At 38.7% G+C, this 61615-nt stretch overlaps 7 pseudogenes; all 7 read left to right on the top strand.

The window, feature by feature from the left end:
- The first annotated feature begins 14374 nt into the window (after positions 1-14374).
- Positions 14375-18263, top strand: LOC145163783 (G-type lectin S-receptor-like serine/threonine-protein kinase At2g19130 pseudogene; annotated as a pseudogene).
- Positions 18264-18967: 704 nt separating this feature from the next.
- LOC145163782 (G-type lectin S-receptor-like serine/threonine-protein kinase At2g19130 pseudogene) lies at positions 18968-22853 on the top strand (annotated as a pseudogene).
- Positions 22854-23557: 704 nt separating this feature from the next.
- LOC145163781 (G-type lectin S-receptor-like serine/threonine-protein kinase At2g19130 pseudogene) lies at positions 23558-24472 on the top strand (annotated as a pseudogene).
- Positions 24473-28147: 3675 nt separating this feature from the next.
- On the top strand, positions 28148-32034 carry LOC145163780 (G-type lectin S-receptor-like serine/threonine-protein kinase At2g19130 pseudogene; annotated as a pseudogene).
- Positions 32035-32738: 704 nt separating this feature from the next.
- Positions 32739-33696, top strand: LOC145163779 (G-type lectin S-receptor-like serine/threonine-protein kinase At2g19130 pseudogene; annotated as a pseudogene).
- Positions 33697-45294: 11598 nt separating this feature from the next.
- Positions 45295-49182, top strand: LOC145163778 (G-type lectin S-receptor-like serine/threonine-protein kinase At2g19130 pseudogene; annotated as a pseudogene).
- Positions 49183-49886: 704 nt separating this feature from the next.
- Positions 49887-50845, top strand: LOC145163777 (G-type lectin S-receptor-like serine/threonine-protein kinase At2g19130 pseudogene; annotated as a pseudogene).
- The last annotated feature ends 10770 nt before the right edge of the window (positions 50846-61615 follow it).

Raw genomic sequence — 61615 nt, 5'->3', positions numbered from 1 at the left:
TAAAAATAAAAATAAAAAGAATTTAAATTAATTAATGAGGTTTAATTAAAATAAATTAGTGGGAAATAATTAATTATTTTCTAATTAATTTATAGTAATTAAATTGAATTTATTTAATTTAAAAAAAATGAAAAAGAAAAGAAAAGGCCCAAGCCAAGCCGAAGCCGAGCTCAGCCGGAGCCAGCCAAGCCAATCTAAAAGCTTAATATTCCTAGATCCAAATAATTCCATCTTTTTAATTCTTTTGAATTCTTTTTCATAAGATTTAGATTGGATCTTAGATCCAATCTAAAAGCTTAATATTCCTAACTTTATTTCATTCTTTTTGGTATTTAATTTTCCAAAAATTCACTATAAATACCACCTCAAAATCACCATTTCAAACACACCTCTTACATTCTTACACACCTCTTACATTCTTACACACCCTCTTACATTCTTACACACCTCATATACCTCTTATACCAACCTACTTTCATACCACCACCTTATTTAGGAAATTTCTATATTTTTTTGGAAGCATTTTAGTCTTCCAAATTCCTATCTTTTTCAAAGAATTCAAGCCATCAAAGATTCAAGACTTTTCAAGATTCAAGATCAAGACATCAAGAATTCAAGAATACAAATATGAGTTTGTATAAGTCTACAATGCGCGGCTAAATCCTCTTGTGATCGCAACCGGGAGTAGGTTTTAATTCTTACTTATTGTATTGTTTTTGGGTGTGAACATTTGAATTTGTTGAATATTATTTGTGGATTTTGTTTATGTTTTTAACATTATAAAATCGTTACACTTATTTTATTCATTTATCAATTAATTATTCCAAGTTTAAAATAATTTTAAGTGATCTCCCCACCGTGCCAAATCATCCAATAGCGGTGTGTAGGACGGAGGGTGCGGTTACACTTATTTTCTATTTTGGACTTAGACTTTAATTAAATCGACTATGAAAAATTAATAACACTCATTTCTAATTCATATAATTATTAATTCTGAAACCGGAAGCGATCATTGTTTTTAATTGAATTAAAATCATATATTTTTTGTTTGTCATCATATTTATAAATCTCAAATTAATCATTATTTCTTTATCGTTAAATCAAAATAGTAACTAAACTATTAACCATAAGCTCCTCTGGATCCGACCCTTACTTACCACTCGCTAGATTAGTGGAAATAAGGTTTATTTTTGACGCGACAACGACCGCTCGTCAAATTTTGGCGCCGTTGCCGGGGAGTTATTGCGCTTAATATTTAGTTATTTATTTTGATTTTTATTTTAAAAAAAATTTTAAAAAAAAATTTTAAAAAAAAAATTGATAAAAATTTCACATTTTCTTTCTAGTTGTTTATTTGATATATATTTTTTTTATTTTTAGTATAATTTTCGAATATATATATACAAAAAAAAAAATTTCACAATTTTTTTTTTAAGTATAATTTCGAAAATATATATAAAAAAATATAAAAAAAAAAAATTTGTTTATTTGATTTTTTTTTTTTTAACATCGAAAATATATATAAAAAAAATATATATAAAAAATACATATAAATTTTTTTTTTTTTTTTATTTCTTATAGTCTTTATTTATAATGGTTAAATTCCTTTTACGCGTTGGTATTTTTTTTTTTTTGTTGTGCATGCATACTCGTTATTCGAGACGATCCTCTCCATTGCTTGTTAACTCAGAAATCGAAAGAACGGCAAAAAGAAATCGTGTTACTCACCGCGCCTTAATTTTTGAAGAAGCATGGGAGATTTTGCACGACCCTCACTTGACGGGACCAAATCATGCATTAAACGACCTGAAGTAGGAGCTACAACTTTTGAGATCAAGATGCATGTGATCCAAATGGTGCAAAATAGTGCGCAATTCGATGGTTCACCCGATAGTGACCCCAATACACACATCACTAGTTTCTTGGACATTTGTGACATGTTCAAGATGGATGGAGTAACTGAAGATGCAATCCGACTACGCCTCTTTCCTTTCTCTTTACGAGGCCGTGCCAAGAGGTGGTTCTCAACATTACCCGCTGAATCCATCACCACTTGGGAAGACTTGGCTGACAAATTCCTAACCAAGTACTTTCCACCATCAAAGACAAACATGATGATCAATGAAATCCTTTCATTTCAAGCTGAAGATGGCGAATCGCTATACGAAGCATGGGAAAGATACCGAGAGCTACTCCAAAGATGCCCACATCATGAGCTACCTATGTGGAGGCAGGTTCAAACATTCTTCAATAGTTTGGACATTCATACACAACAATCACTCCATGCAGCTGCCGGAGGTTCCATAAGGAACAAAACACCAGAAGAAACTTATGAACTCATAGATGAAATGGCAATGAATGGCAGTCCCGCTCATTCGGTCCAATATCGTGGCAACAAAAACAAACAACTTAAATTTGAGAGTGTACATCAAACCGATGAAGTGCTGACTGAAGTCCTTTCCCAAATGCGGAAACTGACAACTGAAATCAGTCAACTCAAACAAAACCCTCAATCTAATGTTCAAACTGTTTGCAGTTTATGTGAAGGACCACACAAGGCTAAAGACTGCAGAAAAGGGAACATGTTCGCTCAAAATAATGATAAAGTTGAAGAAGTCTTTTATTCTTCCGGCGATCAGGCTGATTTGAATGAAGAAAGGCGAAATTTCTATAGACCACAACAACAACACAATCAATTCAACAACCAAAGCAACAATGACCGATGGAGGAACAACAACAATTCAAGTTCAAATTGGCGGAACAACAACAACAACTTCAACCCAAACTGGCAAGGCAACAAGGTCAGCAACAACAATTCGGGCCAATCCAGTCAAAATCAACATCATCGGCCAGTTTCTTCTCAAGCAAATCATGGAAAGACAAGTGAACCATACCATGATAAGCAAATGGAACAATTGATGAACATGATGAAGGAAAGTCTCAAGCAAAATGAAATTAACTCCAAATCAATTTCAATACTTGAGAAGCAATTGGGACAAATAGCAGAGCAAATAAATCGGCGACCACCTGGCAACCTTCCGGGCACCACGCAAGTAAATCCTCAACACTCAAGAGCTTCAACTAGCAACACCACCACCACCAACACCAACAACAATGCACATGTAAATGAGGTAACTATTCTGCGTAGTGGTAAATCATATGATAATCAAGTGCATAAGCCTACACCAAACTCGTTAAAAAATCCTGATGAGGTTTTAGTGGAGGATTATGTATCTTCTGATAATGAAAGTGAAAAGACTCTTAAAACACCAACTGAACGAGAACATAAATTGAAAGGAAAATTGCATGAGTCGGAACAGTCTAAAGTTGGGGAAGGACATGTGGAGACAAATACCACCCCTTACCCAACAGCTTTGAAAAACCCAGAAAAACAAGTTTTTAAAAAAAATGATGATATTTGGGAAACTTTTCGACAAGTCAAAATTAACATCCCACTTATCGATGCCATTAAGCAAATTCCGGCTTATGCTAAATTCCTCAAAGATTTATGTACTCAAAAGAGACGTCACCGAATTCCAACAAAATCAAACGGTACAGCACATGTTAGTGCCGCTTTGACAGGAATACTTCCACCCAAATTAAAAGATCCTGGAGCACCTTTAATTACAATTGAAATTGGAAACATAAAAATCAAAAAGGCACTTCTTGATCTTGGAGCAAGTATCAATGTCCTTCCTGGTAGTTTATATGATAAATATGACCTTGGCCCATTGCAACCAACTAACATTACTGTGTCCATGGCCGATTTGTCACTTAAATTACCACGGGGGATGTTGCCTGATGTCATAGTCAAGGTGGAAGATTTTTATTACCCAGTTGACTTCATAGTTATGGACTCTGAAAAACACTTCAAGGACAAACAACAAAATGTCATTCTCGGTCGTCCCTTTTTAGCAACTATAAATGCTCAAATTAGTTGTCGAGATGGTGCAATTGACGTGACTTTTGGCAACCGCAAGTTGAGACTACAAGCCTTTGAACCAAACGCTAACTCTCCAGATCATAATGATTGCTTTATGATAGACACCATCGGGGATTGTGTTCACGAGCATACCGCAAATATGCTCATGGACATAACCAATGATTTGGAGGATGTTTTTTGTGACAGTGACAGATCTAAATCAATTAAAGATCAAAAAGAGTTTCTGAATGCTATCCATGGTCGCACGTCAACTTGGTCAAATAATTTTGATGATCTCCCAGATTCAATTGATTTAAAGATAAAGCCATCATTGGAAGAACCACCAGCATTGGAATTGAAGTTATTACCGAAGCATTTGAAATATGCCTTTTTAGGAGAAAATCAAACGCTTCCGGTGATCATTGCATCAGATTTGACAGAGGAACAAGAACAAGCATTACTGAAGGTGCTTAACACATACAAAGCCGCAGTTGGATGGACGATTGCCGATCTTAAGGGAATAAGCCCAGCAGTTTGCATGCATAGAATCATTACCGAACCGTCGACAAAACCATCAAGAGAGACGCAAAGAAGGTCGAACCCTAATATGAGGGAAGTCGTGAAGAAAGAAGTGTTAAAGTGGTTAGATGCCGGAATCATCTACCCAATCTCTGACAGTGTATGGGTTAGCCCAACGCAAACCGTTCCAAAGAAAGCCGGCATCACGATCGTAGAAACTTCAAGTGGTGAAAAGATAACCACTCGGCCGGTAACCGGGTGGCGGGTTTGTATTGATTATCGCAAATTAAATACTGCCACTTTAAAAGACCATTTTCCTTTACCTTTCATTGACCAAATAATAGAGAAATTATCAGGTCAAAAGTTTTATTGTTTTCTGGATGGGTATTCTGGATACAATCAAATACCTATACATCCTGAAGACCAAGCCAAGACTACTTTTACATGTCCCTATGGTACTTTCGCTTTCCGACGAATGCCATTCGGATTATGTAATGCCCCTGCCACTTTTCAAAGATTAATGACTAGTATTTTTTCAGACATGGTCGGGGAGTCCTTGGAAATTTTTATGGATGATTTCTCTATTTTTGGATCAACATTTGACACATGTCTCCAACAATTGGTAAAAGTTTTGAAACGTTGCACAGAGACAAACTTGGTTTTAAGTTGGGAGAAAAGTCATTTCATGGTTAAAGAAGGAGTTGTACTTGGGCATGTTGTTTCTGAAAGAGGATTTGAAGTTGACCATGCCAAAGTACAACTCATTTCCTTACTACCACCTCCCACAAATGTCAAAGGCGTGAGATCTTTTCTTGGACATGCAGGTTTTTATAGACGATTCATCAAAAATTTTAGTGCGATTTCAAAACCTTTATGCAATTTGCTCTCTAAAGACGCACCATTTTCTTTTGATGAATCGTGTATGAAATCCTTTCAAAATCTAAAGGGACAACTTTCCCAAGCACCAATATTGCGATCACCTGATTGGTCACAACCTTTTGAAATCATGTGTGACGCAAGTGATTATGCGGTTGGTGCTGTATTGGGGCAACGGGTGAATAAAAAGCCCGTTGTAATCTCTTATGCTAGCAAAAGTTTTTCCGATATACAATTGAATTACACAACAACGGAAAAAGAGTTGTTAGCAGTTGTCTTTGCTTTAGACAAATTTCGCTCATATGTTTGGGGGTCAAAAGTTGTTGTTTTTATGGACCATAGTGCTTTGCGTCATCTCATGCAAAAGAAAGATGCAAAACCGAGGCTTATTAGATGGATATTGCTACTACAAGAATTTAACTTAGAAATTCAGGATAAGAAAGGAAGTGATAATGTAGTAGCTGATCACTTGTCCAGACTCCCCATTGATGTATCAAGCACTTTCAAGGATGAAATTCGGGATACCTTTCCCGATGAACAATTATTGAACATCAATGGATTACCTTGGTTTGCTAATATTGTGAATTATTTGGCTACAGGAAAAATACCAGAGTATTGGACAAAGCAAAAGATGAAACATTTCATGGCACAAGCAAAACGGTTTATTTGGGACAATCCAGACTTATTCAAGATTGGACCAGATCAAATAATTCGGAGATGTGTCCCTGACCATGAAATTCAAGATTTATTGGCTCATTGTCACTCATATGCATGTGGAGGACATTTCAGTGCTCAAAAGACGGGTCACAGAGTTCTAGACACGGGTTTCTTCTGGCCAACAATTTTTCGTGATGCGCATGTGTTTGTTAAATCCTGTTTGAAATGCCAACAAGTTGGGGGGATCTCAAAAAGAGACCAAATGCCATTAAACCCCATCTTGGTTGTTGAAATATTTGATGTGTGGGGAATTGACTTTATGGGTCCTTTTCCAACTTCTTTCGGCAATATTTATATTTTGGTGGCTGTCGATTATGTCTCAAAGTGGATTGAAGCCGAGGCCACCAAAACAAATGATCACCATGTTGTTTGTAAGTTTGTCAAGAAAAATATTTTTGTGAGACATGGTATCCCTCGTGTGATCATCAGTGATGGGGGGTCACATTTTAAAAACTTTAAATTTGGCAAACTACTCAAACAATATGGTGTGAATCATAGAATTGCCACACCTTACCACCCTCAAACAATTGGTCAAGTGGAAGTGTCTAATCGACAGATCAAAGAAATTTTACAAAAAACTGTTAGACCTGACCGCAAAGACTGGTCACTAAGACTAGATGATGCGCTTTGGGCCTATCGGACTGCTTTCAAAACACCGATTGGCACAACCCCTTATAGACTTGTTTATGGAAAAGGATGTCACTTACCGGTTGAGTTAGCACATCGAGCATTGTGGGCCATCAAAGAAGTAAATTTGGAGTATGATCAAGCAGGAAAAGAACGAAAACTACAATTGAGTGAACTGGAAGAACTCCGGGATGAGGCATACAATAATGCTGTCACATATAAGTCCAAGATGAAAGCATTCCACGATGCAAAATTAAAGATCAAAACTTTTGAAAAAGGACAAAAAGTGTGGCTATTTAATTCACGGTTAAAGCTTTTTCCCGGGAAATTGAAAAGCAAATGGTCAGGACCATATGAAGTAGTTGATGTCACACCTCACGGAGAGATTGAGATCAAAGATGAAAAAGGCGGTGAGTCATTCAAAGTAAACGGGCATCGTCTCAAGCCCTATATTTCATCCGCCACACGACATGAGGTACAAGTAGAACGGGTTGACTTTTTACAAGAACAACCCACTTACGTCATCTAGTTTTTACTTCGAGGTAACACGTCTGGCTGAAGACGTTAAACTTAGCGCTACTTCGGGAGGCAACCCGAGAACTTTGTGGGTATGTTCACTGCAAACCCTCACGAGACTTCACTCGTCCATTAGGGTAACCTAGGGGTTTAAAAGGCTTGTTGCACATGCCAAGTGCAATCGCGATCCTCAGCGAAAATGATGGATTTATTTTATTTGGTGTGTTTGTGGTTTATTTCATTTTATTGTTTTATGGTTTTCTTTTGTGTTTCACATCGAGGACGATGCAAAGTTTAAAGTTGGGGAGGTATACTTAAATGAGAAAAAGGCGACAAACCAAATATGCTGCAATTTTTGGTTTTGATGGAGCCCAACAAGAAAAAAAAAATTCAACATTTTTCTCCTATTTTTGAAGATATAAAAGCCTCCTCTACCAAGAACTATCAGGTGATCTCGATTTTTTTGTTTGTTTTGTGTGATTTTTTTTAATATAAATAAGAAATTATCCCAAAAAGGAAAGAATGTAATTGTGTTAGTATGTTAGTATGCTTTTACCAAATTATAGCAGGAAACATAAAAAAAAAAAAAAAAAAAAAAAAAAAAAAACAAAACAAAACAAAACATTTTGAAGCACCAATTAGTATTACTTGTATGGATATAGAAACAAACAATAGGATGCATAACAGTGAGAAAGTGGACCGTAACAGACTGATACATTTCATGCAGTAGATCAGCTTTCTAGAACTTGTTTTAACTCTATTTTAAGAATACTGAATATCAAAATGATAAAGGCAATTCATTTATTTTTATTTTTAGCCAATTAACCCTTAAGCCTACCCATTTGTATTTAAAATCCCTGTTGTTAACCACTTTGAGCCTTAGCCTGTTCGTTTCTTAAGCAGATTTAAGCCATATCCCAAACACTTTCCTACCATGTCTTTCGACTTTATAAGCAAAGTTTTATCATTTCCATGTATGTATTTGTTATATATATTGTTCATATTTTAGCGAGTCAAATAAATTGTGAAATTTCAGAAAATTTCTCTTGCTTGGTTCTAAAAAATTGGTTTAATATATATATATATATATAAAAATAAAAAATAAAAAAAAAAAAAGACAGCTACCCCTTTATTTGAATGTTCTCTTTTTGTTTGTGCAAGTATTTATAGTTTTATAAACTTAAGGTTAGATATCAAGAAATTAACGTTGTCCGAAACATTTTACACAAATTTTCGACATTTTTAGAAAATCTAAGCCTAAGTTTAAAGTTGTATGATGTGAGATTTTTTTGTGTTATTTGTTATTTTTAGAAAATCAAAGTTTAGAAACAAATCTAAAGTTTGAGCTTCCATATTTTGATATATATCTGTTGTGTTCAAAAAAAAAATGTTAAAAATAAAAGTATAGCGTTAGTGAAGGTTAGTTAGAAATATTTTATATGTTTGTAAACGTTTGCAATTTTTGTTTCATGTTGAGTCCATATATATACACTTTGGGGTTTTGTTGTGCAAAAAAAAAAAAAAAATAAAATAAAATAAAAAAAAATTTAAAAAAAAAAAACCAGAACCAAGCATTTTAGTTTGAATAACTTTTGTGTTTTTGTTAATAATAAAAGTTTAATTTGAATTGACATATTCAAATAATGTCATGATTTTTAAATTGAACATAATCCAAAAAGATTTTTGTCTTATCCAAACGTTTTGAGTCATTTTAGATAAGTTGTAGATGTTATTAATGTTTGTATATAGTTGTATTGTATTTATCGAGTTATAATAATTATCTTTGTTGTGCTCTTAAAGTCTAAAAGACCCAAGTCACCAATCCAAAAACATCCCTACCCTACCCTTAGCCGAACATTACAACATGAAAGCCCTTTTGATTGCTATTTAAGTAGTCACTAAGTAGAGGTAGATCAAGCCTATGGTAAAGCGATATCTTTAAATCGACCTTGAAACGCGTCTCCACTTCAAAGAAAGAAATGTGACCTCATTTGTTGCTATATCTTGATCAGGTGGTATTGATTGGTGCTATTTAATTCTGTTATGGTTCCATGTGAAAACTAGTTTATAATTCATATCTTTAGTTTTCAAAAACATCAAAGAAGTTTTCTAGCACGCTAATCAATTACATTTGGATCTTTCTCGGGACGAGAAAGAGATAAGTTGGGGAGGTTTGATCGGTATATTTTACATCACGCTTAATATACTATAATTTATGTAAAATAACCGATTTTATCTAAGAATGGTGCTACTTTGACATGTATTTGAATTATGTTTGTAGGTGGTAAATATGATGAAAATGGTACAAAAAGATGCAAAAAGAAGTTCAAGGAATTACACGAAGAGAAATCAAGATTGAAAACAAAAGAATTGAAGATGTTCGGGTTTGGAAAGACGAGAAAACAAAATAAAAAAATAAAAAATTGTATTTTTAAATTAATTATAATTTAATTAAAATGATTCATTTAGGAAATAATAATTTTATTATTTTCTAAATAATTTAATTTAATTAAATGTATTTTTAGTAAAATCAAAATAAAAATAATATATAAAAATCATGTTTTTAAAAATAAAAATAAAAAGAATTTAAATTAATTAATGAGGTTTAATTAAAATAAATTAGTGGGAAATAATTAATTATTTTCTAATTAATTCATAGTAATTAAATTGAATTTATTTAATTTAAAAAAAATGAAAAAGAAAAGAAAAGGCCCCAGCCAAGCCAAGCCAAGCCGAAGCCGAGCTCAGCCAGAGCCAGCCAAGCCAATCTAAAAGCTTAATATTCCTAGATCCAAATAATTCCATCTTTTTAATTCTTTTGAATTCTTTTTCATAAGATTTAGATTGGATCTTAGATCCAATCTAAAAGCTTAATATTCCTAGCTTTATTTCATTCTTTTTGGTATTTAATTTTCCAAAAATTCACTATAAATACCACCTCAAAATCACCATTTCAAACACACCTCTTACATTCTTACACACCTCTTACATTCTTACACACTCATACACTCTTACACACCTTATATACCTCTTATACCAACCTACTTTCATACCACCACCTTATTTAGGAAATTTCTATATTTTTTTGGAAGCATTTTAGTCTTCCAAATTCCTATCTTTTTCAAAGAATTCAAGCCATCAAAGATTCAAGACTTTTCAAGATTCAAGATCAAGACATCAAGAATTCAAGAATACAAATATGAGTTTGTATAAGTCTACAATGTGCGGCTAAATCCTCTCGTGATCGCAACCGGGAGTAGGTTTTAATTCTTACTTATTGTATTATTTTTGGGTGTGAACATTTGAATTTGTTGAATATTATTTGTGGATTTTGTTTATGTTTTTAACATTATAAAATCGTTACACTTATTTTATTCATTTATCAATTAATTATTCCAAGTTTAAAATAATTTTAAGTGATCTCCCCACCGTGCCAAATCATCCAATAGCGGTGTGTAGGACGGAGGGTGCGGTTACACTTATTTTCTATTTTGGACTTAGACTTTAATTAAATCGACTATGAAAAATTAATAACACTCATTTCTAATTCATATAATTATTAATTCTGAAACCGGAAGCGATCATTGTTTTTAATTGAATTAAAATCATATATTTTTTGTTTGTCATCATATTTATAAATCTCAAATTAATCATTATTTCTTTATCGTTAAATCAAAATAGTAACTAAACTATTAACCATAAGCTCCTCTGGATCCGACCCTTACTTACCACTCGCTAGATTAGTGGAAATAAGGTTTATTTTTGACGCGACAACGACCGCTCGTCAGTAGTGTGAGTTAGTTTCCTTATTTTTCTACATTTGATTAGTTTAAAAGGTGATGGTGTACGTTGGTAGTGTGTGACTTCTTTTGTTTACTGTGAAAGTGAATCAAACAGTGAAGCCTTTGCCCATTTTTGCCCCTGTCCTATGTTTTTTTTTATCTCATAAAAGCCTTCATACCACTTTAAGCTTTCCCTGCAATACCAACATTTGGCACTAAGTCCATAGCTGCCAATGCTCGTTCGTAAAACACTAATTCCATAGCTGCTAAAGTTCATTCATCGGGTATTAAATCCATAGCTACCAATGTTTATCTAATAGGTACTAACTCCATAGCTACCAACGTTTATCTAACAGCTACTAAGTCCATAGCTACCAACGTTTATTCAATAGGCACTAAGTCCATAGATGTCGATGTTATTTGTTAGGCACTAAGTCTATAGCTGCCAATGTTCACTCATATCATCTTTAATCTCTCATCATTCATCTACTCATGTTTTACCCAACATATTCGTAGATATAAAATACATATACAGTTTAAATTATTTAAAACATGTATAAAATCGTTCATCCAGCATAGAAAGCAAGTATTCAAATAATATGCACACATAGCATGTAATTTATATAAAATACTTCATATCTATGTGTAAGATGAAAGTAACTATGCACTCACTTGTTAAAGTGATGATTTCAAACTCGGGCAGCGCTTCACTTTTAACGATTCTATTTTCCTTCGACGATACCTAGCATTATTATCGCTAAATTTTAGTCTAATATTTACTGTGACTAATTATTAATCTTAGCATTATTATTATTATATAAGCGTTTAAACAATATTTTCCAACCACTATGTACAGAAATGGGCCAAACATAAAACACCGGAGGGCAGGACCATTTTGTCATATAGCACGTCTGAAATCCAACAACCATATGTGGCCCTTTAAACTAGATTCCCCGTACCGCGAGTAGTTAAAAAGATATTATAACGACACTTATATAACCCATAATAATAGCTCAAATAATTATTATAAGGTCCTAATAACGTTACTATATTTAAATAAAAGCTATATTAAAAATTACGTAGGCGTATCTTACCTACGATGGGGTTTGGATAGAAGCCGGGCTCTGCAGGGGCAGGACTTCCGAGCTGAAAGCTCTTCTTCTCAGAACCGTCGAGCGCTTCGAGGCTTTCTTCTAGTGCTAGGGGAGTTTTTTTTGGGAGGTTTAGAGAGAGTGTAGAGAGAAGAAAGAATGGGAAAGGTGTGAAGAAAATGAGGGTGGAAGAGGTTCTATTTATAGGGTGAAATATGGTTGAACTTGGTGCCACATGTCACCATCTGGTGGCAAGACTTGGGGAGAAAGCAATGGCCAAGATTGTGCCACATCACCCATTTTCGCACAACACACTTCCGACTTCTAAAATCCTCAACTTTCGCATACGAGCTCCGTTTTTGACGTTCTTTATATCCACGCGTAGGTAAAAAATAAGATCTACAACTTTCCTTTTGACTCCGTCGGCTAAAAACCGCTCAATTCTTATTTAGGTCGCGTTGGCCAAAAACCGCTCGATCAAAAATTCGAGTTTCGGGTCGTGCACTGCTAGGCTAAATCTTAGAAAAATCATAACTTCCTCATACGAAGTCAGATTTGGGCGTTCTTTTTATGCACGGTCTCGTTTTAACGTATACTACAACTTTTGTTTATATCACTAAGTCCAAAAAGTCCTCTTTCGTAAATTCACTATTTACGTCGCGTAGTGTCGTGCCGGTTTTGTCGCGAAACTTCGACGGGCCATAACTTATTCGTTATAACTCGGATTTCGGCATTTTTTATATGTATGGAACCCTTGTGACATATTCTAGAACTTGGTTAAGATTACTCCTAAATAATATTCCATCAAAGACTCATTTTTGATGCTCATTGTCTCTAAATTAGCTAGTCCGGATCTACGGGCGTTATAGAATTTGTTTGACTTAGTAACTGAAATGAGGTTGGATAACATATTTAATTACAGCTACAATACGTATGAGAACGAGAGTTACTTCACTTATTCTGTGTATAATCCTTCCATTATTTCTATATTTATAATGGATGTTTCTGGTCAAGTTCAACAAATGGCATGGTTGGATAATGCCAAAGAGTTGAATTTAATTTGGTTTGAACCTACAACGCCGTGTGATGTTTATGCTTTGTGTGGGTCTTTTGGGACTTGAAGGCAGTCAGGATTATCTTTCTGTAATTGCATGACTGGCTACAAGCCTAGATCTGAGAGTGACTGGAATTATAGTGATTTCTCTAGTGGATGTGTGAGAAAAACCAATTTGCAGTGTGGGAGAAACGTGGAAAAGCCTGATTTTCTCATTATTAGTGTCAAGAGTCTGCCACCAAATAACTCTACGACAGTTGGGAGTGCAGGAGAATGTCGTACCACCTGAACAATTGCTCATGTAATGCTTACTCTTTTGTTGATAATCAGTGTTTGGTTTGGGATGGAGATCTCTTGAACCTCTCCAAAGACAATGATAGTAGGAAAACAACTTTTGTCAAAGTCGCTTCTAAAGATCTTCGACATCACAAGAAGAGTAATCTGGTCACCATGGGTGTTGTTGTTGGGTCTGTGGGAGGTACACTATTTGTAAATCTTTATATGTGTTGGAAAGACGGCAATGGAGGGATCATTGGTGGCTTTTGTGTATAAAGATTTACAAATAGCCACCAAAACTTTCTCTAACAAATTGGCATGTGTTGAGAGAAAAACTTTGGAGACACACTTGGACAAAAGTTAGAACAAGTATATATTACGGAATAGTTAATCTCAAAGGATCTAAAATCTCAACAATAATATTAATAAGTTAGAGTTAATTAGTTAGAGTTAATTAGTTAGAGAGTTAGTTGCGGAAATATAAAGGAAGATAAATGACAACAGTTGTTATATCAAGTATACACTTGAGTTGATTCATAACACGGAATGCAATCAAACCGAGTTAATAAGGAAGATCAACTTAGTGATTAAGTCTCAAAGACTTGCTCCGGAGAGAGGTTATAATCAGGTATGTTTCAGTAACAATTGAGAGTAAGAAGTGAAGAGTAGAAAGATAGAGAAATGAAGAAGATAACTTGTAGAAATGTATTCAGAATAGATTGCAAGTTATCGGTATTTTAATACAAAGAGAGTAAGTCTCTATTTATAGAGACTTAGAAACTACACCAGATTACAACTTTATAAGCAGCCGTGCAAGGCATACTGGATAATAGAGTGTATTACATAAAAGACAAATACAGTAATCTAGCTATGTTGACTGCGGTAGCTGACTCCGGTTGCTGATGCAGTTGCTGATGAATAAGATTGACTCCGGGTGCTGAACCGTTGCGGTAGAGAGATGGTTGCGGTAGCTGAGTTCAAGAGGGTCACTTTTATGATTCAACAGCTGGAGGTGGTTTTCGCTTGGTTTTCAAGGAGAGAAGAGTTCAGGTGTGAGGTTAGCACCATCGGAACCATCCAACACATTAATCTTGTACGCCTTCGTGGATTCTGTGCTCAAGGTAAAAATAAGTTGATGGTTTATGATTACATGGCAAACGATTCTCTGGGCACCCATCTTTTCCATGAAAAACAAGTTTTAAACTGGAAAACGAGGTATCTGATTGCACTTGGAACTACATGCAAGAGGTTTGGTTTATCTTCATGAGAAGTGTAGGGGCTGTATCATTCACTGTGACATTAAGCCAGAAAACATTCTTTTAGATGCCGGATTCTGTCCAAAAATTGCAGATTTTTGTCTGGCAAAGCTTGTTGGTCAAGACTTTAGTAGGGTTTTGACGACTATAAGAGGGACACCTGGGTATCTAGCACCAGAATGGATATTGGGGGTGGCTGTCACAGCCAAAGCAAATGTTTATAGCTATGGAATGATGTTTTTTGAATTAGTCTACGGAAAAAGAAAAATGTAGTACATTGTGAAGATTCAAGGAGTACATGCAGGTTTGGTTGCAAATGTTCTTATGGGGGGAGGTGATATCCTTAGCCTGTTAGATACAAGCTTAAACAAGGAAGCTTGTGTTGAGTAAGTCACAAAAATTTTCAAAGTTGCATGTTAGTGTATCCAAGATGAGGCAGAGAGTAGGCCTGCCACGAGTCTGGTGGAACGAATTCTTGAAGGGGTTTCGGATGTGAGCATGCCTCCGATCCCCCAAATTGTCACTTTATATTTTGAGAACATGGTGGATCCTGTTTTCTTAACTGATTCACCCTCACTAGTACACAACAATTCCACTGGTGGTGGCTCCGATTGGTGGTGGCTCCGAGTCAAAGGGCTCATCTTCTTGAATGTAATTCTCTTTGTTTTCTCTATTATGTTCACGTTGTTGACTTAATCCAGAAATGTTTTGATATGTGTTATTTTAATTATTTTTGGTGAAAGTAGTGGTCAAAAGTAGAGTTTGAATAAGTCTGCAGCCATGTTGGCTTTAGTACCGAGTCTAGAGGGTATTGTGAGTTAGTTTCCTTATTTTTCTACAATTGATTAGTTTAAAAGGTGATGGTGTACGTTGGTAGTGTGTGACTTCTTTGGGTTTACTGTGAAAGTGAATCAAACAGTGAAGCCTTTGCCCATTTTTGCCCCTGTCCTATGTTTTGTTTTATCTCATAAAATCCTTCATACCACTTTAAGCTTTCCCAGCAATACCAACATTTGGCACTAAGTCCATAGCTGCCAATGCTCGTTCGTAAAGCACTAATTCCATAGCTGCTAAAGTTCATTCATCGGGTATTAAATCCATAGCTACCAATGTTTATCTAATAGGTACTAACTCCATAGCTACCAACGTTTATCTAACAGTTACTAAGTCCATAGCTGCCAACGTTTATTCAATAGGCACTAAGTCCATAGATGTCGATGTTATTTGTTAGGCACTAAGTCTATAGTTGCCAATGTTCACTCATATCATCTTTCATCTCTCATCATTCATCTACTCATGTTTTACCCAACATATTCGTAGATATAAAATACATATACATTTTAAATTATTTAAAACATGTATAAAATCGTTCATCCAGCATAGAAAGCAAGTATTCAAATAATATGCACACATAGCACGTAATTTATATAAAATACTTCATATCTATGTGTAAGATGAAAGTAACTATGCACTCACTTGTTAAAGTGATGATTCCAAACTCGGGCAGCGCTTCACTTTTAACGATTCTATTTTCCTTCGACGAAACCTACTATTATTATCGCTAAATTTTAGTCTAATATTTACTGTGACTAATTATTAATCTTAGCATTATTATTATTATATAAGCGTTTAAACAATATTTTCCAACCACTATGTACAGAAATGGGCCAAACATAAAACACCGGAGGGCAGGACCATTTTGTCATATAGCACGTCTGAAATCCAACAACCATATGTGGCCCTTTAAACCAGATTCCCCGTACCGCGAGTAGTTAAAAAGATATTATAACGACACTTATATAACCCATAATAATAGCTCAAATAATTATTATAAGGTCCTAATAACGTTACTATATTTAAATAAAAGCTATATTAAAAATTACGTAGGCGTATCTTACTTACGAGGGGGTTTGGATAGAAGCCGGGCTCTGTAGGGGCAGGACTTCCGAGCTGAAAGCTCTTCTTCTCAGAGCCGTCGAGCGCTTCGGGGCTTTCTTCTAGCGCTAGGGGAGTTTTTTTTTGGGAGGTTTAGAGAGAGTGTAGAGAGAAGAAAGAATGGGAAAGGTGTGAAGAAAATGAGGGTGGAAGAGGTTCTACTTATAGGGTGAAATATGGTTGAACTTGGTGCCACATGTCACCATCTGGTGGCAAGACTTGGGGAGAAAGCAATGGTCAAGATTGTGCCACATCACCCATTTTCGCACAACACACTTCCGACTTCTAAAATCCTCAACTTTCGCATACGAGCTCCGTTTTTGACGTTCTTTATATCCACGCGTAGGTAAAAAATAAGATCTACGACTTTCCTTTTGACTCCGTCGGCTAATTCTCGATCGATCTTAAATTTAACGGTAGAAGGTGACTACATTGTTAAATGTCCGCGTAAAATTTATAACTTCTACATACGGGCTCCTTTTTGGTCTGTCTTTTTCTCGTTGAGTTCCTATTAATGAGATCTTCAATTCTTATTTAGGTCGTGTTGGCCAAAAACCGCTCGATCTAAAATTCGAGTTTCGCGTGGTGCACTGCTAGGCTAAATCTTAGAAAAATCATAACTTCTTCATACGAAGTCAGATTTGGGCGTTCTTTTTATGCACGCTCTCGTTTTAACGTATACTACAACTTTTGTTTAGATCACTAAGTCCAAAAAGTCCTCTTTCGTAAATTCACTATTTACGTCGCGTAATGTCGTGCCGGTTTTGTCTCGAAACTTCGACGGGCCATAACTTATTCGTTATAACTCGGATTTCGGCATTTTTTATATGTATGGAACCCTTGTGACATATTCTAGAACTTGGTTAAGATTACTCCTAAATAATATTCCATCAAAAACTCATTTTTGATGCTCATTGTCTCTAAATTAGCTAGTCCAGATCTACGGGCGTTATAGAATTTGTTTGACTTAGTAACTGAAATGAGGTTGGATAACATATTTAATTACAGCTACAATACGAATGAGAACGAGAGTTACTTCACTTATTCTGTGTATAATCCTTCCATTATTTCTATATTTATAATGGATGTTTCTGGTCAAGTTCAACAAATGGCATGGTTGGATAATGCCAAAGAGTTGAATTTAATTTGTTTTGAACCTACAACGCCGTGTGATGTTTATGCTTTGTGTGGGTCTTTTGGGACTTGAAGGTAGTCAGGATTATCTTTCTGTAATTGCATGACTGGCTACAAGCCTAGATCTGAGAGTGACTGGAATTATAGTGATTTCTCTAGTGGATGTGTGAGAAAAACCAATTTGCAGTGTGGGAGAAACGTGGAAAAGCCTGATTTTCTCATTATTAGTGTCAAGAGTCTGCCACCAAATAACTCTACGACAGTTGGGAGTGCAGGAGAATGTCGTACCACCTGAACAATTGCTCATGTAATGCTTACTCTTTTGTTGATAATCAGTGTTTGGTTTGGGATGGAGAGCTCTTGAACCTCTCCAAAGACAATGATAGTAGGAAAACAACTTTTGTCAAAGTCGCTTCTAAAGATCTTCGACATCACAAGAAGAGTAATCTGGTCACCATGGGTGTTGTTGTTGGGTCTGTGGGAGGTACACTATTTGTAAATCTTTATATGTGTTGGAAAGACGGCAATGGAGGGATCATTGGTGGCTTTTGTGTATAAAGATTTACAAATAGCCACCAAAACATTCTCTAACAGATTGGCAGGTGTTGAGAGAAAAACTTTGGAGACACACTTGGACAAAAGTTAGAACAAGTATATATTACGGAATATTTAATCTCAAAGGATCTAAAATCTCAACAATAATATTAATAAGTTAGAGTTAATTAGTTAGAGAGTTATTTGCGGAAATATAAAGGAAGATAAATGACAACAGTTGTTATATCAAGTATACACTTGAGTTGATTCATAACACGGAATGCAATCAAACCGAGTTAATAAGGAAGATCAACTTAGTGATTAAGTCTCAAAGACTTGCTCCGGAGAGAGGTTATAATCAGGTATGTTTCAGTAACAATTGAGAGTAAGAAGTGAAGAGTATAAAGATAGAGTAATGAAGAAGATAACTTGTAGAAATGTATTCAAAATAGATTGCAAGTTATCGGTATTTTAATACAAAGAGAGTAAGTCTCTATTTATAGAGACTTAGAAACTACACCAGATTACAACTTTATAAGCAGTTGTGCAAGGCATACTGGATAATAGAATGTATTACATAAAAGACAAATACAGTAATCTAGCTATGTTGACTGCGGTAGCTGACTCCGGTTGCTGATGCAGTTGCTGATGAATAAGATTGACTCCGGGTGCTGAACCGTTGCGGTAGAGAGATGGTTGCGGTAGCTGAGTTCAAGAGGGTCACTTTTATGATTCAACAGCAGGAGGTGGTTTTCGCTTGCTTTTCAAAGAGAGAAGAGTTCAGGTGCGAGGTTAGCACCATCGGAACCATCCAACACATTTATCTTGTACGCCTTCGTGGATTCTGTGCTCAAGGTAAAAATAAGTTGCTGGTTTATGATTACATGGCAAATGATTCTCTGGGCACCCATCTTTTCCATGAAAAACAAGTTTTAAACTGGAAAACGAGGTATCCGATTGCACTTGGAACTACATGCAAGAGGTTTGGTTTATCTTCATGAGAAGTGTAGGGGCTGTATCATTCACTGTGACATTAAGCCAGAAAACATTCTTTTAGATGCCGGATTCTGTCCAAAAATTGCAGATTTTTGTCTGGCAAAGCTTGTTGGTCGAGACATTAGTAGGGTTTTGACGACTATAAGAGGGACACCTGGGTATCTAACACCAGAATGGATATTGGGGGTGGCTGTCACAGCCAAAGCAAATGTTTATAGCTATGGAATGATGTTTTTTGAATTAGTCTATGGAAAAAGAAAAATGTAGTACATTGTGAAGATTCAAGGAGTACATGCAGGTTTGGTTGCAAATGTTCTTATGGGGGGAGGTGATTTCCTTAGCCTGTTAGATACAAGGTTAAACAAGGAAGCTTGTGTTGAGGAAGTCACAAAAATTTTCAAAGTTGCATGTTAGTGTATCCAAGATGAGGCAGAGAGTAGGCCTGCCACGAGTCTGGTGGAACGAATTCTTGAAGGGGTTTCGGATGTGAGCATGCCTCCGATCCACCAAATTGTCACTTTATATTTTGAGAACATGGTGGATCCTGTTTTCTTAACTGATTCACCCACACTAGTACACAACAATTCCACTGGTGGTGGCTCCGATTGGTGGTGGCTCCGAGTCAAAGGGCTCATCTTCTTGAATGTAATTCTCTTTGTTTTCTCTATTATGTTCACGTTGTTGACTTAATCCAGAAATGTTTTGATATGTGTTATTTTAATTATTTTTGGTGAAAGTAGTGGTTAAAAGTAGAGTTTGAATAAGTCTGCAGCCATGTTGGCTTTAGTACCGAGTCTAGAGGGTAGTGTGAGTTAGTTTCCTTATTTTTCTACATTTGATTAGTTTAAAAGGTGATGGTGTACGTTGGTAGTGTGTGACTTCTTTTGTTTACTGTGAAAGTGAATAAAACAGTGAATCCTTTGCCCATTTTTGCCCATGTCCTATGTTTTTTTTATCTCATAAAAGCCTTCATACCACTTTAAGCTTTCCCTGCAATACCAACATTTGGCACTAAGTCCATAGCTGCCAATGCTCGTTCGTAAAGCACGAATTCCATAGCTGCTAAAGTTCATTCATCGGGTATTAAATCCATAGCTACCAATGTTTATCTAATAGGTACTAACTCCATAGCTACCAACGTTTATCTAACAGCTACTAAGTCCATAGCTACCAACGTTTATTCAATAGGCACTAAGTCCATAGATGTCGATGTTATTTGTTAGGCACTAAGTCTATAGCTGCCAATGTTCACTCATATCATCTTTCATCTCTCATCATTCATCTACTCATGTTTTACCCAACATATTCGTAGATATAAAATACATATACAGTTTAAATTATTTAAAACATGTTTAAAATCGTTCATCCAGCATAGAAAGCAAGTATTCAAATAATATGCACACATAGCACATAATTTATATAAAATACTTCATATCTATGTGTAAGATGAAAGTAACTATGCACTCACTTGTTAAAGTGATGATTCCAAACTCGGGCAGCGCTTCACTTTTAACGATTCTATTTTCCTTCGATGAAACCTAGCATTATTATCACTAAATTTTAGTCTAATATTTACTGTGACTAATTATTATTCTTAGCATTATTATTATTATATAAGCGTTTAAACAATATTTTCCAACCACTATGTACAGAAATGGGCCAAACATAAAACACCAGAGGGCAGGACCATTTTGTCATATAGCACGTCTGAAATCCAACAACCATATGTGGCCCTTTAAACCAGATTCCCCGTACCGCGAGTAGTTAAAAAGATATTATAACGACACTTATATAACCTATAATAATAGCTCAAATAATTATTATAAGGTCCTAATAACGTTACTATATTTAAATAAAAGCTATATTAAAAATTACGTAGGCGTATCTTACCTACGATGGGGTTTGGATAGAAGCCGGGCTGTGCAGGGGCAGGACTTCCGAGCTGAAAGCTCTTCTTCTCAGAGCCGTCGAGCGGTTCGGGGCTTTCTTCTAGCGCTAGGGGAGTTTTTTTTGGGAGGTTTAGAGAGAGTGTAGAGAGAAGAAAGAATGGGAAAGGTGTGAAGAAAATGAGGGTGGAAGAGGTTCTATTTATAGGGTGAAATATGGTTGAACTTGGTGCCACATGTCACCATCTGGTGGCAAGACTTGGGGAGAAAGCAATGGCCAAGATTGTGCCACATCACCCATTTTCGCACAACACACTTCCGACTTCTAAAATCCTCAACTTTCGCATACGAGCTCCGTTTTTGACGTTCTTTATATCCACACGTAGGTTAAAAATAAGATCTACAACTTTCCTTTTGCCTCCGTCGGCTAATTCTCGATCGATCTTAAATTTATCGGTAGAAGGTGACTTCATTGTTAAATGTCCGCGTAAAATTTATAACTTCTACATACGGGCTCCTTTTTCGTCTGTCTTTTTGTCGTTGAGTTCCTATTAATGAGATCTTCAATTCTTATTTAGGTCGTGTTGGCCAAAAACCGCTCGATCTAAAATTCGAGTTTCGGGTCGTGCACTGCTAGGCTAAATCTTAGAAAAATCATAACTTCCTCATACGAAGTCAGATTTGGGCGTTCTTTTTATGCACGCTCTCGTTTTAATGTATACTACAACTTTTGTTTAGATCACTAAGTCCAAAAAGTCCTCTTTCGTAAATTCACTATTTACGTCGCGTAGTGTCGTGCCGGTTTTGTCGCGAAACTTCGACGAGCCATAACTTATTCGTTATAACTTGGATTTCGGCATTTTTTATATGTATGGAACCCTTGTGACATATTCTACAACTGGGTTAAGATTACTCCTAAATAATATTCCATCAAAAACTCATTTTTGATGCTCATTGTCTCTAAATTAGCTAGTCCGGATCTACGGGCGTTATAGAATTTGTTTGACTTAGTAACTGAAATGAGGTTGGATAACATATTTAATTACAGCTACAATACGAATGAGAACGAGATTTACTTCACTTATTCTGTGTATAATCCTTCCATTATTTCTATATTTATAATGGATGTTTCTGGTCAAGTTCAACAAATGGCATGGTTGGATAATGCCAAAGAGTTGAATTTAATTTGGTTTGAACCTACAACGCCGTGTGATGTTTATGCTTTGTGTGGGTCTTTTGGGACTTGAAGGCAGTCAGGATTATCTTTCTGTAATTGCATGACTGGCTACAAGCCTAGATCTGAGAGTGACTGGAATTATAGTGATCTCTCTAGTGGATGTGTGAGAAAAACCAATTTGCAGTGTGGGAGAAACGTGGAAAAGCCTGATTTTCTCATTATTAGTGTCAAGAGTCTGCCACCAAATAACTCTACGACAGTTGGGAGTGCAGGAGAATGTCGTACCACCTGAACAATTGCTCATGTAATGCTTACTCTTTTGTTGATAATCAGTGTTTGGTTTGGGATGGAGATCTCTTGAACCTCTCCAAAGACAATGATAGTAGGAAAACAACTTTTGTCAAAGTCGCTTCTAAAGATCTTCGACATCACAAGAAGAGTAATCTGGTCACCATGGGTGTTGTTGTTGGGTCTGTGGGAGGTACACTATTTGTAAATCTTTATATGTGTTGGAAAGACGGCAATGGAGGGATCATTGGTGGCTTTTGTGTATAAAGATTTACAAATAGCCACCAAAACTTTCTCTAACAAATTGGCAGGTGTTGAGAGAAAAACTTTGGAGACACAGTTGGACAAAAGTTAGAACAAGTATATATTACGGAATAGTTAATCTCAAAGGATCTAAAATCTCAACAATAATATTAATAAGTTAGAGTTAATTAGTTATAGAGTTAGTTGCGGAAATATAAAGGAAGATAAATGACAACAGTTGTTATATCAAGTATACACTTGAGTTGATTCATAACACGGAATGCAATCAAACCGAGTTAATAAGGAAGATCAACTTAGTGATTAAGTCTCAAAGACTTGCTCCGGAGAGAGGTTATAATCAGGTATGTTTCAGTAACAATTGAGAGTAAGAAGTGAAGAGTAGAAAGATAGATAAATGAAGAAGATAACTTGTAGAAATGTATTCAGAATAGATTGCAAGTTATCGGTATTTTAATACAAAGAGAGTAAGTCTCTATTTATAGAGACTTAGAAACTACACCAGATTACAACTTTATAAGCAGCCGTGCAAGGCATACTGGATAATAGAGTGTGTTACATAAAAGACAAATACAGTAATCTAGCTATGTTGACTGCGGTAGCTGACTCCGGTTGCTGATGCAGTTGCTGATGAATAAGATTGACTCCGGGTGCTGAACCGTTGCGGTAGAGAGATGGTTGCGGTAGCTGAGTTCAAGAGGGTCACTTTTATGATTCAACAGCAGGAGGTGGTTTTCGCTTGGTTTTCAAGGAGAGAAGAGTTCAGGTGCGAGGTTAGCACCATCGGAACCATCCAACACATTAATCTTGTATGCCTTCGTGGATTCTGTGCTCAAGGTAAAAATAAGTTGCTGGTTTATGATTACATGACAAACGATTCTCTTGGCACCCATCTTTTCCATGAAAAACAAGTTTTAAACTGGAAAACGAGGTATCTGATTGCACTTGGAACTGCATGCAAGAGGTTTGGTTTATCTTCATGAGAAGTGTAGGGGCTGTATCTTCACTGTGACATTAAGCCAGAAAACATTCTTTTAGATGCCGGATTCTGTCCAAAAATTGCAGATTTTTGTCTGGCAAAGCTTGTTGGTCGAGACTTTAGTAGGGTTTTGACGACTATAACAGGGACACCTGGGTATCTATCACCATAATGGATATTGGGGGTGGCTGTCACAGCCAAAGCAAATGTTTATAGCTATGGAATGATGTTTTTTGAATTAGTCTACGGAAAAAGAAAAATGTAGTACATTGTGAAGATTCAAGGAGTACATGCAGGTTTGGTTGCAAATGTTCTTATGGGGGGAGGTGATATCCTTAGCCTGTTAGATACAAGGTTAAACAAGGAAGCTTGTGTTGAGGAAGTCACAAAAATTTTCAAAGTTGCATGTTAGTGTATCCAAGATGAGGCAGAGAGTAGGCCTGCCACGAGTCTGGTGGAACGAATTCTTGAAGGGATTTCGGATGTGAGCATGCCTCCGATCCCCCAAATTGTCACTTTATATTTTGAGAACATGGTGGATCCTGTTTTCTTAACTGATTCACCCTCACTAGTACACAACAATTCCACTGGTGGTGGCTCCGATTGGTGGTGGCTCCGAGTCACAGGGCTCATCTTCTTGAATTGAATTCTCTTTGTTTTCTCTATTATGTTCACGTTGTTGACTTAATCCAGAAATGTTTTGATATGTGTTATTTTAATTATTTTTGGTGAAAGTAGTGGTCAAAAGTAGAGTTTGAATAAGTCTGCAGCCATGTTGGCTTTAGTACCGAGTCTACGGGGTAGTGTGAGTTAGTTTCCTTATTTTTCTACATTTGATTAGTTTAAAAGGTGATGGTGTACGTTGGTAGTGTGTGACTTCTTTTGTTTACTGTGAAAGTGAATAAAACAGTGAAGCCTTTGCCCATTTTGGCCCCTGTCCTATGTTTTGTTTTATCTCATAAAAGCCTTCATACCACTTTAAGCTTTCCCTGCAATACCAACATTTGGCACTAAGTCCATAGCTGCCAATGCTTGTTCGTAAAGCTCTAATTCCATAGCTGCTAAAGTTCATTCATCGGGTATTAAATCCATAGCTACCAATATTTATCTAATAGGTACTAACTCCATAGCTACCAACGTTTATCTAACAGCTACTAAGTCCATAGCTACCAACGTTTATTCAATAGGCACTAAGTCCATAGATGTCGATGTTATTTGTTAGGCACTAAGTCTATAGCTGCCAATGTTTACTCATATCATCTTTCATCTCTCATCATTCATCTACTCATGTTTTACCCAACATATTCGTAGATATAAAATACATATACAGTTTAAATTATTTAAAACATGTATAAAATCGTTCATCCAGCATAGAAAGCAAGTATTCAAATAATATGCACACATAGCACGTAATTTATATAAAATACTTCATATCTATGTGTAAGATGAAAGTAACTATGCAATAACTTGTTAAAGTGATGATTCCAAACTCGGGCAGCGCTTCACTTTTAACGATTCTATTTTCCTTCGACGAAACCTAGCATTATTATCGCTAAATTTTAGTCTAATATTTACTGTGACTAATTATTAATCTTAGCATTATTATTATTATATAAGTGTTTAAACAATATTTTCCAACCACTATGTACAGAAATGGGCCAAACATAAAACACCGGAGGGCAGGACCATTTTGTCATATAGCACGTCTGAAATCCAACAACCATATGTGGCCTTTTAAACCAGATTCCCCGTACCGCGAGTAGTTAAAAAGATATTATAACGACACTTATATAACCCATAATAATAGCTCAAATAATTATTATAAGGTCCTAATAACGTTACTATATTTAAATAAAAGCTATATTAAAAATTACGTAGGCGTATCTTACCTACGATGGGGTTTGGATAGAAGTCGGGCTCTGCAGGGGCAGGACTTCCGAGCTGAAAGCTCTTCTTCTCAGAGCCGTCGAGCGCTTCGGGGCTTTCTTCTAGCGCTAGGGGAGTTTTTTTTTGGGAGGTTTAGAGAGAGTGTAGAGAGAAGAAAGAATGGGAAAGGTGTGAAGAAAATGAGGGTGGAAGAGGTTCTATTTATAGGGTGAAATATGGTTGAACTTGGTGCCACATGTCACCATCTGGTGGCAAGACTTGGGGAGAAAGCAATGGCCAAGATTGTGCCACATCACCCATTTTCGCACAACACACTTCCGACTTCAAAAATCCTCAACTTTCGCATACGAGCTCCGTTTTTGACGTTCTTTATATCCACGCGTAGGTAAAATATAAGATCTACAACTTTCCTTTTGACTCCGTCGGCTAATTCTCGATCGATCTTAAATTTAACGGTAGAAGGTGACTACATTGTTAAATGTCCACGTAAAATTTATAACTTCTACATACGGGCTCCCTTTTCGTCTGTCTTTTTGTCGTTGAGTTCCTATTAATGAGATCTTCAATTCTTATTTAGGTCGTGTTGGCCAAAAACCGCTCGATCTAAAATTCGAGTTTCGGGTCGTGCACTGCTAGGCTAAATCTTAGAAAATCATAACTTCCTCATACGAAGTCAGATTTGGGCGTTCTTTTTATGCACGCTCTCGTTTTAATGTATACTACAACTTTTGTTTAGATCACTAAGTCCAAAAAGTCCTCTTTCGTAAATTCACTATTTACGTCGCGTAGTGTCGTGCCGGTTTTGTCGCGAAACTTCGACGGGCCATAACTTATTCGTTATAACTCGGATTTCGGCATTTTTTATATGTATGGAACCCTTGTGACATATTCTAGAACTTGGTTAAGATTACTCCTAAATAATATTCCATCAAAAACTCATTTTTGATGCTCATTGTCTCTAGATTAGCTAGTCCGGATCTACGGGCGTTATAGAATTTGTTTGACTTAGTAACTGAAATGAGGTTGGATAACATATTTAATTACAGCTACAATACGAATGAGAACGAGATTTACTTCACTTATTCTGTGTATAATCCTTCCATTATTTCTATATTTATAATGGATGTTTCTGGTCAAGTTCAACAAATGGCATGGTTGGATAATGCCAAAGAGTTGAATTTAATTTGCTTTGAACCTACAACGCCGTGTGATGTTTATGCTTTGTGTGGGTCTTTTGGGACTTGAAGGCAGTCAGGATTATCTTTCTGTAATTGCATGACTGGCTACAAGCCTAAATCTGAGAGTGACTGGAATTATAGTGATCTCTCTAGTGGATGTGTGAGAAAAACCAATTTGCAGTGTGGGAGAAACGTGGAAAAGCCTGATTTTCTCATTATTAGTGTCAAGAGTCTGCCACCAAATAACTCTACGACAGTTGGGAGTGCAGGAGAATGTCGTACCACTTGAACAATTGCTCATGTAATGCTTACTCTTTTGTTGATAATCAGTGTTTGGTTTGGGATGGGGATCTCTCGAACCTCTCCAAAGACAATGATAGTAGGAAAACAACTTTTGTCAAAGTCGCTTCTAAAGATCTTCGACATCACAAGAAGAGTAATCTGGTCACCATGGGTGTTGTTGTTGGGTCTGTGGGAGGTACACTATTTGTAAATCTTTATATGTGTTGGAAAGACGGCAATGGAGGGATCATTGGTGGCTTTTGTGTATAAAGATTTACAAATAGCCACCAAAACTTTCTCAAACAAATTGGCAGGTGTTGAGAGAAAAACTTTGGAGACAAACTTGGACAAAAGTTAGAACAAGTATATATTACGGAATAGTTAATCTCAAAGGATCTAAAATCTCAACAATAATATTAATAAGTTAGATTTAATTAGTTAGAGAGTTAGTTGCGGAAATATAAAGGAAGATAAATGACAACAGTTGTTATATCAAGTATACACTTGAGTTGATTCATAACACGGAATGCAATCAAACCGAGTTAATAAGGAAGATCAACTTAGTGATTAAGTCTCAAAGACTTGCTCCGGAGAGAGGTTATAATCAGGTATGTTTCAGTAACAATTGAGAGTAAGAAGTGAAGAGTAGAAAGATAGAGAAATGAAGAAGATAACTTGTAAAAATGTATTCAGAATAGATTGCAAGTTATCGGTATTTTAATACAAAGAGAGTAAGTCTCTATTTATAGAGACTTAGAAACTACACCAGATTACAACTTTTTAAGCAGCCGTGCAAGGCATACTGGATAATAGAGTGTATTACATAAAAGACAAATACATTAATCTAGCTATGTTGACTGTGGTAGCTGACTCCGGTTGTTGATGTAGTTGCTGATGAATAAGATTGACTCCGGGTGCTGAACCGTTGCGGTAGAGAGATGGTTGCGGTAGCTGAGTTCAAGTGGGTCACTTTTATGATTCAACAGCAGGAGGTGGTTTTCGCTTGGTTTTCAAGGAGAGAAGAGTTCAGGTGCGAGGTTAGCACCATCGGAACCATCCAACACATTAATCTTGTACGCCTTCGTAGATTCTGTGCTCAAGGTAAAAATAAGTTGTTGGTTTATGATTACATGGCAAACGATTCTCTGGGCACCCATCTTTTCCATGAAAAACAAGTTTTAAACTGGAAAACGAGGTATCTGATTGCACTTGGAACTGCATGCAAGAGGTTTGGTTTATCTTCATGAGAAGTGTAGGGGCTGTATCATTCACTGTGACATTAAGCCAGAAAACATTCTTTTAGATGCCGGATTCTGTCCAAAAATTGCAGATTTTTGTCTGGCAAAGCTTGTTGGTCGAGACTTTCGTAGGGTTTTGACGACTATAAGAGGGACACCTCGGTATCTAGCACCAGAATGGATATTGGGGGTGGCTGTCACAGCCAAAGCAAATGTTTATAGCTATGGAATGATGTTTTTTGAATTAGTCTACGTAAAAAGAAAAATGTAGTACATTGTGAAGATTCAAGGAGTACATGCAGGTTTGGTTGCAAATGTTCCTATGGGGGGAGGTGATATCCTTAGCCTGTTAGATACAAGGTTAAACAAGGAAGCTTGTGTTGAGGAAGTCACAAAAATTTTCAAAGTTGCATGTTAGTGTATCCAAGATGAGGCAGAGAGTAGGCCTGCCACGAGTCTGGTGGAACGAATTCTTGAAGGGGTTTCGGATGTGAGCATGCCTCCGATCCCCCAAATTGTCACTTTATATTTTGAGAACATGGTGGATCCTGTTTTCTTAACTGATTCACCCTCACTAGTACACAACAATTCCACTGGTGGTGGCTCCGATTGGTGGTGGCTCCGAGTCAAAGGGCTCATCTTCTTGAATGTAATTCTCTTTGTTTTCTCTATTATGCTCACGTTGTTGACTTAATCCAGAAATGTTTTGATATGTGTTATTTTAATTATTTTTGGTGAAAGTAGTGGTCAAAAGTAGAGTTTGAATAAGTCTGCAGCCATGTTGGCTTTAGTACCGAGTCTAGAGGGTAGTGTGAGTTAGTTTCCTTATTTTTCTACATTTGATTAGTTTAAAAGGTGATGGTGTACGTTGGTAGTGTGTGACTTCTTTTGTTTACTGTGATAGTGAATAAAACAGTGAAGCCTTTGCCCATTTTTGCCCCTGTCCTATGTTTTGTTTTATCTCATAAAAGCCTTCATACCACTTTAAGCTTTCCCTGCAATACCAACATTTGGTACTAAGTCCATAGCTGCCAATGCTCGTTCGTAAAGCACTAATTCCATAGCTGCTAAAGTTCATTCATCGGGTATTAAATCCATAGCTACCAATGTTTATCTAATAGGTACTAACTCCATAGCTACCAACGTTTATCTAACAGCTACTAAGTCCATAGCTACCAACGTTTATTCAATAGGCACTAAGTCCATAGATGTCGATGTTATTTGTTAGGCACTAAGTCTATAGCTGTCAATGTTCACTCATATCAGCTTTCATCTCTCATCATTCATCTACTCATGTTTTACCCAACATATTCGTAGATATAAAATACATATACAGTTTAAATTATTTAAAACATGTATAAAATCGTTCATCCAGCATAGAAAGCATGTATTCAAATAATATGCACACATAGCACGTAATTTATATAAAATACTGCATATCTATGTGTAAGATGAAAGTAACTATGCACTCACTTGTTAAAGTGATGATTCCAAACTCGGGCAGCGCTTCACTTTTAACGATTCTATTTTCCTTCGACGAAACCTAGCATTATTATCGCTAAATTTTAGTCTAATATTTACTGTGACTAATTATTAATCTTAGCATTATTATTATTATATAAGCGTTTAAACAATATTTTCCAACCACTATGTACAGAAATGGGCCAAACATAAAACACCGGAGGGCAGGACCATTTTGTCATATAGCACGTCTGAAATCCAACAACCATATGTGGCCCTTTAAACCAGATTCCCCGTACCGCGAGTAGTTAAAAAGATATTATAACGACACTTATATAACCCATAATAATAGCTCAAATAATTATTATAAGGTCCTAATAACGTTACTATATTTAAATAAAAGCTATATTAAAAATTACGTAGGCGTATCTTACCTACGATGGGGTTTGGATAGAAGTCGGGCTCTGCAGGGGCAGGACTTCCGAGCTGAAAGCTCTTCTTCTCAGAGCCGTCGAGCGCTTCGGGGCTTTCTTCTAGCGCTAGGGGAGTTTTTTTTTTGGAGGTTTAGAGAGAGTGTAGAGAGAAGAAAGTATGGGAAAGGTGTGAAGAAAATGAGGGTGGAAGAGGTTCTATTTATAGGGTGAAATATTGTTGAACTTGGTGCCACATGTCACCATCTGGTGGCAAGACTTGGGGAGAAAGCAATGGCCAAGATTGTGCCACATCACCCATTTTCGCACAACACACTTCCGACTTAAAAAATCCTCAACTTTCGCATACGAGCTCCGTTTTTGACGTTCTTTATATCCACGCGTAGGTAAAATATAAGATCTACAACTTTCCTTTTGACTCCGTCGGCTAATTCTCGATCGATCTTAAATTTAACGGTAGAAGGTGACTACATTGTTAAATGTCCACGTAAAATTTATAACTTCTACATACGGGCTCCCTTTTCATCTGTCTTTTTGTCGTTGAGTTCCTATTAATGAGATCTTCAATTCTTATTTAGGTCGTGTTGGCCAAAAACCGCTCGATCTAAAATTCGAGTTTCGGGTCGTGCACTGCTAGGCTAAATCTTAGAAAATCATAACTTCCTCATACGAAGTCAGATTTGGGCGTTCTTTTTATGCACGCTCTCGTTTTAATGTATACTACAACTTTTGTTTAGATCACTAAGTCCAAAAAGTCCTCTTTCGTAAATTCACTATTTACGTCGCGTAGTGTCGTGCCGGTTTTGTCGCGAAACTTCGACGGGCCATAACTTATTCGTTATAACTCGGATTTCGGCATTTTTTATATGTATGGAACCCTTGTGACATATTCTAGAACTTGGTTAAGATTACTCCTAAATAATATTCCATCAAAAACTCATTTTTGATGCTCATTGTCTCTAGATTAGCTAGTCCGGATCTACGGGCGTTATAGAATTTGTTTGACTTAGTAACTGAAATGAGGTTGGATAACATATTTAATTACAGCTACAATACGAATGAGAACGAGATTTACTTCACTTATTCTGTGTATAATCCTTCCATTATTTCTATATTTATAATGGATGTTTCTGGTCAAGTTCAACAAATGGCATGGTTGGATAATGCCAAAGAGTTGAATTTAATTTGCTTTGAACCTACAACGCCGTGTGATGTTTATGCTTTGTGTGGGTCTTTTGGGACTTGAAGGCAGTCAGGATTATCTTTCTGTAATTGCATGACTGGCTACAAGCCTAAATCTGAGAGTGACTGGAATTATAGTGATCTCTCTAGTGGATGTGTGAGAAAAACCAATTTGCAGTGTGGGAGAAACGTGGAAAAGCCTGATTTTCTCATTATTAGTGTCAAGAGTCTGCCACCAAATAACTCTACGACAGTTGGGAGTGCAGGAGAATGTCGTACCACCTGAACAATTGCTCATGTAATGCTTACTCTTTTGTTGATAATCAGTGTTTGGTTTGGGATGGAGATCTCTTGAACCTCTCCAAAGACAATGATAGTAGGAAAACAACTTTTGTCAAAGTCGCTTCTAAAGATCTTCGACATCACAAGAAGAGTAATCTGGTCACCATGGGTGTTGTTGTTGGGTCTGTGGGAGGTACACTATTTGTAAAACTTTATATGTGTTGGAAAGACGGCAATGGAGGGATCATTGGTGGCTTTTGTGTATAAAGATTTACAAATAGCCACGAAAACTTTCTCAAACAAATTGGCAGGTGTTGAGAGAAAAACTTTGGAGACAAACTTGGACAAAAGTTAGAACAAGTATATATTACGGAATAGTTAATCTCAAAGGATCTAAAATCTCAACAATAATATTAATAAGTTAGATTTAATTAGTTAGAGAGTTAGTTGCGGAAATATAAAGGAAGATAAATGACAACAGTTGTTATATCAAGTATACACTTGAGTTGATTCATAACACGGAATGCAATCAAACCGAGTTAATAAGGAAGATCAACTTAGTGATTAAGTCTCAAAGACTTGCTCCGGAGAGAGGTTATAATCAGGTATGTTTCAGTAACAATTGAGAGTAAGAAGTGAAGAGTAGAAAGATAGAGAAATGAAGAAGATAACTTGTAGAAATGTATTCAGAATAGATTGCAAGTTATCGGTATTTTAATACAAAGAGAGTAAGTCTCTATTTATAGAGACTTAGAAACTACACCAGATTACAACTTTTTAAGCAGCCGTGCAAGGCATACTGGATAATAGAGTGTATTACATAAAAGACAAATACAGTAATCTAGCTATGTTGACTGTGGTAGCTGACTCCGGTTGTTGATGTAGTTGCTGATGAATAAGATTGACTCCGGGTGCTGAACCGTTGCGGTAGAGAGATGGTTGCGGTAGCTGAGTTCAAGTGGGTCACTTTTATGATTCAACAGCAGGAGGTGGTTTTCGCTTGGTTTTCAAGGAGAGAAGAGTTCAGGTGCGAGGTTAGCACCATCGGAACCATCCAACACATTAATCTTGTACGCCTTCGTAGATTCTGTGCTCAAGGTAAAAATAAGTTGTTGGTTTATGATTACATGGCAAACGATTCTCTGGGCACCCATCTTTTCCATGAAAAACAAGTTTTAAACTGGAAAACGAGGTATCTGATTGCACTTGGAACTGCATGCAAGAGGTTTGGTTTATCTTCATGAGAAGTGTAGGGGCTGTATCATTCACTGTGACATTAAGCCAGAAAACATTCTTTTAGATGCCGGATTCTGTCCAAAAATTGCAGATTTTTGTCTGGCAAAGCTTGTTGGTCGAGACTTTCGTAGGGTTTTGACGACTATAAGAGGGACACCTCGGTATCTAGCACCAGAATGGATATTGGGGGTGGCTGTCACAGCCAAAGCAAATGTTTATAGCTATGGAATGATGTTTTTTGAATTAGTCTACGTAAAAAGAAAAATGTAGTACATTGTGAAGATTCAAGGAGTACATGCAGGTTTGGTTGCAAATGTTCCTATGGGGGGAGGTGATATCCTTAGCATGTTAGATACAAGGTTAAACAAGGAAGCTTGTGTTGAGGAAGTCACAAAAATTTTCAAAGTTGCATGTTAGTGTATCCAAGATGAGGCAGAGAGTAGGCCTGCCACGAGTCTGGTGGAACGAATTCTTGAAGGGGTTTCGGATGTGAGCATGCCTCCGATCCCCCAAATTGTCACTTTATATTTTGAGAACATGGTGGATCCTGTTTTCTTAACTGATTCACCCTCACTAGTACACAACAATTCCACTGGTGGTGGCTCCGATTGGTGGTGGCTCCGAGTCAAAGGGCTCATCTTCTTGAATGTAATTCTCTTTGTTTTCTCTATTATGCTCACGTTGTTGACTTAATCCAGAAATGTTTTGATATGTGTTATTTTAATTATTTTTGGTGAAAGTAGTGGTCAAAAGTAGAGTTTGAATAAGTCTGCAGCCATGTTGGCTTTAGTACCGAGTCTAGAGGGTAGTGTGAGTTAGTTTCCTTATTTTTCTACATTTGATTAGTTTAAAAGGTGATGGTGTACGTTGGTAGTGTGTGACTTCTTTTGTTTACTGTGATAGTGAATAAAACAGTGAAGCCTTTGCCCATTTTTGCCCCTGTCCTATGTTTTGTTTTATCTCATAAAAGCCTTCATACCACTTTAAGCTTTCCCTGCAATACCAACATTTGGTACTAAGCTGCCAATGCTCGTTCGTAAAGCACTAATTCCATAGCTGCTAAAGTTCATTCATCGGGTATTAAATCCATAGCTACCAATGTTTATCTAATAGGTACTAACTCCATAGCTACCAACGTTTATCTAACAGCTACTAAGTCCATAGCTACCAACGTTTATTCAATAGGCACTAAGTCCATAGATGTCGATGTTATTTGTTAGGCACTAAGTCTATAGCTGTCAATGTTCACTCATATCAGCTTTCATCTCTCATCATTCATCTACTCATGTTTTACCCAACATATTCGTAGATATAAAATACATATACAGTTTAAATTATTTAAAACATGTATAAAATCGTTCATCCAGCATAGAAAGCAAGTATTCAAATAATATGCACACATAGCACGTAATTTATATAAAATACTTCATATCTATGTGTAAGATGAAAGTAACTATGCACTCACTTGTTAAAGTGATGATTCCAAACTCGGGCAGCGCTTCACTTTTAACGATTCTATTTTCCTTCGACGAAACCTAGCATTATTATCGCTAAATTTTAGTCTAATATTTACTGTGACTAATTATTAATCTTAGCATTATTATTATTATATAAGCGTTTAAACAATATTTTCCAACCACTATGTACAGAAATGGGCCAAACATAAAACACCGGAGGGCAGGACCATTTTGTCATATAGCACGTCTGAAATCCAACAACCATATGTGGCCCTTTAAACCAGATTCCCCGTACCGCGAGTAGTTAAAAAGATATTATAACGACACTTATATATGATGGGTTTTGAGCATTCTAACACTTCCTAAGTGTACATGCAACCCTAATAACCTTGAATCTATGTTTTCTCTATATACATGCAAATTACTTTTTCAAGGTTATTTCCTAACTAGCATGGCATGGGGATTACATAAAACATAAAACTAGTAGAAATACATACCTTGTTGTTGCTTGGATTCCTTCAAGACTTTGTGAGCCTAGCACCCCAAATGTTGTGCCTCAAATGCTTCACACAACACCACAAGACTTGGAATAACTTGAGAGAATACTTCTAGCACTCAAAATTGGTTATGCCCTCTCTAGTAACACTATGTCCACTAGCTCCACTTTTTGCTAGCTATAGGGTTCCTTTTATAGTGTTGTCACAATTAGGGTTTACACATGAATGCCCTTAATTGTCATGACTCTTGATTTCCCATGACCCATGGATTTGTAACTCCCATGGACCATCCATGGAGCTCCATTTGGTTACATCCATAACCCATAAACTATGGATCATTAATCCACCATAAAAGAATTGATGATTGTCATAATCAACCCTATATATTTAATTAGTCTCACTTTGATCACCAAATTAATCCTAGATTAATACTTGATCAATACTAATTAAATAATACTATTATTAATATATTAGAACTTATAATATATTAATAATCATAAGTGCCTTATTCTCTCATTTAGTCTATCCAAGTATTGCAATGCCATGCAACCCAAATGGACCATGCCGGGTCGGGTCAAGTACATACCAAATAAAGTTATGGACTTAGACACTATATCCAACAGTCTCCCACTTGGATAAGTCTAATAACTATATTTGCGAATATGACTTCAAAATCCGACTAGCAATCGTAGCTCTTTCAAAGTCTCTCGGAACTGAGATGATGATGATACGCCATTTAAGATAAGTGATCATATAATCCTCTGTTCTCATGATATCAGCCGGACAAACACATGGAACATGGTCTTACTTATTGTCCAGCATTTGTTTCTCGATCTCTGATTTGTTTCGACATAGAACTAAATTGAACACATCAATTAGGTTCTGACCGGGCCCGGTACATAGGTCAAAACCAAATCATCGAGGGGCCCAGATATCGCTTCTATTTCTAGAAGGAACAGATAAACTTCGACTGATATGCTTGTACTAACTACTTGTTGAATTACTCACAAAGGCACGTTTTATGACATCGAGTTACCAATGCGTTTTCGTGCAATCAATGAATAACCAACTCATAGTCAACAACTCATATCTCTAGGTTTGAAGATTTATATGATATTACCGTCTCACGATCACTCGAGATAAATTCCATGAAGTGATGCAAGTGACGTGGGTTGGATCCAATACTCAGCCCTTATGAGTACTCATGAATGTTGTAGCAACCATTGCATTGTCCAAAGCACTTTTAGACAAATCATACAAGCCAAATTCATGACAGTCTTAAATCAATACTTACTTCCAAAGTTTGACTGACTGTGGATGGTTTGAATAATAACATAATTATTCTGGAAGTAAAAACATGCAAAATTGAAACATAGTAAACAATCAACATAAGATAGTAACACCTTACTCATAAATAAATAACAACTTTTATTTATCATCAAATGTCAATTACATTTTACAAGTTTCAGGAATCTAATTATTGAAACTAATATCATCCTTCAGCCCAATGCGCCTCGCATGCTGTAAATGCTTAACCCTGCTCAGTCCCTTCGTGAGGGGATCTGCCGGGTTCTCATCTGATGATACCCTCTTAGCCACGAGGAGTCCTTCTTCTATTCGATGTCTTATGAAATGGTATTTTCTGTCAATGTGCCTAGATCTCCCGTGATCTCTTGGTTCCTTAGCCAAAGCAACCGCACTTTCGCTGTCACAGAAAATTTCCATTGGCTCTTTTATAGCTGGTACAACTCCAAGGTCTCCGATGAAGTTCTTTAGTCATATCGCCTCCTTAGCTGCTTCACTTGCTGCTATGTACTCTGATTCACAAGTAGAATCAGCTACTGTCTCCTGCTTGGAACTTTTCCAAGTAATTGCCCCTCCATTTAGGATAAAGACCCAGCCTGACTGAGAGCGGAAATTATCCCTATCAGTCTGAAAGCTAGCATCGCTATATCCTTCCACTCTCAAGTCATCACTGCCCCCGAGGGTAAGGACCCAATCCTTAGTCCTCCGCAGATACTTGAGAATGTTCTTTACCGCTGTCCAGTGTGCCTTGCCAGGGTTCCCTTGATATCTACTGACCATGCTCAAAGCAAAGGCCACATCAGGGCGAGTACAAGTCATAGCATACATGATCGAGCCCACAGCGGAAGCATATGGTATATGACTCATTTCAGCTATCTCAGCCTCTGTACTCGGACTCTGAGTCTTACTCAGCTTGGCATTACTCTGGATTGGTAATTCTCCTTTCTTGGAATCTTGCATACTGAACCTCTTCAGTACCTTATCCACATAAGTACTTTGACTAAGTCCAATTAGTCTCTTACTCCTATCTCTCAATATCCTTATCCCTAGGATATAGGCAGCTTCCCCAAGGTCCTTCATAGCGAAACACTTCCCAAGCCAGGAATTAACCTCCTGCAAGGTTGGGACGTCGTTTCCTATGAGAAGTATGTCATCCACATACAACACCAAGAAGCTAACTATGCTCCCACTAGCCCTGACATACACACAAGACTCATCCTCACTCCTAGAAAAGCCAAACTCTTTGACTTTCTCATCAAAGCAAAGATTCCATCTGCGAGATGCTTGTTTCAATCCATAAATGGATTTATCAAGCTTACACACTCTATTAGGGTATCTTGTATCGACAAAACCCTCTGGTTGAGCCATGTAAACATCCTCAGCCAACTTTCCATTAAGGAAAGCGGTTTTGACATCCATTTGCCATATTTCATAATCATGAAATGCAGCTATGGCTAACAATACTCTAATAGACTTAATTTTAGCTACTGGTGAGAAGGTCTCATCATAGTCAACTCCCGGAGTTTGAGTAAAGCCCTTCGCAACCAGTCGCGCTTTATAAGTGTGTACCTTCCCATCCATGTCGGTCTTCTTCTTGAAGATCCATTTGCACCCAACTGTCTTACGACCTGGTACATTGTTAACCAAGTTCCAAACTTGATTGTCATACATGGACTGAATCTCGCTGTCCATAGCCTCCTTCCATTTAGCAGACTCAGGGCCTGCCATGGCTTCCCTGTAATTATTAGGTTCATCCAAATCTATTAGTGTACTATCACTAATAAATGTATCACCTTCAGTGGTGATGTGATAACCATAATAAAAATCAGGTGTGTTCCTCACCCTAGTGGAACGTCTTGGAGGTACAGACTCATCTATCGGATCAACAGGAGTTTCCTCCTCAGGTTGGTCGATAGCATTAGAGGTTCCTTCACCACTTGACTCTTGAAGCTCTTCAAGGTCAATTTGCCTCCCACTGTCCCCTTGGCTTATGAATTCTCTCTCACGAAAGACTCCTCTTCTTGCTACAAAAACCACATTATCACTAGGTCTGTAGAAGAGGTAACCAAAGGATCTCTGTGGGTAGCCGATGAAAAAACACCTCTCACTTCGAGGTTCAAGCTTATCATGAGTCTCACGCCTCACGAAAGCTTCACAACCCCAAATCTTGATGTGGTCCAAATTGGGAACTTTCCCAGTCCACATCTCGTGAGGTGTTTTGGCAACCTTTTTAGTAGGGACTAGATTAAGGATATGGGCGGCAGTCTCTAAGGCATACCCCTAGAAAGAGATTGGTAATGAAGCTCGACTCATCATGGAACGAACCATATCCAACAAGGTTCGATTGCGCCTCTCAGCTACACCATTCAACTGTGGTGTTCTGGAAGGTGTCAATTGTGAGACAATCCCACATTCCTTAAGATAGTCAAGGAACTCAATGCTAAGATACTCTCCTCCTCGATCGGATCGGAGCATCTTGATGTTCCTGCCCAATTGATTCTCAACTTCCTGCTTAAACTCTTTGAACTTTTCAAAGGTTTCTGACTTATGCTTGATTAAGTAAATATATCCATATCTACTGTAATCATCAGTAAAAGTCACATAATAGCGATTAGCATCCCTTGTAGCAACTCTGAAGGGCCCACACACATCCGTGTGTACAAGGTCCAACAAAACTTCACCCCTATCACAAGTACCTGTGAAGGGTGACTTTGTCATTTTTCCAAGTAAACAAAACTCGCAACTATCATCTGACTTGAGGTCAAATGATTCCAAGACTCCAACCTTTTGGAGTTGGCCTATGCGCTTCTTGTTAACATGTCCAAGACGACAATGCCACAAGGATGCTTTATCCAAGCTATCTGAAGAATCAATATACAACACATTATTTCCTAGATTGTCTACAACATTCACGGCTTCATATACACCATCACAAGGTAATGCTTTAAAGTAAAATACATCATTGTAATAAACATTAATAGCACCATTTTTATTATCAAATGAAAATGTAAAACCTTGTTTGTACAAGCCATGAAAGGAAATAATATTTCTCGCCATTTTGGGCGAGTAACAACACTTATTCAAATCTAACATTAACCCATTATTAAGCAATAAAGAATAAACTCCTATCTTGGTAACATGTGATGCTTTCCTGTTGCCCATGACTAAGTTTATCTTCCTGTGCTCCACTTGCTCACTTCTTCTTAGTGCCTGCAAATCAGTACAAATGTGAATACCACACCCTGTATCAAGCACCCAAGAATTAGCATTAGATGAGTTGTTAGACAATATTGTGTAAATACCTGCATGGGTGGGTTTAACCTTCCCATCCTTTAGATCTTGCAGATATTTGGGGCAGCTTCGCTTGAAGTGTCCCTTATCCTGGCAATAGAAGCATTGTGCTTCCTTTGGGTTTGAAGAAGGAGTAATGGGACCTTTCTTTGTCCCACTTGAAGAGGAACCATCAAGAGTCTTACCCTTGGTACCCTTCGAAGGGTTTTTCCTTTTCTTACCCTTTCCCTGCCCAATAGCCAGAACAGGGGCTGTTGAAGGAGTAGAAGTAGCAACCGCTTTACCCTTAAGGCCATTTTCAGCTGTCCTTAAGAGTCCTTGAAGTTTGCTAAGTGTGACTTCCTCCTTGTTCATATGATAAGTCATACGAAACTGATCATAACTTGGAGGTAAGGAATGGAGAATGATGTCAATCGCCATTTCCTCAGGAAAGTCAACATTTAGCTTCAGCAACCGGTCAACGAACCTTTGCATCTTCTGCAAGTGACCGGTGATGGGTTCACCATCCTTCATCCTTGCGGTTATCATGGAGGAGATGATTTCATACCTCTCCTGACGCGCGCTCTGATGGTACCTTTCCATCAGATCCAGGTGCATCTCATAGGGGTAGAAATCTTCATAGGATTTTTGAAGTTCAGGAGTCATGGTGGCCATCATGATGCATGCTACTTTAGTAGCATCCTTTTCATGTGCAACAAACTCCGCAAACTCTTCAGGAGTAGCAGTGGCTTCATTCACAACCTTAAGCTCCCTATCGAGGACATATTCTTTGTCCTCGTAGCGGGTAATCATTCTGATGTTTCTGATCCACTCATTGAAATTGGATCCATCAAAGATGACCTTACCACACAAGTTCATAAGGGAAAAGGAGCCTGTTGGGTTTGAGCCAGAAGCATTGTTGGAAGACATCTGAAAGGAAAGAAAGACAAGTTTCATTAGATTAGGAATCCTTAATAATTCACCCAAATGAAATATTAAGGCTAGGATCCAACAAACTATTTATAGTTGGAAGAGGGATGCCGTAATCCATACTATAAAATATTTGAAGGTAGGTAAATGACGATTTACCAATTTCCACCATAAGAACGAAATATTTTATTATTAGGTTTTATTGGTTTTGAAACTCCTAGATCTTTTGAGATACATTGAACTTTTCAATGGCATGTTTGAATCTCGATTGTGCCCTCTCAAGTTTGTGACTGGGATGCCGAGGATCACAAACAAGGTGTGAATAACCATACAAATTGACTTGGTACCCTCAACAATATTACCTAATCGATGTGCCGGTTAACCACACACGCTCCACCGATCTATAATAAAGTCAAGTTACCCTTTGCCACTCTTACTAGTCCATGTTAGTGTGCCGGTTAACCACACACGCTCCACTAACGACTTGGTAAGGTACAAAGTGTAATTTTATGGGCTAGCACCAATTTCACATTTTCCTAAAGTAACTAAGATTGGGAATTTATAATGTATAGTTACTTTATAATTCATTATACTTTTAACAAGTATTTAAAGTCGTATCCTACCCGTCCGGCTAACGACCCTCCACCGATCAAGGAAGCGGTGGGTGAGAGTGGACACCCATTAAGTCACCATTTTATAGGCAACAACCTTATACCCCCCTTATAGACCGGCTTCGTGAATGAGGCCTACTAACGGTAAGAATGACATATTCTTATACATATCTATATAATAAAATTATAATAATAGTATAAGTGTTGATTTTTAAACCTTTTTAAAAATCTAAGGTTTAATTTGGAATTAAAGTATTAAAGTATAAGACTTTTCAAATTCCAAAACTTGAGGGCAAGATTTGAAACTATTCCAAGTCTCTTCAATTTGTAACTTATGAGTTTTAATGGTTCATAAAAATGAAGACTCTTCATTTTATGAAAACTCTTTAGTTCTTTAATCATAATTAAAAGAAGTGACTTTTGGTTATCCATAACTTGAGGACAAGTTATGGACACCATCATAGCCATTAAGATCATGAATTAAACACACATGGTGGTTACACATAATTCCTATGATCTTCTAAAAACTCATAAGAACACAAATTCATATTAAGCAATTTCAAGAAATCATATAAGTATATACAATACTTGAAAATTGATAAAAGCCATGTAAAATGGGTTAACATAATCATTATCATTTTGAAAAACAGATTTTACAAGTCCAAAACAGATTGGGATAATGATCTTAATCCATTTCCAGCAACAAAACTCGAAAAAACTGCCCAGCACGCTCCTACTCGCCGAGTGCATTATTCTACTCGCCGAGTAGGATGAATTTGTTCATGGACTCGGCGAGTCCTCCCCATGGACTCGGCGAGTCTAGTCGTCAGAATGCAGAATTTTCGATTTTTAAGCAGTTTTGCATCAAGTATACAGAAAACAGTCCTAGGCTCTGATACCACTGATGGGTTTTGAGCATTCTAACACTTCCTAAGTGTACATGCAACCCTAATAACCTTGAATCTATGTTTTCTCTATATACATGCAAATTACTTTTTCAAGGTTATTTCCTAACTAGCATGGCATGGGGATTACATAAAACATAAAACTAGTAGAAATACATACCTTGTTGTTGCTTGGATTCCTTCAAGACTTTGTGAGCCTAGCACCCCAAATGTTGTGCCTCAAATGCTTCACACAACACCACAAGACTTGGAATAACTTGAGAGAATACTTCTAGCACTCAAAATTGGTTATGCCCTCTCTAGTAACACTATGTCCACTAGCTCCACTTTTTGCTAGCTATAGGGTTCCTTTTATAGTGTTGTCACAATTAGGGTTTACACATGAATGCCCTTAATTGTCATGACTCTTGATTTCCCATGACCCATGGATTTGTAACTCCCATGGACCATCCATGGAGCTCCATTTGGTTACATCCATAACCCATAAACTATGGATCATTAATCCACCATAAAAGAATTGATGATTGTCATAATCAACCCTATATATTTAATTAGTCTCACTTTGATCACCAAATTAATCCTAGATTAATACTTGATCAATACTAATTAAATAATACTATTATTAATATATTAGAACTTATAATATATTAATAATCATAAGTGCCTTATTCTCTCATTTAGTCTATCCAAGTATTGCAATGCCATGCAACCCAAATGGACCATGCCGGGTCGGGTCAAGTACATACCAAATAAAGTTATGGACTTAGACACTATATCCAACAATATAACCCATAATAATAGCTCAAATAATTATTATAAGGTCCTAATAACGTTACTATATTTAAATAAAAGCTATATTAAAAATTACGTAGGCGTATCTTACCTACGATGGGGTTTGGATAGAAGTCGGGCTCTGCAGGGGCAGGACTTCCGAGCTGAAAGCTCTTCTTCTCAGAGCCGTCGAGCGCTTCGGGGCTTTCTTCTAGCGCTAGGGGAGTTTTTTTTTTGGAGGTTTAGAGAGAGTGTAGAGAGAAGAAAGTATGGGAAAGGTGTGAAGAAAATGAGGGTGGAAGAGGTTCTATTTATAGGGTGAAATATGGTTGAACTTGGTGCCACATGTCACCATCTGGTGGCAAGACTTGGGGAGAAAGCAATGGCCAAGATTGTGCCACATCACCCATTTTCGCACAACACACTTCCGACTTCAAAAATCCTCAACTTTCGCATACGAGCTCCGTTTTTGACGTTCTTTATATCCACGCGTAGGTAAAATATAAGATCTACAACTTTCCTTTTGACTCCGTCGGCTAATTCTCGATCGATCTTAAATTTAACGGTAGAAGGTGACTACATTGTTAAATGTCCACGTAAAATTTATAACTTCTACATACGGGCTCCCTTTTCGTCTGTCTTTTTGTCGTTGAGTTCCTATTAATGAGATCTTCAATTCTTATTTAGGTCGTGTTGGCCAAAAACCGCTCGATCTAAAATTCGAGTTTCGGGTCGTGCACTGCTAGGCTAAATCTTAGAAAATCATAACTTCCTCATACGAAGTCAGATTTGGGCGTTCTTTTTATGCACGCTCTCGTTTTAATGTATACTACAACTTTTGTTTAGATCACTAAGTCCAAAAAGTCCTCTTTCGTAAATTCACTATTTACGTCGCGTAGTGTCGTGCCGGTTTTGTCGCGAAACTTCGACGGGCCATAACTTATTCGTTATAACTCGGATTTCGGCATTTTTTATATGTATGGAACCCTTGTGACATATTCTAGAACTTGGTTAAGATTACTCCTAAATAATATTCCATCAAAAACTCATTTTTGATGCTCATTGTCTCTAGATTAGCTAGTCCGGATCTACGGGCGTTATAGAATTTGTTTGACTTAGTAACTGAAATGAGGTTGGATAACATATTTAATTACAGCTACAATACGAATGAGAACGAGATTTTCTTCACTTATTCTGTGTATAATCCTTCCATTATTTCTATATTTATAATGGATGTTTCTGGTCAAGTTCAACAAATGGCATGGTTGGATAATGCCAAAGAGTTGAATTTAATTTGCTTTGAACCTACAACGCCGTGTGATGTTTATGCTTTGTGTGGGTCTTTTGGGACTTGAAGGCAGTCAGGATTATCTTTCTGTAATTGTATGACTGGCTACAAGCCTAAATCTGAGAGTGACTGGAATTATAGTGATTTCTCTAGTGGATGTGTGAGAAAAACCAATTTGGAGTGTGGGAGAAACGTGGAAAAGCCTGATTTTCTCATTATTAGTGTCAAGAGTCTGCCACCAAATAACTCTACGACAGTTGGGAGTGCAGGAGAATGTCGTACCACCTGAACAATTGCTCATGTAATGCTTACTCTTTTGTTGATAATCAGTGTTTGGTTTGGGATGGAGATCTCTTGAACCTCTCCAAAGACAATGATAGTAGGAAAACAACTTTTGTCAAAGTCGCTTCTAAAGATCTTCGACATCACAAGAAGAGTAATCTGGTCACCATGGGTGTTGTTGTTGGGTCTGTGGGAGGTACACTATTTTTAAATCTTTATATGTGTTGGAAAGACGGCAATGGAGGGATCATTGGTGGCTTTTGTGTATAAAGATTTACAAATAGCCACCAAAACTTTCTCTAACAAATTGGCAGGTGTTGAGAGAAAAACTTTGGAGACAAACTTGGACAAAAGTTAGAACAAGTATATATTACGGAATAGTTAATCTCAAAGGATCTAAAATCTCAACAATAATATTAATAAGTTAGATTTAATTAGTTAGAGAGTTAGTTGCGGAAATATAAAGGAAGATAAATGACAACAGTTGTCATATAAAGTATACATTTGAGTTGATTCATAACACGGAATGCAATCAAACCGAGTTAATAAGGAAGATCAACTTAGTGATTAAGTCTCAAAGACTTGCTCCGGAGAGAGGTTATAATCAGGTATGTTTCAGTAACAATTGAGAGTAAGAAGTGAAGAGTAGAAAGATAGAGAAATGAAGAAGATAACTTGTAGAAATGTATTCAGAATAGATTGCAAGTTATCGGTATTTTAATACAAAGAGAGTAAGTCTCTATTTATAGAGACTTAGAAACTACACCAGATTACAACTTTTTAAGCAGCCGTGCAAGGCATACTGGATAATAGAGTGTATTACATAAAAGACAAAATACAGTAATCTAGCTATGTTGACTGTGGTAGCTGACTCCGGTTGTTGATGTAGTTGCTGATGAATAAGATTGACTCCGGGTGCTGAACCGTTGCGGTAGAGAGATGGTTGCGGTAGCTGAGTTCAAGTGGGTCACTTTTATGATTCAACAGCAGGAGGTGGTTTTCGCTTGGTTTTCAAGGAGAGAAGAGTTCAGGTGCGAGGTTAGCACCATCGGAACCATCCAACACATTAATCTTGTACGCCTTCGTAGATTCTGTGCTCAAGGTAAAAATAAGTTGTTGGTTTATGATTACATGGCAAACGATTCTCTGGGCACCCATCTTTTCCATGAAAAACAAGTTTTAAACTGGAAAACGAGGTATCTGATTGCACTTGGAACTGCATGCAAGAGGTTTGGTTTATCTTCATGAGAAGTGTAGGGGCTGTATCATTCACTGTGACATTAAGCCAGAAAACATTCTTTTAGATGCCGGATTCTGTCCAAAAATTGCAGATTTTTGTCTGGCAAAGCTTGTTGGTCGAGACTTTCGTAGGGTTTTGACGACTATAAGAGGGACACCTCGGTATCTAGCACCAGAATGGATATTGGGGGTGGCTGTCACAGCCAAAGCAAATGTTTATAGCTATGGAATGATGTTTTTTGAATTAGTCTACGTAAAAAGAAAAATGTAGTACATTGTGAAGATTCAAGGAGTACATGCAGGTTTGGTTGCAAATGTTCCTATGGGGGGAGGTGATATCCTTAGCCTGTTAGATACAAGGTTAAACAAGGAAGCTTGTGTTGAGGAAGTCACAAAAATTTTCAAAGTTGCATGTTAGTGTATCCAAGATGAGGCAGAGAGTAGGCCTGCCACGAGTCTGGTGGAACGAATTCTTGAAGGGGTTTCGGATGTGAGCATGCCTCCGATCCCCCAAATTGTCACTTTATATTTTGAGAACATGGTGGATCCTGTTTTCTTAACTGATTCACCCTCACTAGTACACAACAATTCCACTGGTGGTGGCTCCGATTGGTGGTGGCTCCGAGTCAAAGGGCTCATCTTCTTGAATGTAATTCTCTTTGTTTTCTCTATTATGCTCACGTTGTTGACTTAATCCAGAAATGTTTTGATATGTGTTATTTTAATTATTTTTGGTGAAAGTAGTGGTCAAAAGTAGAGTTTGAATAAGTCTGCAGCCATGTTGGCTTTAGTACCGAGTCTAGAGGGTAGTGTGAGTTAGTTTCCTTATTTTTCTACATTTGATTAGTTTAAAAGGTGATGGTGTACGTTGGTAGTGTGTGACTTCTTTTGTTTACTGTGACAGTGAATAAAACAGTGAAGCCTTTGCCCATTTTTGCCCCTGTCCTATGTTTTGTTTTATCTCATAAAAGCCTTCATACCACTTTAAGCTTTCCCTGCAATACCAACATTTGGTACTAAGTCCATAGCTGCCAATGCTCGTTCGTAAAGCACTAATTCCATAGCTGCTAAAGTTCATTCATCGGGTATTAAATCCATAGCTACCAATGTTTATCTAATAGGTACTAACTCCATAGCTACCAACGTTTATCTAACAGCTACTAAGTCCATAGCTACCAACGTTTATTCAATAGGCACTAAGTCCATAGATGTCGATGTTATTTGTTAGGCACTAAGTCTATAGCTGTCAATGTTCACTCATATCAGCTTTCATCTCTCATCATTCATCTACTCATGTTTTACCCAACATATTCGTAGATATAAAATACATATACAGTTTAAATTATTTAAAACATGTATAAAATCGTTCATCCAGCATAGAAAGCAAGTATTCAAATAATATGCACACATAGCACGTAATTTATATAAAATACTTCATATCTATGTGTAAGATGAAAGTAACTATGCACTCACTTGTTAAAGTGATGATTCCAAACTCGGGCAGCGCTTCACTTTTAACGATTCTATTTTCCTTCGACGAAACCTAGCATTATTATCGCTAAATTTTAGTCTAATATTTACTGTGACTAATTATTAATCTTAGCATTATTATTATTATATAAGCGTTTAAACAATATTTTCCAACCACTATGTACAGAAATGGGCCAAACATAAAACACCGGAGGGCAGGACCATTTTGTCATATAGCACGTCTGAAATCCAACAACCATATGTGGCCCTTTAAACCAGATTCCCCGTACCGCGAGTAGTTAAAAAGATATTATAACGACACTTATATAACCCATAATAATAGCTCAAATAATTATTATAAGGTCCTAATAACGTTACTATATTTAAATAAAAGCTATATTAAAAATTACGTATGCGTATCTTACCTACGATGGGGTTTGGATAGAAGTCGGGCTCTGCAGGGGCAGGACTTCCGAGCTGAAAGCTCTTCTTCTCAGAGCCGTCGAGCGCTTCGGGGCTTTCTTCTAGCGCTAGGGGAGTTTTTTTTTTGGAGGTTTAGAGAGAGTGTAGAGAGAAGAAAGTATGGGAAAGGTGTGAAGAAAATGAGGGTGGAAGAGGTTCTATTTATAGGGTGAAATATGGTTGAACTTGGTGCCACATGTCACCATCTGGTGGCAAGACTTGGGGAGAAAGCAATGGCCAACATTGTGCCACATCACCCATTTTCGCACAACACACTTCCGACCTCTAAAATCCTCAACTTTCGCATACGAGCTCCGTTTTTGACTTTCTTTATATCCACGCGTAGGTAAAAAATAAGATCTACAACTTTCCTTTTGACTCCATCGGCTAATTCTCGATCGATCTTAAATTTAATGGTAGAAGGTGACTACATTGTTAATTGTCCGCGTAAAATTTATAACTTCTACATACGGGCTCCTTTTTCGTCTGTCTTTTTGTCGTTGAGTTCCTATTAATGAGATCTTCAATTCTTATTTAGGTCGCGTTGGCCAAAAACCGCTCGATCTAAAATTCGAGTTTCGCGTGGTGCACTGCTAGGCTAAATCTTAGAAAAATCATAACTTCCTCATACGAAGTCAGATTTGGGCCTTCTTTTTATGCACGCTCTCGTTTTAACGTATACTACAACTTTTGTTTAGATCACTAAGTCCAAAAAGTCCTCTTTCGTAAATTCACTATTTACGTCGCGTAGTGTCGTGCCGGTTTTGTCGCGAAACTTCGACTGGCCATAACTTATTCGTTATAACTCGGATTTCGGCATTTTTTATATGTATGGAACCCTTGTGACATATTCTAGAACTTGGTTAAGATTACTCCTAAATAATATTCCATCAAAAACTCATTTTTGATGCTCATTGTCTCTAAATTAGCTAGTCCAGATCTACGGGCGTTATAGAATTTGTTTGACTTAGTAACTGAAATGAGGTTGGATACCATATTTAATTACAGCTATAATACGAATGAGAACGAGAGTTACTTCACTTATTCTGTGTATAATCCTTCCATTATTTCTATATTTATAATGGATGTTTCTGGTCAAGTTCAACAAATGGCATGGTTGGATAATGCCAAAGAGTTGAATTTAATTTGCTTTGAACCTACAACGCCGTGTGATGTTTATGCTTTGTGTGGGTCTTTTGGGACTTGAAGGCAGTCAGGATTATCTTTCTGTAATTGTATGACTGGCTACAAGCCTAAATCTGAGAGTGACTGGAATTATAGTGATTTCTCTAGTGGATGTGTGAGAAAAACCAATTTGGAGTGTGGGAGAAACGTGGAAAAGCCTGATTTTCTCATTATTAGTGTCAAGAGTCTGCCACCAAATAACTCTACGACAGTTGGGAGCGCAGGAGAATGTCATACCACCTGAACAATTGCTCATGTAATGCTTACTCTTTTGTTGATAATCAGTGTTTGGTTTGGGATGGAGATCTCTTGAACCTCTCCAAAGACAATGATAGTAGGAAAACAACTTTTGTCAAAGTCGCTTCTAAAGATCTTCGACATCACAAGAAGAGTAATCTGGTCACCATGGGTGTTGTTGTTGGGTTTGTGGGAGGTACACTATTTGTAAATCTTTATATGTGTTGGAAAGACGGCAATGGAGGGATCATTGGTGGCTTTTGTGTATAAAGATTTACAAATAGCCACCAAAACTTTCTCTAACAAATTGGCAGGTGTGGAGAGAAAAACTTTGGAGACACACTTGGACAAAAGTTAGAACAAGTATATATTATGGAATAGTTAATCTCAAAGGATCTAAAATCTCAACAATAATATTAATAAGTTAGACTTAATTAGTTAGAGAGTTAGTTGCGGAAATATAAAGGAAGATAAATGACAACAGTTGTTATATCAAGTATACACTTTAGTTGATTCATAACACGGAATGCAATCAAACCGAGTTAATAAGGAAGATCAACTTAGTGATTAAGTCTCAAAGACTTGCTCTGGAGAGAGGTTATAATCAGGTATGTTTCAGTAACAATTGAGAGTAAGAAGTGAAGAGTAGAAAGATAGAGAAATGAAGAAGATAACTTGTAGAAATGTATTCAGAATAGATTGCAAGTTATCAGTATTTTAATACAAAGAGAGTAAGTCTCTATTTATAGAGACTTAGAAACTACACTAGATTACAACTTTATAAGCAGCCGTGCAAGGCATACTGGATAAAAGAGTGTATTACATAAAAGACAAATACAGTAATTTAGCTATGTTGACTTCGGTAGCTGACTCCGGTTGCTGATGCAGTTGCTGATGAGTAAGATTGACTCCGGGTGCTGAACCGTTGCGGTAGAGAGATGGTTGCGGTAGCTGAGTTCAAGAGGGTCACTTTTATGATTCAACAGCAGGAGGTGGTTTTCGCTTGGTTTTCATGGAGAGAAGAGTTCAGGTGCGAGGTTAGCACCATCGGAACCATCCAACACATTAATCTTGTACGCCTTCGTGGATTCTGTGCTCAAGGTAAAAAAAAAGTTGCTGGTTTATGATTACATGGCAAACGATTCTCTGGGCACCCACCTTTTCCATGAAAAACAAGTTTTAAACTGGAAAACGAGGTATCTGATTGCACTTGGAACTGCATGCAAGAGGTTTGGTTTATCTTCATGAGAAGTGTAGGGGCTGTATCATTCACTGTGACATTAAGCCAGAAAACATTCTTTTAGATGTCGGATTCTGTCCAAAAATTGCAGATTTTTTTCTGGCAAAGCTTGTTGGTCGAGACTTTAGTAGGGTGTTGACGACTATAAGAGGGACACCTGGGTATCTAGCACCAGAATGGATATTAGGGGTGGCTGTCACAGCCAAAGCAAATGTTTATAGCTATGGAATGATGTTTTTTGAATTAGTCTACGGAAAAAGAAAAATGTAGTACATTGTGAAGATTCAAGGAGTACATGCAGGTTTGGTTGCAAATGTTCTTATGGGGGGAGGTGATATCCTTAGCCTGTTAGATACAAGGTTAAACAAGGAAGCTTGTGTTGAGGAAGTCACAAAAATTTTCAAAGTTGCTTGTTAGTGTATCCAAGATGAGGCAGAGAGTAGGCCTGCCACGAGTCTGGTGGAACGAATTCTTGAAGGGGTTTCGGATGTGAGCATGCCTCCGATCCTCCAAATTGTCACTTTATATTTCGAGAACATGGTGGATCCTGTTTTCTTAACTGATTCACCCTCACTAGTACACAACAATTCCACTGGTGGTGGCTCCGATTGGTGGTGGCTCCGAGTCAAAGGGCTCATATTCTTGAATGTAATTCTCTTTGTTTTCTCTATTATGTTCACGTTGTTGACTTAATCCAGAAATGTTTTGATATGTGTTATTTTAATTATTTTTGGTGAAAGTAGTGGTCAAAAGTAGAGTTTGAATAAGTCTGCAGCCATGTTGGCTTTAGTACCGAGTCTAGAGGGTAGTGTGAGTTAGTTTCCTTATTTTTCTACATTTGATTAGTTTAAAAATTGATGGTGTACGTTGGTAGTGTGTGACTTCTTTTGTTTACTGTGAAAGTGAATAAAACAGTGAAGCCTTTGCCCATTTTTGCCCCTGTCCTATGTTTTGTTTTATCTCATAAAAGCCTTCATACCACTTTAAGCTTTCCCTGCAATACCAACATTTGGTATCAGAGCACAACTGGTGCATGCCCAAGTATCAGCCACGAGTGAAAGAAATGACAGGGAACAACAATGGAAAAGATGGGCAGGTTACACTTCATTACCCCATGCTGTCAAGAAACAATTATGCGGCTTGGGATATAAAGATGAGAGTGTTCATGTAAGCTCAAGGGGTTTGGGAAGCAGTTGAACCCAAAACAGAAAATACTGTTATAGAAGTCAAGAAAGACAAGATGGCATTGACTGCCATCTATCAAGGTATACGAGAAGACTTACTATTGGCGTTAGCAGAGAAGCAATCAGCCAAAGAAGCTTGGGAGGCCTTGAAAGTGATGTTCATGGGGGAGGAGAGAGTGAAGACAGCAAGGATTCAAACCTTAAAAGCAGAATTTGAGGCTTTGAACATGAAAGAGTCGGAGGCTGTTGATGAGTTCGCTGTGAAAGTGAGCAACATTGTGAGCACAATGCGTGCCTTGGGAGATACAGTAGAAGAATCGTATGTAGTGAAAAAGATGCTAAGAGCTGTGCCATCCAAGTTCTTACAGATTGCTTCAACTCTTGAGCAGTTTGGAGACTTGGATGTGATGACAATCGAGGAGGTAGTAGGGAGGTTGAAAGCTCATGAAGAACGCATGAAGGGTCACGTTGAAAATGAAGAAAGAAAACTCCTTCTCACTCACCAAGAGTGGACAGAAAGAAACAAGAAGAAGACTCCAAGAACAAAGGAAACCGTGGAGGTTACAGTGGGTCAAGAGGATGAGGCAGAGGTCGCGGTAGAGGCACCACCAGCAACCATGGTGGTTGTGGCGGTCGTGGTTCTCACCAACAGAAAATCCGTGAACCATCCGAAAGAAAAGACAAGATCAAAGTGCAATGTTACAATTCCCAAGACTTCGGTCATTATGCGGCTGAATGTGGAAACCCAAGGCATGAAAGAAACCAAGATTTAAACTTGGCTCAAGAACATATCAATGAACCAGCCCTGCTACTGTCGGTTCTTGATCAAATTATTGAAGTCCATCTAAATGAAGAGAATGTGAATCCACGGTTAAAGATGGATGGTGATAAAACGAGCCAAACGAACTTGTGGTATCTAGATACGGGAGCTAGCAATCACATGACCGGAGACAAGAACAAGTTTTCTGATCTAAATCAAATGATACAGGGCTCAGTCAGCTTTGGAAATGGGTCTAAAGTAAGAATTGAAGGGAAAGACTCGATAATCCTCCAATGCAAAAATAGACAGCAGAGAAAGCTCCAAGAGGTATACTATATACCAGACTTACGCTCAAATATAATAAGTCTTGGTCAATTGGCAGAAGGTGGAGATGAAATTCGTATAAAGGATCCATTTTTATGGATCAATGATGATGCAGGAAAGCTACTCATGAAGGTACAGAGATCTCAAAACCGACTCTATAAGATTACTCTGAATGAAGTAAGATCAGGATGCTTTCTTGGTGAGATAATGGAGCCAATATGGCTTTGGCACAAAAGGATGGGTCACATAAACTTTGATGCATTGAAGCTTATGTCTGACTAGAATCTTGTTGAAGGAATGCCAAAGATAACAAAACCCACCAACTTTGTGAAAAGTGTTTCGCAGGGAAGCAAACAACTAGACCCTATCCAACAAAGGCCTCTTATAAGTCAAAGAAGAAACTTGAATTGATACACGGAGATCTATGTGGGCCCATCACACCTCCTACTCCCTCTGGGAACAAGTATTTCATGTTGTTGGTCGACGATTATACAAGAGCCATGTGGGTCTACTTGATGAAGACCAAAGATGAAGCGTTCCATATTTTCAAGAACTTCAGGGCAGCAGTAGAAAACGAAACAGGTGAAAGAATGAAGGTATTCCATACATATCGAGGAAGGGAGTTCCTTTCGAACAAGTTCACCACGTATTGTGAGGAGAGTGGACTCAAGATACATTTCACAGCTCCATTCTCTCCACAACAGAATGGGAGTGGGAAAATGCGGTCAAGATAAAGGAAATACCAGGTATGTTCTTTACAGTGGAAGGGTACGACCTAAATGATTTAGATAAGGTTGGATCAATAATAACTCCTGAAGAAGGTGAAGACGGGCTGCCACAATCCAATGATATGTGGACTGAAAGTGGTTCGGAGCCCAACACACCCCAAATGGACTCACACACAAACCCACATGATAGCCCAGGTTCCGACTCCTTTAGTCCGACTTGGAGTCCATCGCAGCAACAATCGACGTCGCAGGCAACCCCAATTTCTTCCATCAGTTCTTCACGTACGACGTCAAGCTCAACTGGTGGTGGCGCTCCCAAGCGATTTCGATTACTAACTGATTTGTACGAAAACACCGAGAGATTGTTGCTGGTTCATGATGAGGAAGAACCCACCTCTTACGCAGAAGCAAGAAAGCGATCAGAGTGGGTTGAAGCAATGAAGACAGAGCTCAATTCAATTGAGAAAAATCAGACATGGAACCTGGTTGAACTCCCAAAAGGATGAAAAGCTATTGGATTGAAGTAGGTATTTAAGGTGAAAAGAGACCCAAATGGAAGAATTTTGATGCACAAAGTGAGATTGGTGGCACGTGGTTGCCAGACTTGAGACGGTACATGTTCTGCTTGCTCTTTCAGGAACTCATGGATGGATTGTACATCATTTAGATGTTAAGTCAGCTTTCTTGAATGGAAATCTGGAGGAAGAAGTGTATGTACGGCAGCCGGAAGGCTTTGAGAAACCAGATCAAAAGCACAAAATTTACAAGCTATCAAAAGCTCTTTATGGGCTTAAGCAAGCGCCTAGAGCTTGGAATTTTTGTTTGGACAGATACCCGAAGGATTTGGAGTTCAAAAGGTGCTCTCAAGAGTATTCTGTATATATACTCGAAACAGGAAATGGAATGTCTTGATAGTAGCTGTGTATGTAGATGATTTGCTAGTGACAGGAGATTGCAAGTCAGAAATAATGAGCTTCAAGACTCAGATGAACAAACAGTTTGAGATGAGTGACTTAGGTCTACTATCTCACTACCTGGGAATAGAGGTGAATTAATTTGAAGGTGAGATCACCTTAAAGCAGGAGGCATATGCAAGAAACATTCTATCAAAAACAAGAATGGAAGACTGCAACCCCACCAAGTGCCCAATTAATCAGAAAGTACAGCTGAGAAAATATGAAGATGGTGAGCTGGTCAACCCAACTGAGTACAGAAGCATTGTGGGAAGCTTGCGATATTTAACACATACTCGTTCAGATCTTTCATTTGCATTTGGTGTTGTAAGCTGATTCATGGAGAAACCAACTGAAAAAGACCTCCAGTTAGTAAAGGGTATCATAAGGTATGTGAAGGGCACCTTAGATTATGGTCTCGTCTATTCAAAAGATGAGAAAGAAATCAAGATTGATGGCTATTCAGACAGTGATTTGGCGATGGATGTAGATGATAGGAAAAGCACTGGTGGTGTGGCATTCTACATCAATGGTAATCTAGTTACATGGGTATCTCAAAAACAACGAAGTGTTGCTCTATCCTCGTGTGAAACGGAGTTTATGGCAGCCACAATGGGTACATGTCAAGCTATTTGGATAAGACGCCTACTCACTGAGATAACCAGACAAACAATAGCACCTGCAACTCTACACATTGATAACAAGTCAGATTTAGACCTCATGAAAAACCCGGTCTTTCACAGGAGAAGCAAGCACATTGACACAAGATTCCATTTCATTAGAGAATGTGTGGAAAATGGTGAAGTAAAGGTGACTCATGTTTGCAGCAAGGAGCAAAGGGAAGACATTCTTACAAAAGTGATGGGAAAAGTGAAGCATAAAGAGATGAGGGAACTGATTAGAGTTAAGCAGGTGACCAATTCTGGATTAGGGGAGATTGTTGACTTAATCCAGAAATGTTTTGATATGTGTTATTTGTAACATCCGGATTTCCAGGTACATTAATTATTCAGTTATTTTTGGAGATTTTGGGAGAGACTCGGCGAGTTGATGCTTAGACTCGTCGAGTAGAGTCGCGAATTTCCATCCGGGTTAATGACCGGACTCGGCGAGTCCATACGTGGACTCAGCGAGTCCATACGTGGACTCGGTGAGTCCACGCTGTTTAATGAAACCCTAATTTATTGGATTTGGGACCTATTTAAAGGCCCTTATGGCCTTCAATGGCGGCTACCAGACCATAGAGAGAAACCCTAGAGTGCTCGAGCGTTTTGAGAGAGAAAGGAAGCCATTCTTGACCTTGGGAGTGTTGTTTAGCAAGAAGAAGGAGGTACTGGCCAAGAGGAAGCATAGGAGGTTGCTATTCTGTGGATTTGGAGCTAAGATCTTCACATTTGAGGTAGTAATTCGACTCTCCTTCTGCTCTTATGATGATCATATGGATTTAGGGTTTCTTAGACCCTTTGTTGGTTAGATTTGATGTCCAATTAGTCCTTTATGATGATGAGGATTTGGATCTGGATCCATAGAGGTCCAGAGAGCCTTATTCATTAACCTTTATGAAGAACAATGGAGGTTATAACCTTAGGTTATGGTATTTGGGGCTAAATCATCATATATGGTCATATGGATGTTGCATGTGCATCAAGATTGAGACTTTACGTGATTATAGTGGTTGGAAAGGCCAGATCTATGGATTAGAGGAACAGATCCGACCTCAGAAGGTCGTTTGAGTGTGAGTATGGAATGTACTCGCCGAGTCCATGAGAGGACTCGACGAGTTGAGTCGGGTTGCCCCGCGACTCGCGATCTGTGACGACCCGTGGAGTATAGGGTTGACTCAGTGAGTCAAGAGAGGACCCGGGGCGAAGAGGTCAGGCGTGTACTCGCCGAGTCACCTTTGTGCACTCGGCGAGTAGGGTCAACTGTGACCGTTGACTTTTGTTGACTTTTAGGATTTCGGTCAACAGTTGGACTTTTGAGTCAAGGAGGGGTAAAATGGTCTTTTACCCTTCTGAGGGATCATAGAAGGTGGTGTAATCTAACCTTTGAGAGCCATTACTTATTGAGGATATTTTGTATGTGACACTATACTTTACCTAGAGTGGTAATTAGAGCTATGAGACAGAGTATGTTGTATGCTTTTGCATGATGTGATTTCTATGTGTTATATGCTATGTATGTTACAGAGTTTTCAGAGTTAGGACCGGAAGGTCCACAGAGTTAGGGCCAGAGGGCCCACAGAGTTAGGGCTAGAGGGCCCACAGAGTTATGGGACTGGAGGGTCCCACAGAGACACCTTGACCAGAGGGTCATCAGAGTTATAGCCTCGAGTGGCTAATATGTGTTGTGTGTGGTATTTTGGGGAACTCACTAAGCATTTATGCTTACAGTGTTGTGTTATGTGTCTCAGGTACCAGCGAGGATCGCGGGAAGGCGCCGGTTTGATCAGTACACACACGGGGAGATTTTTATTACGATCTTGGGATATGATGTTATGATTGACTATGTAATACAATGGTGTTTTTATAACGATTATGAATGAAAATGTGTTTTATAAAATGTGAAAAATTGTTTTAAAAATCTGGGTGTTACAAGTTGGTATCAGAGCCTTGGTTTGAGGGATTCGGATACATCTTCGGGCGTATTTGAACTCAAACTGAGGATTTGAGAAAAAATTTTGATGACTAAACAATTTTGAAAGAGTAAAAAGAGTTTTGAGACGAACAGAGCAGAGCCGTGTGTACGATCAGCCAGCGCCTGAACGGTGATTTCCCAAAATACCCTTGCAATTAGTGTTATGAGATAAATTATGTTATGATATATGATGAGTTATGTTATGCATGCTAGAGTAGACTAGGTATTCATATTAGGACTAGAGTGGCCTGATATTGGATGCCTTAGTCTAGGAGTTTTGCTGCTAGGAATGCTTGAGAGTGTGTAGATAGCAGCGAGGAGTTTATGAGAGGTTTGTTAGAGGGCAGTATATGCCAGTGAGACATAGAGTACTTTTGACATGGGACCCAAGGAGGAGGACTTAGAGTGAATGCTGATGCGGTATGGACGGTAGTATATGGCCCGTACTACTGAAGACACCGGAGCAGCGCGCACACTAAGTAAGAATCCATTGGGTACTATGGAGCAAGTAGGGTGGAGTTATCGAGTGCGAGTATACTCGAGCGAGTTCCTGATATTTATTATGTTGTATTTCAGAGACATCATGGTAGGGACACGCCACACACTAGGGAGCAGCGGTACTAGTGATGAGGAGATCCGTAGGATCATTCATGAGGAGGTGGTTGCGGCCATCAGGGAAGAGATACCAGAGATGTTCGGGTCTATCAAGACCACACTGATAGAGACATTTGACGAGAAATACGCTGCTCTTTCTGAGGCTGCGGTTGCTGCGGCCACTGCAGCTATAGCTGCGACTAGGCCGCAGGGTGGTGATGCGTTGCTGTTCCGTGAGTTCAGCAACACAATACCACCGGAGTTTGATGGGACCCAGGACGCGATTGCAGCGATGAGGTGGATATTAGACATAGAGGGGTATTTCTTTAATTGCTCATCTCCAGAGCATTTGAGAGTGCGGTTCGCGTTGAACCAGCTTCGCTTGGGAGCGAAGGACTGGTGGAAGTTTGTGACGGCGCACTATTCACCTGCTGAGCTTGCTGTAGTGACCTGGGAGAGGTTCACTGCTATGTTCCGAGATGAGTACGTTCCCCAGGTGGAGAGGGAGCGTTTGGCCCAGGAGTTTCTGACCCTCAAACAGGGTACTGAGTCTGTTACAGTGATTACGAGGATGTTCCATGAGCGGGCGATGTTCTGCCCAGAGCACGTGTCCTCCGAGCAGGCACGTATGAGCCGATATCTGAGCATTTTGAGGAGGGATATACGAGAGTTCGTGGCGAACTCGACGTACCGGACATTTGCTGAGCTTCAGGCAAATGCCCGGAAGAGGGAGATAGAGTTGGAGACTCAGGCTAGGGAGGAGGCTGAGTCTCAGGGGAGAGATCGGCGACCGGCACAGTCACAGCCGGCAGCCAAGAGGGCCAAGCCCGCTGATTCGAGATCTGGGAGTCAGAGGGGCCGCACTTATGGCAAGTGTGGCAAGAGCCACGATGGAGTGTGCAGAGCAGGGTCTTGCTACAAATGTGGCAAGGAGGGGCATATGGCCAAGGATTTCCCTAAGGGGTTTGCAGTATGTTTTCACTGCAACCAGACCGGACACCAGAAGGCAGAGTGTCCACAGTTGCGAGGGACAACACAGGGAGAATCTCAGGGATCCGCCCCTGCTGCAGTGAGAGCTAGAGACGGCCGTCCAGCGAAGGCCGAAGCACCGAAGGCACGAGGGAGAGCCTTCCAGTTGACCGCAGAAGAGGTCCGCGCAGCACCCGATGTCGTGGCTGGTATGTATTTTTCATATATTTATTTTGATGTTCGAGATATTGTGTTTATGATTATGTTATGCGTAGGTACTTTTCTTGTGAGTTCTGTACCTGCCTTGTGTTATTTGACTCGGGTGCGAGTCGGTCTTTTGTATCTTTGGCTTTTAGTCAACACATCAGTATTAGCAGAGAGGCGTTGAGTCGACCTCTGAGAGTTTCTATAGCTGACGAGAGGGCGGTGTATGCCACAGAGGTGATTCGAGGTTGTGTACTCGAGATTTTCGGGGTGGAGTTTCCGATTGACTTAGTTCCTATCGCGATGGGAGATGTCTGTATCATCGTGGGCATGGACTGGTTGAGCAGATTTGGGGCGGTTATCGACTGCGAGCGACAGCTGGTGACCATACGAGACCCTAGTGGGGGAGTTCGTATGGTGTACGGCGAGGGTACACGTACTGGATCGGCATTTTGTTCGGCCGCTAGAGCGAGATAGAGTCTACAGCAGGGCTGTAGTGGGTTTGTGGCATATGTGATGGATACAAGGGAGGATTCAGGGAGGCCGAGGGCAGTTGATGAGGTTCCGATAGTTCGAGAGTTCCCGGATGTTTTCCCGGAGGAATTGCCGGGTGTGCCTCCTGAGAGGCAGGTAGAGTTCCGTATTGACTTGGTTCCGGGGGCAGCGCCTATCGCCAAGGCGCCCTATCGCCTTGCGCCACCAGAGATGCAGGAGTTATCCTCGCAGCTTCAGGAGCTGCTGGGGAAGGGGTTTATACGGCCGAGTAGCTCGCCGTGGGGAGCGCCGATCCTTTTTGTCAAGAAAAAAGATGGTTCACACAGGATGTGCATTGATTACCGGGAGCTGAACAAACTGACGGTCAAGAACCGTTACCCCTTACCGAGGATCGACGATTTATTCGATTAGTTGCAGGGAGCGTTTTGGTTTTCCAAGATCGACTTGAGGTCTGGATATCATCAGATGAGAGTACGAGATGAGGATATCCAGAAGACAGCATTCAGGACTCGTTACGGGCATTACGAGTTCGTGGTGATGCCTTTCGGGCTCACCAATGCACCGACGGCATTCATGGACCTCATGAACAGAGTATGAAGACCGATGTTGGATCGTTCGGTGATCGTGTTCATCGATGACATATTGGTGTATTCGAGATCCAGAGAGCAGCATGAGGAGCATTTGAGAGAGTTACTTGGAGTCTTGAGATCGGAGAGGCTTTATGCCAAATTCTCCAAGTGTGATTTCTGGTTACGAGAGGTCCAGTTCCTAGGGCACCTCGTTAACCAGAATGAGATTTTGGTCGATCTGGCCAAGATTGAGGCAGTGATGAGTTGGGAGGTGCCGAGATCCCCCACCGAGATCAGGAGTTTCTTAGGGTTGGCTGGCTATTATCAGAGATTCATCAGGGATTTCTCCAAGATCGTCGTGCCACTCACCAGGTTGACCCGGAAGGGTGTTGCTTTTTCATGGGACCCAGAGCAGCAGGCCTCCTTCGAGACACTTCGCCAGAGACTGTGCGAAGCCCCAGTGTTAGCCCTTCCGGAGGGGATGGAGGACTTTGTGGTGTATTGTGACGCATCGATATCGAGGCTGGGAGCGGTGCTGATGCAGAGAGGACATGTGATAGCATACGCATCGAGACAGCTGAAGCCTCACGAGACGAGGTATCCCACCCACGATCTGGAGCTGGGGGCAGTAGTGTTCGCCCTCAAGATCTGGCATCACTACCTGTATGGGGTTCAGTGTATTATATATACGGACCATAAGAGCTTGAAGTATTTGATGGATCAGCCCAACCTGAACATGCGTCAGAGGAGATGGTTGGATGTGGTGAAGGATTATGATTGTGAAATCCTATACCATCCAGGCAAGGCTAATGTTGTAGCTGATGCCCTGAGTCGCAGGGCGGAGAGTGCCCCTATACGAGATGTTTGTTTAAGATTGACAGTGATGACTCCGGTGTTGGACACCATTCGAGGGGCCCAGGTTGAGGCCGTAAGACCGGAGAACCGGAAGAGAGAGCGGGTTATCGGACAGGTATCGGAGTTTGTTCCCGATGGTCGAGGACTTATGACCTTTCAAGGTCGGATTTGGGTACTGTTTGTGGGCGGAACGCGTACCATCTTGATGGAGGAGGCGCATAGATCGAGGTTCTCGATCCATCCCGGGGAAATAAGATGTATTTGGACCTGAAGAGAGATTATTGGTGGCCCTGTATGAAAAAGGATGTCGCATGGTTCGTTGAGAGGTGTTTGACCTGTCGCAGGGTCAAGGCCGAGCACCAGAGACCGCATGGTAAGTTGCAGCCATTGGAGGTTCCCGAGTGGAAGTGGGAACATATTACCATGGATTTTATCACCAAATTGCCGAGGACTACGAGGGGCGTCGATGCAATTTGGGTGATTGTGGATAGGTTGACGAAGAGCGCTCACTTCCTTGCTATCAGTGAGAGCTCTTCCGCTGAGAGGTTGGCAGAGTTGTACGTGAGGGAGGTGGTATCACGGCATGGAGTGCCGATCTCGATCGTCTCAGATCGAGATGTGCGTTTCACTTCCAGATTCTGGAAGAAGTTTCATGAGGAGTTGGGTACGAGGCTGCATTTTAGTACCACATACCACCCCCAGACAGACGGGCAGAGCGAGCGAACGATTCAGACGCTCGAGGACATGCTCCGGGCATGCGTACTCGACTTTGGAGGAAGTAGGGACACGTACTTACCGTTGGCTGAGTTTTCCTATAACAACAGCCATCATTCGAGCATTGGTATGCCACCTTTTGAGCTGTTGTATGGGAGGAGGTGTCGGACTCCCATTTGCTGGGGAGAGAGGTAGGGCAACATGTGATGGGTAGTATGGAGATTGTGCTTCAGACGGCCGAACAGATTCAGCAGGTCAGGCAGAGGTTACTGACGGCCCAGAGCCATCAGAAGAGTTATGCGGATAGACGACGGTCAGAGCTCGAGTTTCAGGTCGGTGACTTCGTACTCCTAAGGGTATCTCCTTGGAAAGGAGTGATCCGGTTTAGGAAGAGGGGCAAGCTGGGACCCCGTTATATTGGTCCCTTCCGAGTGCTTGCGAGGGTGGGCAGAGTAGCATATCGATTGGAGCTACCGG

This window comes from Lactuca virosa, chromosome 3 (genome assembly GCF_052849685.1).
Source record: "Lactuca virosa cultivar CGN04683 chromosome 3, Lactuca_virosa_CGN04683_v6, whole genome shotgun sequence".
Lineage (NCBI taxonomy): Eukaryota > Viridiplantae > Streptophyta > Magnoliopsida > Asterales > Asteraceae > Lactuca > Lactuca virosa.
This window is presented reverse-complemented; position numbering and strand designations above follow the sequence as displayed.